Here is a 72,089-nt window from a genome sequence, read left to right as displayed (position 1 = left end):
AAAAAAAAAAAGAAATCATCTGAAAGTACAAAACTCACTGGTAATAGTAAGTACACAGAAAAACATATAATATTATAATGGGGTAGCTGTGGTGTGTAAGCTACTTTTTTTTAAGTAGAAAGACTAAAATATTATCCAATCAAAAATAGTAACTATGGGCTGGGTGTGGTGGCCGTAATCCCAGCACTTTGCGAGCCCAAGGCAGGCAGATCACTTGAAGTCAGTGGTTCCAGACCAGCCTGGCCAATATGGTGAAACCCTGTCTCTACTAAAAAATACAAAATATTAGCTGATATGGTGGCTCATGCCTGTAATCCCAGCTACCTGGGTGGCTGAGGCATGAGAATCACTTAAACCTGGGAGGCAGAGGTTGTGGTGAGCCGAAATCACACCACTGCACTCCATCCTGGGTGACAGAGTGAGACTATTTCTCAAATGTAATAATAATAATAACTATGGGCCAGGCATGATGGCTCACGCCTGTAATGCCAGCACTTTGAGAGGCTGAGGTGGGCAGATCACCTGAGGTTGGGAGTTCGAGACCAGCCTGACTAACATGGAGAAACCCCATCTCTACTAAAAATACAAAATTAGCCAGGCTTGATGGCACATGTCTGTAATCCCAGTTACTCAGGAGGCTGAGGCAGGATAATCACTTGACCCCAGGAGGTGGAGGTTGCGGTGAGCCAAGATCACACCATTGCACTCCAGCCTGGGCAACAAGAGTGAAACTCCATCTCAAAAATAAAATAAGAACAATACTAATAACTATAGCTGGGCATGGTGGCTCATGCCTGTAATCCCAGCATTTTTCGGTAGGTTGAGGCAGGCAGATCGCTTGAGCCCAGGAGTTCAAGACCAGCCTGGGCAACATGGAGTAACCCCATCTCTACAAAAAACACAAAAATTAGCTAGATGTGGTGGTGTGCTCCTGTAGTCCCAGCTACTTAGGAGGTTTAGGCAGGAGGATAGCTTGAGCCCGGGAGGCAGAGGTTGCAGTGAGCTGAGATTGCACCAGTGTACTCTAGCCTGGGTGACAGAGTGATAACCTGTCTCAAAAGAAAATTAATAATAATAATGACAACTTTTCAAGACATAGTACAATAAGATATTAATGGGAACAACAAAATGTTAAAAAGCATAGAGATGAAGTAAAGATGTAGAATTTTTTTTAGTTTTCTTTTTGCTTGTTTGTTTGTGTATGCAGGCAGAGTTAAGTTGTTATCAGCTGAAAATAACGGGTGATAAGATAGTATTTGCAACCCTCATGGTAACCTCTAATAAAAAAACATACAATGGACACACAAAAAATAAAAAGCAAAAAATTAAATTATACCACCAGAGAAAAATCCCCTTTACTAAAAGGAAGACAGGAAGGAGGGAAAGAATTGAAGACCACAAAACAACCAGAAAACAAATAACAAAATGAATGGCAGGAGTAGGTCCTTATTAATAATAACATTGAATGTAAATTGAGTAAACTCTCCAATCAAAAGACACAGAGTGGCTGAATTGATTTAAAAACAAAAAGACCCAATGATCTCTTGCCTATGAAAAACACACTGCACCTATAAAAGACACACGTAGAATAAAAATAAAGAGACATAAAAAGATAGTCCAAGCCAATGGAAACCAAAAAAGAGCAAGAGTAGCTATAGTTAGACAAAATAAATTTCAAGATAAAGGCTTTAAGTAGGAACAAAGAAGGTCATGATACAATGATAAAGAGGTCAATTAAGCAAAAGGATAACCATTGTAAATATATATCCACCCAATACTGGAGCACCAAGATACATAAAGCAAATATTAAATCTAAAGAGAGAGATAGACCCCAATATAATGAAAGCTGGAGACTTTAACCCTCCAGTTTCAGCATTGAACAGATCTTCCAGGCAGAAAGCCAACAAAGAAACATTGGACTGAATCTGCACTATTGACCAAATGGATCTACTAGTTATTTACAGAATATTTCATCCGGTGGCTGCAGAACATACTTTCTTTTCCTAAACACATGGATTATTCTCAAGGATAGGCCATATATTGGGTGACAAAACAAGTCTTAAAACATCCAAGAAAATCAAAATTATATCAAGAATTTTCTTGGACCACAATGGAATAAAACTAGAAATTAATAACAAAGAATTTTGGAAACTGTAAAAACACATGGAAATTAAACAATATGCTCCTAATCAGTGGATCAATAAAGAAATTAAGAAGGAAATTGGAAAATTTCTTGAAACAAATGGCAATGGAACCACAACATACCCAAACCTATGGGACATAGTGAAAGCAGTACTAAGAGGGTAGTTTATAGCTTTAAGTGCCTACATCAGAAAAGTAGAAAAATTTCAAGGCTGGGCACAGTGGCTCATGCCTGTAATCCCAGCACTTTGGGAGGCTGAGGTGGGTAGATCACCTGAGGTCAAGGGTTCGAGCCTGGCCAAAATGGCAAAAACCTGTCTTTACTGAAAATACAAAAATTATCCGGGTGTGGTGGTGCATGCCTGTAATCCCAGCTACTACTACATGGGAGGCTGAGGCAGGAGAATCACTTGAACCTGGGAGGCAGAGGTTGCAGTGAGCCAAGATCGTGCCACTGCACTCCAGCCTGGGTGACAGAGCGAGTGCAGTGGCACAAGACAGATCGTCTCAAAAACAAAGAAAAAGAAAAAGAAAACAAAAAAAGTAGAAAAACTTCAAATAAACAACTAACAACTTGATGCATCTTAAAGAACTAGAAAAGCAAGAGCAAACCAAACCCAAAATCAGTAGAAAAAAGTAATAATAAAGATCAGAGCATAAACAAATAAAATTGAAATGAAGAAAACAACACAAAAGATTAACAAAACAAAAAGTTAGTTTTTTTGGTTGGGACAGAGTTTAGCTCTTGTTGCCCAGGCTGGAGTGCAAAGGCACGATGTTGGCTCACTGCAACCTCTGCCTCCAAGGTTCAAGCGATTCTCCTGCCTCAGCCTCCTGAGTAGCTGGGATTATAGGTGCCTGCCACCATGCTTGGCTAATTTTTTGTATTTTTAGTAGAGACATGGTTTCACCATGTTGGCCAGGTTGGTCTTGAACTCCTGGCTTCAGGTAATCCGCCTGCCTCAGCCTCCCAAAGTGCTGGGATTACAGGCGTGAGCTACCGTGCCCGGCCAAAAAGTTAGTTTTTAAAAAGGTAAACAAAATTGACAAATATTTAGCCAGACTAAGGAAAAAAGAGAGGGCTGGGTGCGGTGGCTCACGCCTGTAATCCCAACACTTTGGGAGGCTGTGGCGGGTGGATCACGAGGTCAGGAGTTCAAGATCAGCCTAGCCAAGATGGTGAAGCCCTGTCTCTACTAAAAATACAAAAATTAGCCAGGCCTGCTGGCAGGTGCCTGTAATCCCAGCTACTCAGAAGGCTGAGGCAGGAGAATTGCTTGAACCTGAGCAACAGAGGTTGCAGTGAGCCAAGATCGTGCCACTGCACTACAGCCTGGGTGACAGAGTGAGACTCTGTCTCAAAAAAAAAAAAGAAAGAAAAAAGGAGAGAAAATCTAAATAAAATCAGAGATGAAAAAGGAGACATTCCAACCAATACTGCAGAAATTCAAAGGATCTTTAGAAGCTACTGTGAGCAGCTATAGGCTCATGGACTGGAAAACTCAGAAGAAATGGATAAATTCCTAGACACATGCAACCTACTAAGGTTGAACCGTAAAGAAATCCAAAACTGGAACAGACCAATAAGAACTAATGGGATCAAAGCTGTAATAAAAAGTTTCCCAGGGCGGGGGAAAAAAAAAGCCTGGGACCCAATGGCTTCACTGCTGAATTTTACCAAACATTTAAAAAAGAACTAATACCAATCCTACTCAAACTATTCCAAAAAATAGAGGAGGAGGGAACACTTTAGAACATACTCTATAAGACCAGTATTACCCTGATAGCTAAAGCAGACAAAGACACATTAAAAAAAAAAAAACTACAGGCCATATTACTGATTAATGTTGTTGCAGAAATCCTTTACAAAATGCTAGCAAACCGATTTCAACGACACATTAGAAAGATCATTCATCATAACCAAGTGGGATTTATCTTGGGAATGCAAGGGTGGTTCAACATACTTGGATAAATCAATGTGATACATCATATCAACAGAATAAAGGACAAAAACCATATGATCATTTCAATTGGTTCTGAATAAGCATTTGACACATTTCAATATCCCTTAATAACAAAAACCCTAAAAAAACCTGGGTTCAGAAGGAATATACTTCAACATAATAAAGCCATAAACAGCAGTTCCATAGCTAGTATCATACTGAATTGTGAGGAATTAAAACCTTTCCTCTGAGATCTGGAACATGACAAGAAGTCCCACTTTCAGCACTTTATTACACATAGTACTGGAAGTGTCAGCTGGAGCAATGAGACAGGAGGAAGAAATAAAGGGCATCCAAACTGGAAAGCGCTGGGTGCAGTGGCTCACATCTGAAATCTCAGCACTTTGGGAGGCTGAGGTGGGCAGATTACTTGAGTCCAGGAGTTCAAGACCAGTCTAAGCAACATTGTGAAACTCCATCTCTACAAAACACACACACACACACACACACACACACACACAATTGGCTGGGTATGCAGGTGCGCCCCTGTAGTCCCAGCTACTCAGGAGGCTGAGGTGGGAGGATCATCTGAGCTTGGGAGGTAGAGGCTGCAGTAAGCCATGACCATGCCACTGCAGTGCAGCCTGGGAGACAGAGTGAGACACTGTCTCAAAAACAAGGAAACAAAAACAAAAAACAAATTGGAAAGCAAAGAATCAAATTATCCTTGTTTGCAGATATGATCTTATATTTGGAAAAACCTCAAGACTCCACAAAAAAAAAAAAACGATTAGAACTGATAAACAAATTCACTAAAGTGTAGGATACAAAATCTACATACAAAAAACAGTAGCATTTCTATATGCCAATAGCAAACAATATGAAAAAGAAATCAAGAAAGTAATCCCATTTACAATAGTTACAGATAAAATTGAATACATAGGAGTTAATCAGCCAGGCCCGGTGGCTTACACCTGTAATCCCAGCACTTTGGGAGGCTGAGGCAGGCAGATCACCTGAGGTCAGGAGTTGGAGACCAGCCTGGCCAACATGGTGAAACCCTGTCTCTGCTAAAAATACAAAAAAATTTACCCAGGCATGATGGTGTGTGCCTGTGGCCCCAGCTACTCGGGAGGCTGAGGCAGGAGAATTGCTTGAACCCAGGAGGTGGAGGTTGCAGTCAGCCGAGATCACACCACTGCACTCCAACCTGGGTGACAGAGCGAGACTTTCTCAAAAATAAATAAATAAATAAATAAATAAAAGGAATTAACCAAAACCAAAGAAATGAAAAATCTCTGCAATGAAAACCATAAAACACTGATGCAAGAAATTGAAGAGGACACACAAAAAAGGAAAGATATTCCATGTTCATGGATTGAAAGTAACAATATTGTTATTCCAATATTCTATGTTCATGGATTGGAAGAATCAATATTGTTGCAATCTACAGATTCAATGTAATTCCTATCAAAATACCAGTGACATCCTTCACAGAAATAGAAAAAAAAAAACCCTAAAATTTATATGGAACCACATAAGCCCCAGAATAGCCAAATATACCTTGAGCAAAAAGAACAAAACTGGAAAATCACATTATTGGATGTCAAATCATACTACAGAGCTGTAGTAACCAAAACAGCATAATACTGGCAGAAAAACAAACACATAGATCAGTGGAACAGAATAGAGAATACAGAAATAAATCCATACATCTACAATGAACTTACTTTTGACAAACATGCCAAGAATATACATTGCAGAAAAATCTTCAATAAATGGTGCTGGGAAAACTGGATATCATATGCAGAAGAATGAAACCTGATCAATATCTCTCACTTTGTACAAAAATGAAGTCAGGCCAGGCGAGGTGGTTCACGCCTGTAATCCCAGCACTTTGGGAAGCCGAGGCGGGTGGATTACCTGAGGTCAGGAGTTCAAGACCAGCCTGGACAAAATGGTGGTGAAACTCCATCTCTACTAAAAATACAAAAAATTAGCTGAGCATGGTGGCAGGCAACTGTAATCCCAGCTACTAGGGAGGCTGAGGCAGGAGAATCGCTTGAACCCCGGAGGCAGAGGTTGCAGTGAGCCGAGATCACGTCATTGCACTCCAGCCTGGGTGACAAGAGCAAAACTCCGTCTCAAAAATAAATAAATAAAAATACAAAAACTAGCCAGGCGTGGTGGCGCATGGCTGTAATCCCAGCTAATGGGAGACTGAGGCATGAGAATTGCTTGACCCAGGAGGCAGAGGTTGCAGTGAGCTGAGATCGTGCCACTGCACTCCAGCCTGGGCAACAGAGCAAGACTCTGTCTCAAAAACAAAAAAAAGTAATAATAATATATAGATATGCAGATTTTTTTTCTGAGACACGGTCTCCCTCTGTCACCCAGGGTGAGTGCAGTAGCAAGATCAGGCCTCACTGCAGTCTCGACCTCCCAGACTCAAGTGATCCTCCCACCTCAGCCTCTCAAGTAGCTGGGACTACAGGCATGTGTCACCACACCTGGCTAATTTTTTTTATTTTTTAATTTTTTATAGAGACAGGGTCTTGCTATGTTGCTCAGGCTGGTCTTGAACTCCCAGACTCAAGCAATCTTCCTGCCTCAGCCTTCCAAAGTGCTGGGATTACAGGTCTGAGCCACTGCACCTGGCCAGAAAAAAAAATATTTTTAAAAATTATAAAAGATAAAAATTAGCCATCTCAGAATGATGTGAGCAATTATTATTTTTTAAAAAACACTTCGAGGTATTTATTAGTGGTTATGGCATACAATCTACATGTGACATTTTTAGATAAGATAATTTAATAGACAGTGCCAGATAATGTTATCTGTTTGTATTGAATCTGCCTAAGGTTTTATTATCTGAGAGGCCTCAGGATTTCTTTTTTTCCCCCAAGAAAATCTTCCTTGTTGGTAAAATAGCTAAAACATTTAAAAGACAAAAATATATACGCTGGCTGGGCAGGGTGGCTCATGCTTGTAATCCCAGCACTTTGGGAAGCTGAGGCGGGAGAATCGCTTGAGACCAGGAGTTCAAGACCAGCCTGGGTTAACATAGTGGAACCCATCTCTACACACACACACACACACAAAAAAAAAAAAAAAAAAAAAAAAAAGAAGAAGAAAAGAAAAAAATTAGCTGGGTACATTGGCACATGCGTATAGTCCCAGCTACTTGGGAGGCTGAGGCAGGAAGATAGCTTGAGCCCAATAGGTTGTATTTATAGGTAAAATAGCACTGCTCAGATCCTATAGCAGCAGTAGAAGAAGAAAGTCAAGCTGTACAGCTGTGATGGTCCCACCAGTCCTAGCTCACAGGCAAGATGGGACCTAAAAGGGTTGCTGGTCAACAGGAATGGGTGGCTTGGAGACCTGATCCCAGAAGAGGGCAGCCAAGAGCTGCCTTAACCATTGAGGAAAGAATCAGAGGAGCCCTTCAAGGGTGACTTTAAAAGGGGTTCTGGGCCGGGACAGTGGCTCAAGCCTGTAATCCCAGCACTTTTGGGATCTGCCTCGGGCGGATCACGAGGTCAACAGATCGAGACCATCCTGGCCAATATGGTGAAACCTTGCCTCTACTAAAAAAACAAAAATAGCCGGGCCGGGTGGCGCGCCTGTAGTCCCAGCTACTCGGGAGGAGAATCGCTTGAACCGCGGAGGCGGAAGTTGCAGTGAGCCGAGATCGTGCCACTGCACTCCAGCCTGGGCGACAGAGTGAGACTCCATCACAAAAAAAAAAAAAAAAAAAAGGAAATAGAAAAAAAGTGTGTGTATGTATTTATAATCAAGGTCCACAAAAGGAACTTTTGCCTATTTAAATATACACAATAGTTATGATACACTTGAAAATACAATAAAGGTATGCTCTAATGATGAGTTTGAGGGCACTTTCAGGACTAGAAGCTAGAAGGAAGCTGTGATGTAACATTGTATTATGACTTAAACCTCCCTTGGAGCATTCTTGGAAGTAAGAGCTAAAGCTTAAATGCTACCCAGGTGTTATCTGAAGTCTCCTACCTACGAGATCTAGACAAGATTGGCTTGAATGCTAGTTACTCACTATGAGAAGTCCAAAGCCCTCCCTAAGATTTCTGTGACTCTCTGGGAGGGAGGAGGTAGATGTTGGGGAAGGTATGACGTTCTCATGGTCACCTTTATATGTATAAACAAAGCATTTAGAACAAATCCTGGCATGCCTTGTAAGTATTAGCTATTTTCACCTCTTCATTTTTCTTCCTCCTCCTCCTTCTCCTTGACTTTCTCTGCTTCTGGCTTCCACTAAGCAGGGTCAGTTAATAGATTGTCACCTTATTTCTGACACAGCTGTTCCATTCTGCACCATGCGGATCCATTGGTTAATTTCATTACCTGTTTCAATTGATACATACTTATAATACCACTACTCACTCCACTGCTCACCTCCCACCCCACACCCACCTCCACAGATGTTATTATCTGTTAACATGAAGTTTGTTTTTTTTTTTTTAGACGGAGTCTTGCTGTGTCGCTCAGGCTAGAAGTGCAAATAGCACAATCTCTGCTCACTGCAACCTCTGCCTCCCAGATTCAAGCAATTATCCTGTCTCAGCCTACTGAGTAGCTGGGACTACAGGCGCACATCACCACAAATTTTTGTATTTTTAGTAGAGACGGGGTTTCACCATATTGATCAGGCTGGTCTCAAACTCCTGACCTCATGTGATCCAACCACCTCAGCCTCCCAAAGTGCTGAGATTACAGGCATGAGCCGCTTTGCCCAGCCAACATGAGGTATTTTTGCTTTTGTTTTTTGAGACAGGTTCTTGCTCTGTTGCCCAGGCTGGAGTGCAGTGGCAAGATCATGGCTCACTGCAGCCTCAACTTCTTAGGCTCAATTGATCCTCCCACCTCAGCCTCCCAAGTAGCTGCTACCACAGACACATGCCATCATGCTCAGCTAATTTTTTAACATTTTTTTTTCTAGAGACAAGGTCTCATCATGTTGCCCAAGCTGGTCTTCAACTCCTGGCCTCAAGTGATCCTCCCACCTCAGCCTCCCAAAGTTTGGGGATTTAACAGGTGTGAGCCACTGCACCCAGTACATTTTTGTTTTTTATCAGACTTTGATGAAAATTTTGGGAGTGAAAATGAATGAGGTATGGGTATTCACAGCTCAACAACATGAACCCTTCCACTTGAATACTAGATACTTCTTTTTTTTTTGAGACAGAGTCTTGTCCTGTCACCCAGGCTGGAATGCGGTGGTGCGATCTCAGCTCACTGCAACTTCTGCCTCCCGACTTCAAGCGATTCTCCTGCCTCAGCTTCCTGAGTAGCTGCAACTACAGGCGCGTACCACCACGCCCAGTTAATTTTTGTATTTTTAGTCTGTAGGGTTTCCCCATGTTGGCCAGGCTGGTCTTGAACTCCTGATCTCAGGTGATCTGCCTGCCTCGGCCTCCCAAAGTTCTGGGATTACAGGCATGAGCCACCGCTCCCAGCCAAATACTAGATACTTCTTAAAAGTTCTTTTCCAAGGAATTTTTCTTTTTCTTTTCTTTTCTTTTTTTTTTTTTTTTTTTTTCGAGACGGAGTCTCGCTCTGTCACCCAGGCTGGAGTGCAGTGGCGGAATCTCACAGGTTCACGCCATTCTCCTGCCTCAGCCTCCCGAGTAGCTGGGACTACAGGCACCCGCCACCTCGCCTGGCTAATTTTTTGTATTTTTTAGTAGAGATGGGGTTTCACCGTGTTAGCCAGGATGGTCTCCATCTCCTGACCTCGTGATCCGCCCGCCTCGGCCTCCTAAAGTACTGGGATTACAGGCGTGAGCCACCGTACCCGGCCCCAGGGAATTTTTCTATTGGCTTCTGACTCATATAGGTATTTAGTAACACCCTGGCTAGATTGTTTCTCTTCTCTCCTGGGTCTTGTATCATTTCAGTACCCTCTCCTTCCTGAACTGCAGCCCCCAAATGCAAATTCTTATTCTTTACACAGAACACAGCAGTTCTCACTGCTGTCTACTTCCAGGCTAAGATCTGGCCCCCGTTTTGCATATCCAAACACATCCAAATGTTCAGTAGAACAAAAAGGCTTTTATTTACCAGGCTCTACCCTCCTTTGATGGACATTATGGTTGAAAATTTCATTTTTATCTCATTTTTGCACAGGCAGATAGAGTGAGAGAAATTTAACAGGGACCTCAGAGAGAAGACAAACTGGGAGGGATGTGGAGCTTCCTAGGGAGGGGATTAACATTTGGAGAGCAAGTATCAGCAGTAACAGCAGTTTTAGGCTGGAGACCAAAAACCTGAAATAATCCAGTTCATGGAAAATGAGGCATACTAAGAATTCAGATCTAGCGAATGGAAGAGTAGACACAAGTTCCTGCAAAATGAGGCTTGTCAACCAACTCCATACAATAACTAGGGTACCTGATAAAGGTCCCCCATATTCTGGGCACTTGTATCGTACGGTCTGAAGAATGGGCAAGGAAGAAACCCCCAAGCCTGAAAAATCCATGTGAAAAGGGCCGGGTGTGGCGGCTGACGCCTGTAATCCCAGCACTTTGGGAGGCTGAGGCCGGCAGATCACCTGAGGTCAGGAGTTCAAGACCAGCTTGGCCAACATGGTGAAACCCCGTCTCTACTAAAAATACAAAAATTAGCTGGGCGTGGTGGCGTGCACCTGTAATCCTAGCTACTCTCGAGGCTGAGGCAGGAGAATTGCTTGAACCCGGGAGGCAGAGGTTGCAGTGAACCAAGATCTCACCATTGCACTCCAGCCTGAGGGACAAGAGTGAAACTCTGTCTCGAAAATAAATAAATAAATAAATAAATAATCCATGTGTAAAGGACTTAAGTAGGCAAGCATTCTAGGGGCTTGATACAGATCTGAAGACATTCTGACATGCATGATATGATTAATAATTGTTTTATTCCTGAGAGAAACAAGTGTGATTAAATTAAAACATTTGTTTTGGTTGTTTGGTTGGTTGTTTGTTTCTAGAGACGGGCGTCCTGCTATTTTGCCCAGTCTGGTCTTGAACTCCTGACCTCCAGTGATCCTCCTGCCTCAGCCTCCCAAAGCGTTGGTATTACAGGAGCGAGCCTTGATATTTGATAAAGGTAGCACCACAAAACAATAACAAAAGGATGGATTGTTTCTTAGGTGGCATGATAAACCTGGCTTACAGTTTTACAGAGAAAAATCAAGCTTGAACTCTCTTTTTATCGTGTGTAAAGGGGACTCAAAATGGATTCTACTATCTACTAAAATAATATTAATAGAAAATGCAGGGGACAATGTTTGTGAATCAGGAGGAAAACTTGAGCAAGATCCAAAATACCAACATGAGATTAAAAAAAAAAAAATGAGGGGCTGGGCGAGGTGGCTCATGCCTGTAATCCCAGCACTTTGGGAACTCGAGGCGGGCAGATCACCTGAGGTCAGGAGTTCGAGACCAGTCTGACCAACATGGTGAAACCTGTCTCTACGAAAAATACAAAATTAACCAGGCATGGTGGCGCATGCCTGTAACCCCATATACTCAGGAGGCTGAGGCAGAAGAATTGCTTGAACCTGGGAAGCGGAGGTTGCAGTGAGCTGAAATTGTACACTGCACCCCAGCCAGGGTGACAAGAGTAAAACTCTGTCTCAAATAAATAAATAAATAAATAGAAAAAGAAAAAGAAAAAAAATTGAATGTGACTGCATATAATTTAAAGATTTGTGTTCAATGAAGTACAAACTTATGAGACAGGTGACTGAGTTGGAAAAGATAATAGCAATGGCTAAAACCTTCAGGGCATCAAAACTAGAATATAAATAACTCCAGCAAATCAGCAAGAAAATATTGGAAACTCAACAGAAAAATAGGAAAAAGATATGACTAGGCAATCTGAAGCAAGAGAAGTCCAAAGGGCTAACAAATAATGAAGACATAATCAGCCTCACTAGAAAGCAAACAAAAATTAAAGCAAAGATATTATACCGTTTGACATTCATCAGATTGGCAAAAATGATAAAGAATGCTACATCTCAGTTTGGCAAGTATATGGGAAAGTAGGGTAAACTGATTCAGGTATTCTAGAAAGCATTCTGACAGAATTCGGTGAAAAAAGTTAGTATATACCTCTGACTCAATTATCTCTGGATATATTGTGCATATGCCAGGGAAATTCTTGCACAGGCCTGAAGGACAGTCATACAAGGATATTCTTTCCAGTAGTCCCAGCTACTGGAGAGGCTGAGGTGGGACGGTCCCTTGAACCTAGGAGGTTGAAGCTGCAATGAGCTGTGATCATGCCACTGCATTCTAGCCTGAGTGTCAGAGCAAGACTCTGTCTCAAAAACAAAAACATAATGCTGAAGAGTAAAGAAGTAAGAAATAGAACAAACAAACCTGGGCAACCTAGGGAGACCCCATCTCTATGAAAAACTAAAAAAAATTAGCTGGATGTGGTGGTGCACGCCGGTGGTTCCATCTATTCCAGAGGTTGAGGCAAGAGGATTGCTTGAGCCTGGGAGGTCCAGCCTGAGTGACAGAGACTCTCTCTCTCAAAAAAAAAAGACGAAACAAAGCAAACAAAAAAAAATACCGTATATCATTTATGTAAATTAAAATACATAGAAATGTGTTTATAACCTATATAAAACACATTAGGCTGGGTGCAGTGGCTCACGCCTGTAATCCCAGCACTTTGGGAGGCTGAGGCAGGAGGATTGCTTGAGCTCCGATGTTCAAGAACAGCCTGGGCAGCATAGCAAGACCTCATCTCTACAAAAGAAAAAAACACACACACATTAGAGGCTGGGCATGGTGTCTCACTCCTGTAATCCCAGCACTTTGGGAGGCCAAGGCAGGCGGATCACTTGTGCCTAGGAGTTCAAGACTAGTCTGGGCAACATCTCGAAACTTCATTTCTTTTCTAAAAACAAACAAACAACAACAACAGCAAAAGAACATCAGTGTGAGGAGAAAAAAATGGGATTCAGGATTGGGGCATTCTTTATGCAGAACACAGCAATTCTCACTGGTGTCTACATTGAAGGAAACAAAAATAAATTTTAAAAATGAACCAGGCTGGGTACGGTGGCTCACGCCTGTAATCCCAAAACTTTGGGAGGCTGAGGTGGGCGGATCACCTGAGGTTAGGAGTTCAAAATCAGCCTTACCAACATGGTAAAACCCCATCTCTACTAAAAACACAAAATTAGCCAGGTGTGGTGGCACACGCCTGTAATCCCAGCTACTTGGGAGGCTGAGGCAGGAGAATTGCTTAAACCCCGGAGGTGGAGGTTGCCATGAACTGAGATTGCACCACTGCACTCTAGCCTGGGCAACAAGAGCAAAACTCTGCCTCAAAAACAAAACAAACAAACAAACCCAGTAGTAGGCATTATGTAGCTGACTTTATATTAAGCAATGAATTGAGAGATATGATTAACTGAATTCTCTACAACTGACTTTTTTGTTTGTTTGTTTTTGAGACTGAGTTGTGCTCTTATCCCCCAGGCTGCAATGCAGTGGCCTGATCTTGGCTTACTGCAACCTCCACCTCCCGGGTTCAAACAATTCTCCTGCTTCAGCCTCCTAACTAGCTGGGATTACAGGTGTGTGTCATCACATCCAGCTAATTTTTTGTATTTTTTAGTAGAGATGAGGTTTTCACCATGATGGCCAGGCTGGTCTCGAACTACTGACCTCAGGTGATCTGCTAGTCTCGGCCTCCCGAAGTTTTGGGATTACAGGCGTGAGCCACTGCACCTGGCCCTCTACAACTGACATTTAATATAAAAGGAAAAAAGAGTAAATAAATGATAAAATGTATGCTTATCCACCAGCACTAACCACCTTGAAAATATTATGATAAAAGAAACAGATAATTGCCACTAAAAGGACAAAAAAACCTTGAGAATATACTTAAGGTGCCAAGACAGGCATACTAAAAAACAAAACAAAACAAAAACAAAGAAACAAAAAAACCACAAACAAACAAAAAAAAGCCCAGAATATACTTAAGGAAAGATTGTATTACTGAGGCCAGGCACAGTGGCACACACCTGTAATCTTAGCACTTTGGGAGGCCAAGGTGGGTGGATCACTTGAGGCCAGGAGTTTGAGACCAGCCTGACCAACATGGTCAAACCCTGTCTCTACTAAAAAATACAAAAATTAGCTGGCATGGTGGTGCACACCTGTAGTCCCAGCTACTTGGGAGACTGAGGCACAAGAATCACTTGAACCCGGGAGGCAGAGGTTGCAGTGAGCCTAGATCACGCTGCTGCACTCCAGCGTGGGTGACAGAGTGAGACTCCGTCTCAAAAAAAAAAAAAAAGTAAAAAAGAAAAGGATTGTATTACTGGAAATTTAAAGATGACATGAGCTAAAGGGTTCTGGAAGGAGAAAAAAGAAAAATAATATATTTTCACATAAAGTTTTAACTAAACATCATTCCAATCAAAATACTAATATGATTTTTATTTTTATTTTTTTAGGACTTTGAACAGCATGCTAAGCCAATAAGATTTTTCTTAGAAGTAGATGAAACTGATATAAAGTTCACTGGTCACAGCTATGAGTGAGACAAAACAAAAAGTTCACTAGGCTGGGCACGGTGGCTCACACCTATAACACTAGCAATTTGGGAAGCTGAGGTGGGAGGATCACTTAAAGCCCAGGAGGTGGAGACGAGCCTGGGCAACATAGTGAGACCTTGTCTCTACAAAAAAACAATTTTAAAAAATTAGCCAGGTGTAGTAGCACATGCCTTTAGTCCTAGCTCCTCAGGAGCCTGAGGCAGGAGGATCACTTGAGCCTGGGAGATTGAGGCTGTGGTGAGTTAAGATTGTACCACTGCACTCCAGTCTGGGTGACAGAGTGAGAGTTTGTCTTAAAAAATAAAAAAAATTCACTAAACAGTTTAAGGTATCAAAGAATAGCTTTAAAAACGAGAGTAAAGAGGAGACAGTCGCTGTCAAGATGGTAAATGACATTGTGATGCAACAATGATTTAAATAATAGAAGAAATAAATAGATTCATGGGACTGAAATAGGAACATCAGAAATAGAACCTTATTACAAATGATCATTTAATGTATAACACAAAGACACTACTAAATAAAAGAAAGGATTATTTTATGAATGTTGAGACAACTAGTTAACAGCCTGGAGAAAATTACCTAGAACCATACCTTATATATGTACCACAGTAAGTCTGAAGAATAATTTCTTTTTTTTTTTTTTTTTTTTTTTAGACAGAGTCTCCTCTGTCATCCAGGCTGGAGTGCAGTGGCATGATCTCGGCTCACTGCAACCTCCATCTCCTGGGTTCAAGCAATTCTTCTGCTTCAGTGTCCTGAGTAGCTGGGATTACAGGTGTGTGCCGCCACACCTGGCTAATTTTTGTATTTTTAGTAGAGACGGGGTTTCACCATGTTGGCCAGGCTGGTCTCGAACTCTTGACCTCAGGTAATCCACATGCCTCAGCCTTCCAAAGTGCTAGGATTACAGGCGTGAGCCACTGCGCCCAGCTGAAAAATTTCTTTTTCTTTTTTTTTTTTTCAGACAGAGTTTTGCTCTTATTGCCCAGGCTGGAGTGCGATGGTGCAATCTCGGCTCACCGCAACCTCCACCTCCTGGGTTCAAGCTATTCTCCTGCCTCAGCCTCCGGAGTAGCTGGGATTATAGCCATTCACTACCATGCCTGGCTAATTTTGTATTTTTAGTAGAGATTTTTGTATTTTTTTGTATCCTCCATGTTGGTCAGGCAGGTCTCGAACACCCGACCTCAGGTGATCCACCCGCCTTGGCCTCCCAAAGTGCTGGGATTACAGGCTTGAGCCACCACGCCGGGCTACAAAAAATTTCTTTTTTAAATCAACTTTTCTATGCTTTTTACATGTCACATTTCATTTTATTTTTTTTTTTTCAGATGGAGTCTTGCTCTGTCACCCAGGCTGGAGTGCAGTGGCTTGATCTCAGCTCACTGCAACTTATGCCTCGCGGGTACAAGCAATTCTCCTGCCTCAGCCTCCTGAGTAGCTAGGATTACAGACGTGCACCACCATGCCCGGCTAATTTTTATATTTTTAGAAGAGACGGGGTTTCGCCATGTTGGCCAGGCTGGTATTGAACTCCTGGCCTCAAGGGATCTGCCCGCCTTGGCCTCCCAAAGTGTTAGGATTACATGCGTGAGCCACCACCCCCGGCCTACATGTAATATTTCATTTAACCTTTATAATAATTCTGTGAGGTAGATATACTTGTTACTGCTATTTTGTAGATGAAAAATTGAAGCAGCTGGGCGCAGTGGCTCACGCGTGTAATCCCAGCACTTTGGGAGTCCAAGGTGGGTGGATCACCTGAGGTCAGAAGTTCAAGACCAGCCTGGCCAACATGGCGAAACCACATCTCTACTAAAAATACAAAAATCAGCAGTGCGTGGTGGCACGCGCCTGTAATCCCAGCTACTCGGGAGGCTAAGGCACGAGAATTGCTTGAACTCTGGAGGCAGAGGTTGCAGTGAGTCAAGATCGTGCCACTGCACTCCAGCCTGTGCAACAGAGTGAGACTGCGTCTCAAAAAAAAAAAAAAAAGACCGGGCCCGGTGGCTCATGCCTGTAATCCCAGCACTTTGGGAGGCCAAAGTGGGTGGATCACCTGAAGGCCGGAGTTCAAGACCAGCCTGTCCAACACAGTGAAACCCCGTCTTTACTAAAAATACAAAAAGAAAAAAAAAATTAGCTGAGCATGGTGGTGGGTGCTTGGAATTCCAGCTACTTGGGAGGCTGAGGCAGGAGAATCGCTTGAACCCGGGAGGCAGAGGTTGCAGTGAGCCGAGATCGTGCCATTGCACTCCAGCCTGGGCAACAAGAGTGAAACTCCGTCTCAAAGAAAAAAAAAAAAAAAAAAAGAGGTGGGGTCTATTTACCCTTCCCTTGAATTGCTCTCAAAAAAAAAAAAAAAAAAGGAAAAATAAAGAAATTATTGGTTCGAATGACTAAGTTTTGGAATAATTTGTTACACAGCCATAGATAATGAAAATTCTACTTATTATCCTGTGAGTTAGGAATCATTTTTGTTCCAAGTTTGTAGAGGAGGAACCAAGGTTCAGACTGGTTAAGTAACATGCCCAAGGTCATATGACCAGTCAGTAACTGAGCTGGGATTTGAAACCAGGTGTGTGTGACTTCAGAATGCCTGCTGTCAATCTCATGTCATTCTGTCTCTGAAAAGGGAACTCAACTCACACCTGAGTCATTCGGCTTCCCACTCAGAACTTAATAGTTTGTAGAGAAGAATTCCAGGCCTCTAAATTCCATACTGCTCGGAGGGTCAAGTTCCCAAATTAAACTTCAGGAACATATAGAAATCTGGAGATTTAATAATGGTCAACAGAATCTAAAAAAGGAGGTATATGGGGGTTGAAGAAGTATTTCAATCTCAGATATAGTTCTACTTTTTAAATATATACAGCTCCTCAACTGGAAAGGACAACTTAGGCATCTCCAGTGTAGAAATATGTCCCTTGTAGAATGATGGGCAAGGCTTTGGTTTATTTTCTGTATTTTCTTCTTTTTTTATAGAGACAAGGTCTCACTATGTTTCCCAGGCTGGAACTCCTGGCCTCAAAAGGGCATCCTGTCTCTGCCTCTCAAAGCATTGGAACTACAGGCATGAGCCACTACACCCAGCTGGTTTATTTTCTGCTGCGGAGTATCACTAGCCAGCCTAAAACATTCCAAAGCATCTTTGTTCCTTTGGTTGGTTGAAATTAAAGCCACTCTCTCCCAGAAGTTTTCTTCCTTCTGTGCCCACCTTGTTCAAGGAATTGGTTTCTGCTTTAAGTCAGGACACTAATAATGACTTTATGGATTGACCTGAGGGGGAATTTCCTGAGGAAGAATTGACCTAGGTAAGATTCTTGGGGCCTCCAAGACCTTCATTTGAATCCAACCTTGAATGCAAGTGATATGATGATATGTTGAGCATTTCCTAGGGCTTTTTCCAAGGGAAAACAGGACCACTTGAGGTCCTCCCAGAAATGGAATTTAGTTCTGAAGACTGATTTTGGCAACCAAAGAAATTTGTAGGCCTTTGTTATAACAATTAAAAGTAACAACTGTGTGGTCTCTCATGAGATCTAAAAGCAATGCTCTTTTAATTTTGTTGCTTTATTCTATTTTTCTTAGGCTCCTGTTGTGCTTAAAATCGTTATCTCTTTGTCTAGGTGCTATGTGGGTTGTATTTATCTGTGCCTTGCACAGAATAGATACCACAGAAATATTTTTTCAAAGGAAAAATGACAATCAAAGCACATCACAAGCAGTGGCTCACACCTGTAATCTCAGCATTTCGGGAGGCTGAGGCAGGCAGATCACAAGGTCAGGAGATCGAGACCATCCTGGCCAACACAGGGAAACCCCATCTCTACTAAAATACAAAAAAATTAACTGGGCATGTTGGCGCACACCTGTAGTCTCAGCTACTTGGGAGGCTAAGGCAGGGGAATCCCTTGAACCCAGAAGGTGGAGGTTGCAGTGAGCAGAGATCGAGCTACTAGCCTCCAGCCTGGTGACAGAGCAAGACTCCATCTTGAAAAACAAACAAACAAACAAAAAACACACAAACACATCACAGCTGTATTAGCTCATGGCCTCTGTTTCCCATTGTGGCATTTAACTTTGCATCCAGAAGAAGCAACTGTGTGTATAATTTTAAAATATAGAAAAGTAATAAGTTTAGCCAAGTAGGTATCACTGAAATTGTAAAACTTGAGTATGGCTTTGAAAATTTTCTGTCTGTCTTTCTTTAAGGACAGGAAAATCAAAGTGAAAGCATGTGATTAAAAACTAAACTAAAATAAAAAGAACTGATAAAATAAGACTAGTGAAGGGAAAATCACATGTGCTTGAGGATCACAGCAAGGTATTCCCCAAATTAAAGCTAAGGAGAAATGAAATTAGTTACATTCAAAATGTAATGAATGAGGCTGGGCGTGGTGGCTCACGCCTGTAATCCCAGCACTTTGGGAGGCCCAGGCGGGTGGATCGCCTGAGGTCAGGAGTTTGAGGCCAGCCTGGCCAACATGTTGAAACCCCATCTCTACTAAAAATACAAAAATTAGCTGGGCGTGGTGGTTGGTGCCTGTGATCCCAGCTACTCGGCAGGCTGAGGCAGGAGAATCGCTTGAACCCGGGAGGTGGAGGTTGCAGTGAGCCAAGATCGCACCATTGCACTCCAGCGTGGGTAACAGAGTGAGACTCTGTTTCAAAACAATAACAACAACAACAATAATAGGCTGGCTCACACCTGTAATTCCAGCACTTTGGGTGACTGAGGCAGGTGGCTTGCTTGAGTGACGTAGTTTGAGAACAGCCCAGGCAACCCGTGAAATCTTGTCTCTACAAAAAATAACAAAAATCAGTCAGGTGTGGTGATGTGAGCCTGTAGTCCCAGCTACTCGGGAAGGTGAGGCGGGAAGATTGCTTGAGCCCTAGAAGCAGAGGTTGCAGTGCCACTGAACTCCAGCCTGGGCAACAGAGTGAGACTCGGTCTCAAACCAACAGACAAACAATAACAGTAATATCTGCTGGGGCAGTGGCTCACACCTGTAATCCTAGCACTTTAGGAGGTGGAGGCAGGAAGATGGCTTGAGCTCAGAAGTTTGAGACCAGCCTGGGAAACATGGTGAGACCTCTTCTCTACAAAAACAAAAACAAAAAAAATTAAAAACAGCCAAGTGTGGTGGCTAAAAAAAAAAAGTTTATTTAACAATAGTGTCTGTCACTAGACTTTGGTACAGGAGAGACAATAGGGAGGTCAGTAACATGGTAATCAGATATATGCATTAGCCCATCTAGCTAGTGTCAGAAGGTTCTTAGGTATAGCTAATTGTTGCTGTGTGGAAATGTGGGTCCAGTGCTGTCAAATGCTCTGAAATTTTTTTATATGAAATTTCTTTAAAATTCCTTACACTTAATTATTGATAACTAATATAAATATTTAAAATATCCTGTACAGCGGGTGCAGTGGCTCACACCTGTGATCCCAGCACTTTGGGAGGCCAAGGTGGGCGGATCACCTGAGGTTGGGAGTTTGAGACCAGCCTAACCAACATGGAGAAACCCCATCTCTACTAAAAATACAAAATTAGGCCAGGCGCAGTGGCTCACGCCTGTAATCCCAGCACTTTGGGAGGCTGAGGCAGGCAGATCGCGAGGTCAAGAGATTGAGATGGCCAACAGGATGAAACCCTATCTCTACTAAAAATACAAAAATTAGCTGGGCATGGTGGTGCACACCTGTAGTCCCAGCTACCTGGGAGGCTGAGGCAGGAGAATCGCTTGAACCAGGAGGCGGAGGTTGCAGTGAGTCAAGATCACGCCACTGCCCTCCAGCCTGATGACAGAGTGAGACTCTGTCTCAAAAAAAAAAAAAAAAAAAAAAAAATTAGCCAGTTGCCTGTAATCCCAGCTACTAGTCGGGAGGCTGAGGCAGGAGAATTGTTTGAACCTGGGGGGCAGAGGTTGCAGTGAGCTGAGATCACGCCATTGCACTCCAGCCTGGGCGAAAAGAGTGAAACTCCATCTCAAAAAAAAAAAAAAAAGTCCTGGGCAAAGATCAGTAAAATATTGATAATTATAGAAGTTGGGTGATGGGCACATGGTGGTTCATTTTGTACTCTCCCTCCTTTTCTGTATGTTTGAAATTGTCATAATAAAAAGTTTTTGTCTTAAATCCAACCTATGCTGGCCAAATTAAATTATAATTTCTGTCTTACTTGCTAAGTGCTAAGAATGCACTTACGCCTGTAATCCCAGCACTTCGGGAGGCTGAGGCAGGCGGATCACGAGGTCAAGAGATTGAGACCATCCTGGCCAACATGGTGAAACCTTGTCTCTACTAAAAATACCAAAATTAACTGGGCATGGTGGCACATGCCTGTAGTCCCAGCTACTCAGGAGGCTGAGGCAGGAGAATTGTTTGAACCTGGGAGGCGGAAGTTGCAGTGAGCCGAGATCGTTCCACTGCACTCTAGCCTGATGACAAGCAAGACCCCATCTCAAAAAAAAAAAAGAAAAAAGAAAAAAAAGAACACAAGCTCTATGAGGGAAGAGATCTCTCCCTAGTGCCTTGAATGGTGCTGGGAATGTAGTAGGCATGCAATTAGTATTTGTGGAAATAATAAATACAGGAAGGAAAATGCATCTTTTTTGAGCACTTAGGCATTGTGTTAGGCACTTAATGCTATTGCTGCATAATTGTGCTGTATATTTTTCTGAAGAAAACTTTAACATATTGATATGGTTGGGCTGTGTCCCCACCCAAATCTCATCTTGAATTCCCATGTGTTGTGGGAGGGACAGGGTGGAGAGGTAATTGAATCATGGGGGCAGGTCTTTCCCGTACTGTTCTTGTGATAGTGAGTAAGTCTCACCAGATCTGATGATTATTGTAAGGGGCAGTTTTCCTGCTGCTCTCTTTGCCTGCTGCCATCCATGTAAGACGTGACTTCTTCCTCCTTGCCTTCCGCCATGATTATGAGACTTCCCCAGCCATGTGGAACTGTAAGTCCAATTAAACCTCTTTCTTTTTTGTAAATTGCCCAGTCTCAGCTATGTCTTTATTAGCAGCGTGAAAACGGACTAATACACATATACAGAATGAGGCCAGCCACAGCAACTCATGCTTGTAATCCCAGCACTTTGTGAGGCCTAGGTGGAAGAATTGCTTGAGCCTAGGAGTTCATAGTGAGATCCTTCCTCCACAACAACAAGAAAAAAAACTTAGCTGAACATGGTGGTGTGTGCCTGTAGTCTCAGCTGCTTGGGAGGCTGAGGTGGGAGGATCACTGAAGCCCAGGGAGGTGGAGGGTGCAGTGAGCCATGATCATACTATTGCACTCTAGCCTAGGTAACAGAGCAAGACCCTGTCTCAAAAACAAACAAACAAAGGAACACATAATGGCCAGGCATGGTGGCTCATGCCTGTAATCCCAGCACTTTGAGAGGCCAAGGCAGGAGGATCACTTGAAGCTAGGAGTTCAAGACCAGCCTGGCCAATATAATGAGACTCCATTGCTACAAAAATTAAAACGAACAAACAAACAAAATACATACACAAAATGGTTTGTATCACCTGTATAAAAGTTAAATTCACAAAGAGCTTTTGTGGCTTCTGTAACAAATTACTGTACATTTAGTGGCTTGAAACAACGATGATTTGCCGGGCGTGTTGGCTTCATGCCTGTAATCCCAGCACTTTGGGAGGCTGAGGTGGGTGGATCATGAGGTCAGGAGATCGAGACTATCCTGGCTAACGTGGTGAAACCCCGTCTTTACTAAAAATACAAAAAATTAGCCAGGCATGGTGGCAGGCGCCTGTAGTCCCAGCTACTCGGGAGGCTGAGGCCGGAGAATGGCGTGAACCTGGAAGGCGGAGCTTGCAGTCAGCCGAGATCACGCCACTGCACTATAGCCTGGGTGAGAGAAAAACTCTGTCTCAAAAAAAAAAAAAAAAAAGAAACAACAATGATTTATCATGTTACACTTCTGGAGGTCAGAAGTCCAAAATGAGACTCACTCAGCTGAAATCAAGGTGTTTGGTAGTGCAGCATTCCCTCTGGAGGATCCAGGGAGAATCCATTTCCTTGCCTTTTCTAGCTTCTATAGGCTGCCTGCATTCCTTGGCTTGCAGCCCCATTCTTTATACGTTTTTCTTGCATCACCATATCACTATGACACTGACAGTGAAACTCCTACTTCTTTCTTCCACATTTAAGAATCCTGTGATTACTTTGGATCCCCCCAGATAATCCAGGAAAACCTCTCTTTTAAAGTCAGCTGATTAGCAACCTTAACACTATCTGCTATATTTAAGTCCCCCTTTTCACAGTGTGATAGAATATATTTGTCCATAGTTTCTGTCATGGAGCTCCTGAAACACCTGGCATTTCCTGAGTGATAGGAGTTTCTTTTGTTATTCATTATGAGCCCCATTTGTTTTTTTGTTTTTTAGAATGTAACAACAATAAAACGAATCTTAATTTTATTTGCATTTTATACATCAAATATTATATATTTCAGCCTACCCTATTTCTATCTATTTTTGAAAAATGATTAAACAAACACTTAATATCAAAGGCAGAATCACATTTGTTCAGGTTCATGTTGATAATAACTGGAGCTTGATTTTTGTTGTTGTTGTTGTTGTTTTTGAGACAGAGTCTCACTCTGTCACCCAGGCTAGAGTGCAGTAGCACAATCTTGGTTCACTGCAACCTCTGCCGGGGTTAAAGGGATTCTTGTGCCTCAGCCTCCTAAGTGGCTGGTATTATAGGCACTTGCCACTATGTCTGGCTAATTTTTGGTTTAGTAGAGATAGGGTTTCACCATGTTGGCCAGGCTGGTCTCAAACTCCTGACCTGAAGTGATCCGACCACCTCAGCCTCCCAATGTGCTGGGATTATAGGCATGAGCCACCATGCCTGACCTATAACTTGTTTTGAGTTAATGTAAGTATCTGGGATAGGCCAGCATTAACCAAGACGATGGTGATGGACCTTAATCTAACAACCATCACTGCAATGCAGTACTATTCTTTCAATTTTACCCTCTTTGCAAACTTCAAAGCAGGACAAGAGACCATTGTATTTCCAAACAGGTAGATTTCTTTCTTTTCTTTCTTTCTTTCCTTTTTTTTTTTTTTTTTTTTTTTTTTTTTTGTTGAGATAGAGTTTCACTGTCTCAGGCTAGAGTGCAGTGGCACGATCTCAGCTCACTACAGCCTCTGCCTTCCAGGTTCAAGTGATTCTCCTGCCTCAGCCTCTCGAGTAGCTGGGACTACAGGTGCCCATCACCACGCCAGGGTAATTTTTGTATTTTTAGTAGGGAAGGTGTTTCACCATGTTGGCCAGTCTGGTCTCGAACTCCTGACCTCGTGATCCACCCGCCTCAGCCTCCCAAAGTGCTGGGATTACAGGTGTGAGCCACCACGCCCGGCCCCAAACGGGTAGATTTCTTTTGTTTTTGTTTTTTTTTTTTGAGACAGAGTCTTGCTCTGTTGCCCAGGCTGGAGTGCAGTGGCACAATCTTGGCTCACTGCAAGCTCCGCCTCCGGGGTTCATGCCATTCTCCTGCCTCAGCCTACCGAGTAGCTGGGACTACAGGCACCTGCCACCATGCCCGGCTAATTTTTGTATTTTTAGTAGAGACGAGGTTTCACCGTGTTAGCCAGGATGGTCTCGATCTCCTGACCTCATGATCCGCCCACCTCGGCCTCCCAAAGTGCTGGGATTACAGGCTTGAACCACCGCGCCCGGCCGTGAGTAGATTTCTTATTTGGAATGCTCCATGTGGTATAAGAAGATGTAATGGATGCTTCTTGCTTCCTAACCCACATGGGTTTCCATTGATATTTGTTCCTATAAGCTCCAGTGTTTGTTCTAAAATTAGTGGCACTACACTAATTTCCAAAAGCCCAGGTTCATCAGGATGATGCTTTAGTACCAGGGCAATTTCAAATTCATAATGAACTACAGAGGAATGCCAGCAGTACTGTTTGTTGTTTTTTTCTCCTGGTACTCAACCAAGAATGTGTCCATTTTCATCAGGCGCTGGATTCCCATTTAATTGTTCTATTTCCTTTGCTGGTATCCAGCACTCTGGAGCCTGTTTGAAGTCCTCCTCAAGGTTCCCAAAAAATCCTTTTGTGTTTTCTTTTGAATGTAGAAAAATTTAAAATCTTTTTTGGCTTGTTTGTTGGGTTTTCTATTTAGTTGAGCCCACAGGTATGGCTAATCTGCTGCTCCCTTTTGGCAGAAGCCTCCTCTTTCACCTCCATCACAAACACACATGGTATTTTTTGCTGCATGGAGCCCAGGCACTTCTTGGTGAGCCCAACAAGCAGGGTGAGTGTAGGGTGCACTTTTTTTTTTTTTTGAGACAGAGTCTTGCTCTCTCACCCAGGCTGGAGTGCAGTGGTGTGATCTTGGCTCACTGCAACCTCTGCCTCCTGGACTCAAGTGATTCTCCTGTCTCAGCCTCCCAAGTAGCTGGGATTACAGGTGCATGCCACCATGCCCAGCTAATTTTCGTATTTTTAGTAGAAACGGGGTTTTGCCATGTTGGCCAGGCTGGCCTCAAACTCCTGACCTCAGGTGATCTGCCTGCCTTGGCCTCCCAAAGCATTGGGATTACAGGCGTGAGCCATTGCGCCCAGCCAAGGGTGCGCTTTTAAACGGCACCTGGTCCAGGCAGGGTGAAAGCCCTGCAGCAGTAACTGTGCGCCTCCGTCCCCTTTCTGTTTTTTTGTTTTTTTTTTTTTGATCTCACTCTGTCACCCAGGCTGGAGAGTTCAGTGGCGCAATTTCCATATGAGCTCCCTTTGATCACACCTGAGTTTATGCTAATGAGGTGAGTTGATGTGGGGCCTAGATGGGGGCTGGTCACCAGAAAAAACAAGTGTTTAGAGGATTGGAAGTTTCAGCTCTATTCACCAACCCTCTGGGAGGGAAAGGGGGATTGAGGATTGAGCTTTATATAAACTCTTGAACAACAAGATTCAAAGAGCTTCCAAGTTGATGAACACATTGACTTACTGGGAGGGTCATACTACTGGAGAGGGTTTGGAAGCCCCATACCAACCCCTGCCCAATACCGTGCCCTATGCACCTCTTCCATCTGACTCTTCCTGAGTTGTGTGCTTTATAATAAACCAGTAAAATTAGGAAAAGTTTTTCTGAGTTCTGTGAGCCATTCTAGCAAATTATTAAGATAGACCTAAAGAAGGAGTCATGGGAACCCCTGAGTTGTATCAGCCAGAACTATGCATATGGCATCAGACTTGCAAGTGCAGTCTGAAGTGGGGACAGTCTTGTGGGACTGAACCCTTAAGTCTGAAGCAAGCTAACTCTAGGTAGTTTGTGTCTGAATTAATTGAAATGTTTGACATCCAGCTGATGTTGGAGAATTGCTTGGTGTTAAAAAACACCCCAGACACAGAACCTAACATATTCGTAGGTTTTGGGGATTAGGATGCGGACATCTTTGCTTCCCTAAATACTAAAGTAGGGGCCAGGCACAGTGGCTCACACCTGTAATCCCAGCACCTTGGGAAGCTTGATTGCTCCCACCTTGATTGCTCTTTAAAATTTTTTTTGAAATATTTTAATTTTTAATTAAAAAAATTAGCCAGGCGTAGTAATGTGTGCCTGTAGTCCTAGTGACTTGGGAGGCTGAGGTGGGAAGATGGCTTGAGTCCGGGAGTTTGAGGTTGCAGTGAGCCATGATCATGATGTTGCACTCCAGCCTCGGTGACAGAGACCCAGTCTCAAAAAAAAAAAAAAAAAAAAAAAAAAAAGAAAGAAAGAAAGAAAAGAAGAAAAGAAAAAGAAAACAAACCAAGTTGGTACCATGATGACTCCATATCTGAGCAGTACACTAGCTGCAGAAAGGATCTGTACAGTGCAGATAGGCACGCCTGTCTTTCATAGATGAGTGTATCTTTCTTTCATAGCTAGGTGCACTGTCTTTTTATAACTTGATGACAATAGATATTAAAGCCATTGAGGGAGCTCTCTGAACCTGTCCTGGTTCTGAGGGCTGCCTAATTTAATAAAAAACAAATTAAAAAATAATAAAACCATCTAATTTTATTTGTTCTAATTCCACATTTAGTTAACTTCTGATTTTACCCAAGTACATATTTTTTCAAGATACAGAATACTCTGACTAGACAATATTAATGACTTCTCCATTTGGCAGTTATATTTCTTTCTTTTTTAAAATTTTTTTATTTTTTGAGATGGAGTCTCATTCTGTCGCCCAGGCTGGAGTGCAGTGGTGCAATCTTGGCTCACTGCAACCTCCTTCTCCTGGGTTCAAGTGATTCTCCTGCCTCAGCCTCCTGAGTAGCTGGGACTACAGGTGCTCGCCACCACACCCAGATAATTTCTGTATTTTCAGTAGAGACAGGGTTTCACCATGTTGGCCAGGCTGGTCTCAAACTCCTGACCTCAGGTAATCTGCCTGCCTTGGCCTCCCAAAGTGCTGGGATTACAGGTGTGATTCACCATGCTCTGCCTATTTGGCAGTTATATTTCTCATTGTAAATTAACACCTTGGATACTGGTTTTAATATCTATTGTTATCAAGTTATAAAAAGACAGTACACCTAGCTATGAAAGAAAGATACAATCATCTATGAAAGACAGGCGTGCCTATCTGCACTGTACAGATCCTTTCTGTGGCTAGTGTACATTTCATGGACACTTTTGTACATTTCATGGACAATGAAGAAAGGTGGAGTTTTTGGACCTGAAGACTCAACTCTGGATTGTGGTGAATACAGCAAAGTTCTGCAATTTTGTGTGTCCTTTCCTCAGGTAGCATCTCTCTGTCTCACTGCATATTTCTTTTTGTTTTGTTTTTGAGACAGGGTCTTGCTCTGTTGCCCAGGCAGGAGTGCAGTGGCATGATCATAGCTCACTGCAGCCTCTAACGCCTGGGCTCAAGGGATCCTCCCACCTCAGCCTCCTGAGTAGCTGGGACTACAGAGACACATCAACACCCAGCAAATTAAAAAAAAATTTTTTTTTAGAGACAAGGTCTCACTATGTCAGTCTCAAACTCCTGGCCTCATGTAATCCTCCCTCCTCAGCCTCCCAAAGTGTTAGGATTACAGCATCAGACTGCACCCAGTCCCACTGAAAATTTCTTATAAACGTGGCAAGGATCTTTCATGCATCATAAATGTGAGTTAAATGAGTTAAGACCTTTATACAAAGATGATGTCAAAGGAAAGGAGGAGCCTCCTGCCCATCACAATATCAGGGCAAGAACAAAGGCTTTGTAGGCCAAGAAAGCCACACTACAAGGCAGCCACAGCCTCCTGAGGAAGGCCCATGAGTCACCCTCCAGGGGTGTAGCACACTGAGACTCCAAAGGGCCCTAGAAAATGTGTTTTCAGGAGGAACAAGTGAAACCACAGTGCCATCATTAAGTTCCCCTTGACCTCAAAGAAGGTGGAGAAAACAACAGACTGGTTTTTACTGTAGATGCCAAGGCCAACAAGCCTCAAAACAGGCAGTCTTTGAGAAAAACTGTATGATATTGACATGGTGCGTACCCTGATGGAGGAAAGCCTAATGGAGGCAAGAAGGCATATACTGGACTGGCCCCTGAGTACTGGGACTCGTTACTGCCAACAAAATTGGAATCATCTAAAACTGAATTCAGGCCAGGCGCGGTGGCTCACGTCTGTAATCCTAGCACTTTGTGGGGACAAAGCGGGTAGATTGCTTGAGTCCAAGAGTTCAAGACCGGCCTGAGCAGCATGGTGAAACTCCATCTCTACAAAAAATGCAATAATTATCTGGACATGGTGGCATGCACCTGTAGTCAGGAGGCTGAGGCAGGAGGTTCCCATGAGCCCAGGAAGCAGAGGTTGCAGTGATCCGATTTTGCGTCACTGCACTCCAGCCTGAATGATAGAGTGAGACCTCATCTCAAAAACAAATAAACAGACAAAAAAAAAAAAAAAACCTTGGTAGCCTGAGTGTGACATGACTGTACAGCGCCACGAGACTGGAAGGAGCTATACAGACAGGAACAAGGGCTGACTCCACTGTAGCCTGTGTGCAGAGATGGTCAATGACCAGAGGACCCTACCCCATCCCTGCTCCTCTGACTCTGTGTGAGTTTCCTTTGATGGCACATCCCTAAGTGGGGCCTAAACAATGACTGAGGTTCTTTTTTTTTGGAGACTTTTTTTTCTGTTGCCCAGGCTGGAGTGCAATGGCATGATCTTGGCTCACTGCAACCTCTGCCTCCTGGGTTCAAGCAATTCTTGTGCCTCAGCCTCCCAAGTAGCTGGGACTACTATAGGCATGCATCACCAAAGCCTGGCTACTAATTTTTGTATTTTTAGTAGAGACAGGGTTTCACCATGTTAGCCAGGCTGGTCTCAAACACCTGGCCTCAGGTGATCTGCCTGCCTTGGCCTCCCAAAGTGCTGGGATTACAAGGCATAAGCCACTGCACCCAGCCTGAGGTTCATTTTCTATCAATGCAAGAGGATAGGACTTGAAGAAGAAATTAAATTTATTTATAGGAAATCATAGATTGTGACATATCTTTTAGGTGCGACTTTATGGACTGTTACACAAAGGCGTCTAACACCTCCATTATCAGGCCTGCGTCCTACCTTACACCTTCTTCTCCGCTACTGTCCACCCACAGCCCAACTGGACTTAGTCACTCTGCATTCTTTCATGACAGAGCTCTCAGGGGCAGAACGTAATCTATTCCTATCTGTACCCTCGCATTCCTCTCAGGGCTTGCTTCCTCTTCCCTCCTTGGGAATGCCCTTCTGCACTCTCATTTCTGCCTGTCAAAATTGAATCACCTTTTGAAGAAACCCAATTCAAAGCCCCTTCTGTGGGCTGAATTGTATTCCCTTCAACACAATTCATGTGTTGAAGTTCTAAACCCCAGTACCTCAGAATGCGACTCTATGTGGAGATAGATAGGAAATTGAAAGTGGTAATTATGTTAAAATGAGGTCATGAGGGTAGGCCCTAATCCAATATGACTGGTGTCTTTAGAAGAAGAGGAGATCTGGACACAGACAGATATAGAAAGAAGACCATGGAAAGACCCTGGGAGAAGAGAGGCCTCAGAAGAAACAGATCCTGCCAACATCTTGTTCTCAGGCGTGGCCTCAAGAATTCTGTTGTTTAAATGGCCCAGTCTATGGTACTTTGTTGTGGGGACCCTAGCAAATAGGACCTTCTTCACTTCTGTTCTTCAGACGCGCTTTGCCTTGCCTGTTCTGTTGCTCTTTGTGCAGCAGCCTTGCACGACACTTAGTTGCAAACACAGTCATCCCTTTGGATCTGTGGGCGATTGGTTCCTGAAACCCCCATTGATACCCAAACCCTCAGCTGGCCCTTGGTATCCTTGGGTTCTGATCTGTGGACAGGAGCACCCACTGCCAGCTTCCTTTCAGCTTAGGGATGAGGCTCATCTATGACCTTTGCTTCTGCCATAGTCTCAGGATAATTCAAGATCGGCTGAGAAAATGACTGATACCTTGACTGAAATGATGAAACGTGCTGTGGCTTAGGAGATGCAGTGGTATAACTTTTCTTAGAGTTTGGAAACAAAATGAGTTACAATTAACTTGTTTCTGTGGTGGACTATGTCACGCACCACCTAGATCCCCAGTAGGAATGAAAGACTTATTCCCCTACCTCCCAGGAATGCTGCAGGAAGACAGCACTCAGCTGTCTTTGGTGATCCCCTGGACTTGAAGAACATTGTCTGGTTGATCTAAGATCACCTGTCCTTTCAGGGCTGGCCTGTGGGAGTATAAAGGCTTGGCTTCCTATCCCCAACTCTGAGCAATTCTGAAGAGCCATCAACATGAAGGACAACCCTTTGTGGTCCTGAGGTCTTTGCTGGGCCAGCATGGGAGCTAGACTTCTTCCTAGTCCTGCTTCCTCCCCTCCTTCCTCATGTGTTGATCCTAAGAGCACTGCCTAATAAAGGCCTTGCATGTTAACTTCTGTCAGAGCCCATTTCTGGGAAACCCAACCCAGAAAGGGTTTCATATCAATTAATTAGTATTTTCTTGTAAATTTATGGCTGTTCATACAGACAACAGAAGGTATGTGTCAAATCCATGTTAATTATGTTTATTTTGTAATATAAATTCCATGAAGGAATCAAAGGGAAGAAAAAATGATTGCATAGGGTGGGAAAATAGGTAGTAATTACTTAATTGTAACAGAACATAAATTAATGTTATTAATTTAAAAAGAAGTTTATTGCTATTTCAGCTACATTAAATAACCTGGTGAGCCAGGCGTGCTGGCACACGCCTATAGTTCCAGCTATTCAGGAGGCTAAGGTGGGAGGATCACTTAAGCCCAGAAGGTTGAGGCCAGTATGGGCAACATAGCAAGACCCTGTCTCAGTAAGTAAGTAAGTAAGTAAATAAATAAATACATACATAATTTGGTGTGCTAGCCATTATTTCAATAAATTAACTTTGTGCCAGCAAAGATTTGAAGACTGGTCTCGCTTTTGTGCTGTTTTCTCTCACCTCAATTTACTTTCTTTTTTTTAATTTTTTTTTTGAGACGGAGTCTCGCCCTGTCACCCAGGCTGGAGTACAATGGCATGATCTTGGCTCACTGCAACCTCCGCCTCCCGGGTTCAAGAGATTGTCCTGCTTCAGCCTCCCGAGTAGCTAGGATTACAAGGTGTACGCCACCATGCCCGGCTAATTTGTTGTATCTTTAGTAGAGATGGGGTTTCACCATGTTGGCCAGGCTGGTCTTGAACTGACCTCGTGATCCGCCTACCTTGGCCTCCCGAAAGTGCTGGGACTACAGGCATGAGCCACTGCACCTGGCCCTCACCTCAGTTTTCTTCAGCAGCTCTTTGCCATGAAGGTTTGGGTTTCTGTTTGTTACTAGAAGCATCCAGACCAAACATCTTCCATGAGGGAGAAACAAAAAGCTGAAGTGAATCCCTAAATGTGCTTGATAAAAATAAGACAGTGAGGCACATCTGTATCAAGCAGGTGGACAACCAAGATACTGGCTGACACTTTCATTTTGTTTGCTTTTGACTGTGAGCAGTAACATTCAAGAGAACTGGAAGGTGGCCCCTTAGGCTGCCAGCAAGCAGGGAAGTTTTGCAGGTCAGGACGGGAGGCTGCAGAGATATAGAAGAAGAGGGGAGAGGACAAGAAAGGTAAGTGTGGTCCATTGAAAAGTCAAGAGCACAGATCCTGGATCAGATGCTTGGATTCAAAATCCTTGCTTGCTTTCTAGCTGTGTGTCCTTGAAAAAGTTCACTTAACTATTCTGAACTTCAGTTTTCTCAAGCATAAAATAGGATTAATGATAATTCTTACCCCATAGATTTGTCATGGTGATATTACATGTTAAGCATCTGGAACAATGCCTGACAATACAATTGCTTAATAAATGTTAGGCCTGATCCTCTACACTAGGAATTAAAGGTTGGGCTTTGTGCCCACAAACCAACCCTACCCTCAATGCCAGGAATGGCCACAGTGCATTGGAAGCAGCATTAACAAGAGCAAAAGAAGATAGTCTATCTTTTATTATATTATTTAAGTCAATGGACATTAGTTAGCACCCAGTAAAAAGGTATCTTATAGGGACACAAAGATGATTCAGAGGTCTACGCCCCAAGAGCCTATTGTCAGATACAGACTACATGGTCATCTGGCTCCTGTTGAATGGAGACCCACCCTTTGGGAGTCACAGTGAAGTGTCAGGGTGACACTTCGGTGGCCAGTGGTCACCTTTGCAGAAAGCCCTCACTGCCTGCAGCCTCTGGCACAGGGCAAAGAGCACAAGTTTTAGAGTAAGATCAGCCTGACTTTGAATCCGGGTCTGCTCTGGACAAGTCATTGAGTCCTGCTGAGCCTCTACTACCCTCATCTCTAAAACAGAATGATACTTACCTTATAAGGTTGCTGAAACAATTGAGATGAGGCGGACTAAAATGCTTTGCACAAAGACTCAGCATTAATTCGCTGGACAAATATTTATAGACTACCCACTATGTTTCAGGTACTGTGCCAGGTGGTAGGAAAAACCTGGTTTCTAGTGTCCCTGGAAAGAAAAAATGTTCAGAAAGATGGAACTATATAAGATCTAGTAAGTTGGGTCAGTAGGGTGACTACTTTACAATAATTTATTGTACATTTCAAAATAGCTAGGAGAGAAAAAGTAAAATGGTTCTAGCCTAGGCAGGATGTGGTGGCACATGACTGTAGTTCTAGCTACTCAGGAGGCTGAGGCAGGAGGATTGTTTGAGCCCAGGTTACAGTGAACTATGACTGCACCACTGCATTCTAGCCTGAGTGACAGAGCAAGACCCTGTCTCCAAATAAATAAGTAAATAAAATGGTTCCAGCATAAAGACAAATATTTAAGGTAACGGATATTCCAAGTACACTGCTTTGATATTTACAAACTGTATGAACGTATTAAATTATCACATATACTTTGAAACTATGTATTTGTATTATGCATCAATTAAAAAAAGAAAATAAAGTAGGAAAAAGCAAAAAGAGGAAACTATGTCCAGAAAGTCTTCTTCATAATATTTTTGAGTGCTAGCTGTTGTAAAACACTTGACATATCAAGTTGAATGCTTTATACAGGTTAACTCATTTCATCCTCGTGTGATGGATTAGACACTATTATCCTCTATGCCTCCACTTTACAGGGGGAATAGGCAGACAGGAACTGAGACGGGTAGGCAGTGTTAAGATCACAAGGAACCTCATAACACAGGTCATGCAAAAACTGTGAAGCCTGTCCTGGATAGCTTGTGTTTGCCCCTCCCAGTCCTCTCTCCACCCTGCTCTGCCCTGCTCAAGGCCCCAGGAGGCAGGCCTGTAAGGACTGTATCAAAGGCTGCTGCACCCTGCCTTCCACTGAGGTTCACCCACTGATTATCTCTGCAGAGGTCAGAGGGAGGAACGTGAGGCCAGGGTATTGATTCCCCTGGCTCCCTCTCTGTCAGGTTGCCTGGAGCTGACTGTGTCCCAACTGAAAGCCACTTCCCTTCTACAGGAGGCCAAGTCCACATGACTCTTCCCTCTGGGTTTTAGTTAATTCTCCCTCCCTTCAAATCTTTACACTTGGGAGAGCTAAAATCCAGGCTGCTACCAGCAGTGGATCACTGTAGCATCCCTGTGGGATCCCTACATCTACAACATTAAATAGTACATTTGTGAAAAAACCCATACACTTTTTCTTTTTGTTTATTTATTTTATTATTATTATTTTAAAGATGAGGGTCTCCCTATGTTGCCCAGAGTCATCTCAAACTCCTGGACTCAAGTAATCAACCTGCCTCAGCCTCCCAAAGTGCTGGCATTACAGGCATGAGCGACCGCGCCTGGCCCCTAAACACATACACTTTTTAATCCATTTCCACTGCCATTTCCCCCTCTCAAGCTGTCCTTGGACTAGATGACCGGATAACATTCCAATTTGTTTTTCTGCATCCACTTTTTTTGAGGGGGAAGAGGGCGGACGGAAGGGCATAACATTAAAATGGTTTTATTCTTCTCTATTGCTTTTTTGTTGTCGGTTGTGGGTGATGGCGGTGGGGGTGAAACTTGCTTTTTTTTCCCTCAATATCTTGGGTAGATTTCACAGCTCTACCTTCAGTTATTAAAATTCAGTTAGCATTAATCCCAAATTTTATTTATGTTTTAATAATTTATTAAAAATTCTTTTTATAATGAAAAAATTCAAATATACACATACCAAAGTAGAAACACAATAATATAATAACTTTCTCCCTACACCTAATTACCCTGCTTTGATAATTGTTAAAGTTGTTTTTTTTTTGAGATGGAGTCTCCTCTGTTGCCCCAGCTGGAGTGCAGTGGCATGATCTTGGCTCACTGCAACCTCTGCCTCCCAGGTTCAAGCAATTCTCCTGTCTCAGCCTCCCCAGTAACTGGAACTACAGGCACACACCACCATGCCTGGCTAATTTTTGTATTTTTAGTAGAGATGGGGTTTCACCATATTGGTCAGGCTGGTCCTGAACTCCTGGCCTTAGGTGATCCACCCACCTTGGCCTCCCAAAGTGCTAGTATTACAGGCGTGAGCCACCACACCCAGCCAATTGCTAACTTTTTTATTTTTTTTTCAGACAGGGTCTTGCTCTGTTGCCAAGGCTGGAATGCAGTGGCATGATCACAGCTCACTGCAGCCTTGAGCTGTTGGGCTCAAGCAATCTTCCCACCTTGGCCTCCTAAAGTGCTAGGTTTACAGGCATGAACCACTGCACCCAGCCAATTGTTGACATTTTGCCAGCTATTCTACCTTTCTTTTTCCTTTTCTCTAAATTATTTTAAACCAAATCTCAAATGTCATGTCATTTTACCTGTAAATTCTTCAGTGTGTATGTAACTAACATATAAAGTCAGTGTTTTTTTTTAAAAAAAAAAAAACAAATTCCAGTGCCATTACCACACCTAAGAGAACAATTATTATTATTATTATTGTTATTTTTGAGACAGAGTCTCGTTCTGTCACCCAGGCTGGAGTATAATGGTGCAATCTCGGCTCACTGCAACCTCTGCCTCCCAGGTTCAAGCAATTTTCCTGCCTCAGCCTCCTGAGTAGCTGGGATTACAGGTGTCCACCACTGTGCCCAGCTAATTTTTGTACTTTTAGTAGAGACAGGGTTTCACCTGGCCAGGCTGGTCTCAAACTCCTAACCTCAGGTGATCCATCCGCCTCGGCCTCCCAAAGTGCTGGGATTACAGGCGTGAGTCACCACGCCCGGCCCAAATATTTCTTTTCTTTTTTTCTTTCTTTCTTTTTTTCCTTTGAGACAGAATCTCCCTCTGTCGCCAGGCTAGAGTGCAGTGGTGCGATCGTGGCTCACTGCAACCTCCACCTCCTGGGTTCAAGCGATTCTCCTGCCTCAGCCTCCCGAGTAGCTGGGATTACAGGCACATGCCACCATGCCCGGCTAATTTTTTCTTCCCAGGGACACTAGAAACCAGGTTTTTCCTACCATCTGGCACAGTACCTGAAACATAGTGGCTAGTCAAAAAATATTTGTCCAGTGAATTAACGCTGAGTCTTTGTGCTAAGCATTTTAGTCTGCCTCATCTCAATTGTTATTATTGTTTTTGAGATGGAGCCTCGTTCTGTCACCAAGGCTGGAGTGCAGTGACACAATCTCAGCTCACTGCAACCTCCACCTCCTGGGTTCAAGCAATTCTCCTGTCTCAGCCTCCTGAGTAGCTGGGATTATAGGTGCCCACCTCTGCGCCCAGCTAATTTTTGTGCTTTTAGTAGAGACAGGGTTTCGCCATGTTGGCCAGGCTGGTCTTGAACTCCTGACCTCAGCTGATCCACCTGTCTCAGCCTCCCAAAGTGCTGGGATTACAGGCATGAGACACTGCACCAGCCCGTTATTTCTTTTTCTTTTCTTTTCTTTTTTTTTTTTTTTTTTTGAGATGGAGTCTGTTTCTGTCACCAGGCATGAACCACCGCTCCCAGCCCCAATTCTTTTTCTTTCTTTCTTTCTTTGTTTGTTTCTTTTTCTTTCTTTCTTTCGTTTTCTTTCCTTCCTTCCTTCCTTCCTTCCTTCCTTCCTTCCTTCCTTCCTTCCTTCCTTCTCTCTCTCTTTCTTTCTTTTTTTTTGACAGAGTCTTGCTCTGTTGCCCAGGCTGGAATGCAATGGCGCGATCTCGGCTCACCACAACCTCTGCCTCCTGGGTTCAAGTGATTCTCCTGTCTCAGCCTCTCGAGTAGCTGGGATTACAGGCATGCGCCACCACTCCCGGCTAATTTTGTATTTTTAGTAGAGACTGGGTTCCTCCATGTTAATCAGGCTGGTCTCGAACTCCTGATCTCAGGTGATCCACCCGCCTCGGCCTCCCAAAGTGCTGGGATTACAGGTATGAGACACCACGCCTGGCCTCCAATTATTTCTTAATATCACCTTATACCCAACAGATGTTCACATTTGCCTGATTGTGTCAAAATATCTTTTGCAGTTTGTTTACATCAGGATCCAAATAATATCCAATCACTTCCTTTTTAAACATTCTTCTTCTGGCTAGGTGCAGTGGCATATTTCTGTAATCCCAGCACTTTGGGAAGCCAAAGCTAGAGGATCACTTGAAGCCAAGAATTTGAGACTAGCCTAGATGACCTAGCAAGACCACATCCCTTACAAAAAAATTATTTTTATTCTCCACCCACCAAACTGGATAGATCTTACTATGTTGTGCAGGATGGTCTCAAACTTCTGGGCTCAAACCTCCTGCCTCAGCTTCCCAAGTAGAAGGGACTACAAGTGCATGCTAGAGGGCCTTGCTCTAAAATTCTTCTTCTTCGTCGTCTTCTTTTTTTTTTTTTTTTTTTTTGAGATGGAGTCTTGCTCTGTCACCCAGGCTGAAGTGCAGTGGTACGATCTTGGCTCCCTGCAACCTCTGCCTCCCGGGTTCAAGCAATTTTTCTGCCTCAGCCTCCTGAGTAGCTGGGATTACAGGTGCCCACCACCACACCCAGCTAATTTTTGTATTTTTAGTGGAGATGGGATTTCACCATGTTGGCCAGGCTGGTCTCAAACTCCTGACCTCGTGATCCACCCACCTCAGCCTCCCAAAGTGCTGGGATTACAGGCATGGGCCGCCGCACCTGGCCTAAAATTCTTAATCTCAGTTAGTTTTTGCAGAAACCAGTTCATTCATCCCATTTAATATCTTGTATCCTGGATTTGGCTGATTGTATCTTTGTGGCATTGTTTAACATGTTCCTCTGGCTCCCATATTTCCTATAAACTGGTAGTTAGATTTATTATCTTGATTAGATTCAAGATGCATCTTTTGGCATAGATGGGGCTATATACTTCCTCTCGTTTATCCACTCTTGATAACCTTCAATCTATTCATATAACAGCCTGCGAATTAAAAAGAACAACAACCCTGTATGTAGATGCTGGGCATAGTGGAGTGCACCTGTAGTCCCAGCTACTAGGGAGGCTGAGACCAGAGGATCTTTGAGGTCAGGAGTTCAAGGCTAGAGTGCACTGTGATTATGCCTCTGGATAGCCACTGCACTCTAGCCTGAGTAACATTGTGAGACCCTGTCTCATTAAAGGAAAAAACAACCTGTATACAAGTCTGGTAGTATCACCACTACCTTATCCATCATACTTAAAAGCCCTTAAATGTGTCCTCTGGCTCTAAATCCAAAGATCAGAATCCTTAGCACAGTTTACTATGCTAAAGACAGGAAGCTGTCTTTCCATTTTCATCTTGTACTACATCAGCTCTGTCCACTCACACTGGCCTTCTCTCCATCCCTCTCAATCATCATGCTCCTTCCTCATACAAAGCTCTAGCACTTGCTAGTCTCTTTGACTGGAACACTCCTCCTTCCTCTCTTTGCCAAATTAACTGCTACTTATCTTTCAGAATTCAGATCACCTTAGTTCTTCATGGAAGACTTCCCTGACTGTGCAGATAAATCTCTCAGTCAGGCCGGGCATGGTGGCTCATGCCTGTAATCCCAGCACTTTGGGAAACCGAGGCTGGTGGATCACCTGAGGTCAGCAGTTCGAGACCAGCCTGGCCAACATGGTAAAACCCCATCTCTACTAAAAATACAAAATTAGCCAGGCATGGTGGCACGTGCTTGTAGTTCCAGCTACTCAGGAGGCTAAGGCACGAGAATCGCTTGAATCAGGGAGGCAGAGCTTGCAGTGAGCCCAGATTGTGCCACTGCACTCCAGCCTGGGCAACAAGAGCAAAAGTCTACCTCAAAAAAAAAAAAAAAAGATAAATAAAAAATAAATCTCTCAGTTGGGATGCTTTTCTCTTTTAACTGCAAGTGATTAAAAAAAATTCAATCAACCAACCAAACAATCAGTCAAACTGGCTTAAGCAGAAAGAGGCGAATTAACTGGCTCATATAACCAAAATGTTTATCGGTTGCTGATATGAACCTGGGTGCATGTATTTAATTAATATCTGCGGGGATCTGTATTTCTTGCCTCTCCTCTTCTCTGTTAGCTTCATCCTCAGGTATCCTCTCCTTGTGTCACGGCCACCAGCAGCTCCAAGTGCATTCTATTAGCTTTGCTGCTCAATTGAAGAAGAATATCTCATTCTTAATGGTGCCAGGAAAATCTCTGCATCTTTCTCATTGGCCTGGCTTGAGTCACATGAAACTTTCTTGAACCAATCACTGTGGTCCTAGGGAAGTAGTACTTTCATTAGCCAGGGCTAAGTCATGTGACCTTCAATGAAGTCAGTGGGGAGAGGCTGTGATTAGTGAGTGGGGCCATGTTAGCTCTACCTGAACTGCATTGTCAGAGAATGAGGAAGGGGTGGTTCCCAAAGGAAAACTGAAGTTTTGTGTTTGAGACAGAGTCTTGCTTTGTTGCCCAGGCTGGAGTGCAGTGGTGCAATCTTGGCTCCTGTGACCTCGAACTCTCGGGCTCAAGCAATCCTCCCACCTCAGCCTCCCGAGTAGCTAGGACCACAGGTGCATGCTACCATACCTGGCTAACTTATAATTTCTTTTTTTTTTAGAGGTGGGGTCTCACTATGTTGCTCAGGCTGGTATTGAACTCCTGGGCTCAAGCAATCCTCCCACCTTGGCCTCCCAAAGTGTTGGAATTACAGGTATGAGCCACTATACCTGGCCAGAAGTGAAGTTTTTAGAAGAGGAAATGTTGGATAGGTATATTCTTTTTCTCCTCCTCCTCCTCCTTCTTCTTCTTTCTTCTTCTTTTTTTTTTGTTAAGAGACAGGTCCTTATTCCTTCCCCCAGGCTGGAGTGTAGTGTTGCAATCATATCTCACTGTGCCTTGCACTCCTGGGCTCAAGTGATTCTCCCACCTCAGCATCCCAAGTAGCTAGAATTACTGGAGACAGGGTCTCACTGTATTACCCAGGCTGTTTTCAAACTCCTGACTTCAAGGGATCCTCCCACCTTGGCCTCCTAAAGTGCTGGGATTATAGGTGTAAGCCACTGTACCTGGCCCCATACTAATACATTCTTATAGCACTATGTACTTTTCCTTCATGGTACAAGTCACAGCTGCAATATTGCACTTACTTGCTTGATGATTTGATTGATGCTTATCTCTTCCATGAGGCTGTAAGCTCCACGAGGAGAAGCATGTTTTTGTTTTACCTTATTATTATATTCCCAGTGGGTGCTTGCCTCCAGTGGGTGCACAATAAACATCTGTTAGCTAAATGAATGAACTGTGTTTTGGATATCTTGTAGGTGTTATGTCATGATGATTTTGGAATTAGACACATTTGAATTTCAATATTGACTCAGTGTTGGCTCTGTCACTAATTTGCTGTTAGACCGGTTAATAATTTGGTCTAAGAGCTACTTTCCACATTTGTGAAGTTGGAATAATACATAGTTCATTGGACTGTTTTGAGGATTTGAGTAGATAATGAATGCAAAAGATCTGGAATAGTACAAGAATTAATAACCAACTGAGATTACTCTTTTACTCTACCTATTACCAGGAAAACTGGTTATCCATCTTCCCATGACAGAATTGCTTTATAGTTTACACCCCCACCCAGACACTCCTTCAACTGTAACTAGGACATACATCCATATTTTCCATTCTATAGGGCTCCACACTCCTACCTATTCCTGGGGAAAACTCAGGCTGGACAATACACCTCATGGAACACCTTTCAGGTGACTGTGTGTGTGTGTGTGTGTGTGTGTGTGTGTGAGAGAGAGAGAGAGAGTGTGTGTGTGTGAGAGAGAGAGAGAGAGAGAGAAACAAGGCTAACGCAATAAGTAACATGCAACAGATGGGGCCAGGTGTGGCTCTTGCCTCTTCCCAGTCACTCATTTTTTTGTATCTTCTCAGCAATCAAGCTAATTAACACAATGGCCTTCCACTCCAGTCTCCACTTCTATTTGCATCCCTGCCCTTGTTTCTTCACAGCCTCATCCAACTGAGGGGCTTCCTTCCATACCCAAACTATCCATTCTACCATCATAAGTAGGGAAATGGATGTGTTCCAGACCAACCTGGGCTGTAAGCACCACAGATACGTCATACAATAGCCAGTGAATGGAAAGAAACATCAGGCTGAGTGATCCAGAAAGGAAGTGCACCTCCACTGATGCTCTGGCTACCTGTCAGCATTCTACTGCAAGGTGATGGAGTTAGACCTCTTGTTGCTCCAAGTGTTTAGGGATCAGTAATTAAAAGAGTACACACCTGAATAGGAAGGGAGCAAATTCCATGAAAAAGTTGGGTGTGGGTGTTGAAATTGAAAAGGAGAAGACACTTTGCGGGGCTGGTATTGTATAAGGAGAAACCTGTGCTGACAGGAAAGGAATTGAAATAGTGGACCACAGGAAAAAAAAAAACAATTGCTATGACTCAGTTTTGGCTTTGAAGGAGTTTACATCTAATCAAAAGGACAGACATGAAAACTAATCAAAAATAAAAAGGAAAATAATACAAATTATAATAAAAGTCTGTATAAGGTCTTAATGTGGGAGAACAACCTCTGCTTGGAGAAGTTAGAAAAAAAAGAGTTGCGCCGGGCGCGGTGGCTCATGCCTGTAATCCCAGCACTTTGCGAGGCCGAGGCGGGCAGATCACGAGGTCAGGAGATCGAGACCATCCTGGCTAACAAGGTGAAACCCCATCTCTACTAAAAATACAAAAAAATTAGCCGGGCGTGGTGGCAGGCGCCTGTAGTCCCAGCTACTCGGGAGGCTGAGGCAGGAGAATGGCGTGAACCTGGGAGGCGGAGCTTGCAGTGAGCCGAGATTGCGCCACTGCACTCCAGCCTGGGCGACAGAGCGAGACTCTGTCTCAAAAAAAAAAAAAAAAAAAAGAATTTATTAAAGGTTTGAAAGATAAAAAGAAATTTGGGATAAACTTGACGCAAGATGATGTTTCTTGCATGCCCTGGGGGGTAAGGGTGATCTGAGTAGAAGCAAAACATAAGCAAATATATGGAGGCATAAAGAAGCATTATGGGTTAAGTGAGGGGTAGGTAATTTAGATATAGCTAAAAATTAAGCTACGTTTGAAGGAATAGTATGCATGTAGGTTGGATAAGGGACAAAAGTACAGGGCCAGATTGTATGGGGCATTGATGTGGCAGCAGGACATTTAGGCTAGGAATTTGGGCTTTGGAGAAATACCACACTGGCTTTGAAACTTAGATGCAGTGTCAGTACAACACATTGTCACTCCTTTCCCACATCTCAGGAGGTGACTCTTTGTAGAGGAAGCTGTCAGAGACCTGAAATTCACAAAACAGGTGTTTTTTCCCTAGACCAACCTCGTATACCTGCCTGTTACTTGGTCTCCAATCACCAGTTCAAAGACTCAGAGCCAGTGAGGTCAGCTCTGATACGGTGTCTTTAAGACGTAAAGCCAGTAACCAGGCATGGTGGCTCATACCTGTAATGCCAGCACTTTGGCAGGCTGAGGTCGGCTGATTGCTTGAGCCCAGGAGTCTGAGATTAGCCTGGGAAATACAGTGAAACTCTATTTCTACAAAAAATACAAAACTTGGCCTAGAGTAGTGGCATGTGCCTGTAGTCCCAGCTACTCTGGAGGCTGAGGTGGAAGGATTGCTTCGGCCCAGAAGGTCAAGGTTACAGTGAGCTGTGATCACACCACTGTATACCAGCCTAGGTAACAGAGCCCAATGGTATCTCAAAAAAAAAAGAAAAGAAAAAAGACATAAAGCCAGTTGACCCTGCATTATAGATTTACCTTTTCAAGACTTCATTTCTTAATGTCAGAGATACAAAAAATTTAGAAATTAGAGGGCTGGGTTGCAGTAAAAAGTGGAAAGCAGGGTTGGGACGGACCATCCAGTGCTTTTGTCTTTATTAGAGTCCCTCTAAACTTTACTTTGATAAGCACTTGCTTTGCAAATCCCTTTGTTCTTCCACAAAACTTTGGCTCATAGAACCCCTTAAACTCTGCATTTAGTGGAGAAAGGGGCTTCTGGAATGCTTTTGACTTTACAACTCATGTTGACCTGACACTAGACCTCAGATCTTCATTGCATTTGCCTTGAATGGGACCTTTGAACACACTGCCTGAAACAGACATTTGGGCACTGAGTAGTCAGTGATTAGTTAATGTTTCACCAAAATTGCCAAATACTTACACATATCTAAGATACCTGTTTCATTTTTCATTTTACTTCTTTCTTATTCTTATTTTTAAAACAACTTTTCTTCGTGAAAACATGAAAGTAAGTGGTTGAGATTATGGCCCATCATCTCTATAGCAAATAATCTTAAGAACAAGGACGTTAGGATAATAACTACAGAGTGATAATGTAACTCAATAAATTTAATGCTGATAAAATACTATTGCCTGGGCCAGGTGTGGTGGCTCATGCCTATAATTCCAACACTTTGAGAGGCCAAGGTGGGAGGAATGCTTGAGCCCAAGAGTTTGAGACCAGCCTGGGCACCAATAGCAAGACTGCTTCATTTTATTTTATTTTTTAATTTTTTATTTCCATAGCTTACTGGGGGAATAGGTGGTGTTCGGTTACATGAGTAAGATCTTTAGTGATTTGTGAGATTTTGGTGCACTCATCACCTGAGCAGTATACACTGCACCCTATTTGTAGTCTTTTATCCTTCACCGCCTTCCCACCCTTGCCCTCTGAGTCCCGAAAGTCCATTGTGTCATTGTTAGGTCTTTGTATCCTCATAGCTTAGCTCCTGCTTATGAAAACACACGACGTTTTGTTTTCAGTTCCTGAGTTACTTCACTTAGAATAATAGTCTCCAGTCTCATCCAGGTCACTGTGAATGCCATTAATCCATTCCTTTTTGTGGCCAAGTAGTATTCCATCATATATATATCACAGTTTCTTCTCTTTCCTTTTTTTTCTTTTTTTTTTTTTTGAGACGGAGTCTCATTCATTTGATTGTGGCCATTCTTGCAAGAGTAAGGTGGTATCGCATTGTGGTTTTGATTTGCATTTCCCTGATCATACATTTTTTCATGTTTTTTGGCCACTTGTATATCTTTTGAGAATTGTCTATTCATGTCCTTAGACCACTTTTTGATGGCTTGTTATTGTTGTTGTTGCTGTTTTTGAGATGGAGTTTAGCTCTTGTTGCCCAGGCTGGAGTGCAATGGTGTGATCTTGGCTCACTGCAACATCTGCCTCCCAGGTTCAAGGGATTCTCCGGCCTCAGCCTCCCGAGTAGCTGGGATTACAGGCACCCACCACCATGCCTGGCTAATTTTGTATTTTTAGTAGAGATGGGTTTTCTCCATGTTGGTCAGGCTGGTCTCAAACTCCCGACCTCAGGTGATCCGTCTGCCTTGGCCTCCCAAAGTGCTGGGATTACAGGTGTGAGCCACTACACCCAGCCAAGATAGTTTGTTTTTTTCTTGTTGATTTGTTTGAGTTCATTGTAGATTCTAGATATTGGTCCTTTGTCAGATGTATAGATTGTAAAGATATTTTCCTACTCTGTAGGTTGTCTGTTTACTCTGCTGATTGTTCCTTTTGCCATGCAAAAGCTCTTTAGTTTAATTAAGTCCCAGCAATTTATCTTTGCTTTTATTTTATTTGCTTTTGGGTTCTTGGTCATGAAATCCTTGCCTAAGACAATGTCTAGAAGGGTTTTTCCAACATTATGTTCTAGAATTTCGATAGTTTCAGGTCTTAGATTTAAGTCCTTAATCCATCTTGAGTTGATTTTTGTGTAAGGTGAGAGATGAGGATCCAGTTTCATTCTCCTACATGTAGCTAGCCAATTATTCCAGCACCATTTGTTGAAAAGGGTGTCCTTTCCCCACTTTATGTTTTTTGGCTTTGTCAAAGATCAGTTGGCTGTAAGTATTCGGGTTTATTTCTGGGTTCTCTATTCTGTTCCATCGATCTATGTGCCTATTTTTATACCAGTAACATGCTGTTTTGGTGACTATGGCCTTATAGTATAGTTTGAAATTAGGCAATGTGATGCTTCCAGATTTGTTCTTTTTGCTTAGTCTTGCTTTGGCTATGTGGGCTTTTTTTTGGTTCCATATGATTTTTAGAATTGTTTTTTCTAATTCTGTGAAGAATGATGATGGTATTTTGATGGGAATTGCATTGAATTTGTAGATTGCTTTTGGCAGTATGGTCATTTTCACAATATTGATTCTACCCATCCATGAGCATGGGATGTGTTTCCATTTGTTTGTGTCATCTATGATTTCTTTCAGCAGTGTTTTGTAGTTTTCCTTGTAGAGGTCTTTCACCTTCTTGATTAGGTATATCCCGAAGTATTTTACTTTATTTTTGCAGCTATTTTAAAAGGGGTTGAGTTCTTGATTTGAGTCTCAGCTTGGTTGCTGTTGGTGTATAGAAGAGCTACTGATTTGTGTACATTAATTTTGTATCCAGAAACTTTGCTGAATTCTTCTTCTTCTTCTTCTTCTTCTTTTTTTTTTTTTTTTTTTTGAGATGGAAGCTCGCTTTGTCACTAGGCTGGAGTGCAGTGGCACGATATCGGCTGACTGCAACCTCTGCCTCCTGAGTTCAAGCGATTCTCCTGCCTCGGCCTCCCGAGTAGCTGGGATTACAGGCACGTGCCACCATGCCCGGGTAATTTTTGTATTTTTAGTAGAGATGGGCTTTCGCCACGTTGGCCAGGATGGTCTCCATCTCTTGATCTCGTGATCCACCCACCTTGGCCTCCCAAAGTGCTGGGATTACAGGAGTGAGCCACCACGCCCAGCCTGCTGAATTCTTTTATCAGTTCTAGGAGCTTTCTGGAGGAGTCTTTAGGGTTTTCTAGGTAAACAATCATATCATCAGTAAACAGTAATGGTTTGACTTCATCTTTACCAATTTGGATGCCCTTTATTTCTTTCTCTTGTCTGATTGCTCTGGTTAGGACTTCCAGTAGTATACTGAAGAGGGATAGTGAGAATGGGCATTCTTGTCTTGTTACAGTTCTCAGAGGGAATGCTTTCAACTTTTCCCCATTCAGTATTATGTTGGCTGTGGGTTTGCCATAGATGGCTTTTATTATATTGAGGTATGTCCCTTTTATACTGATTTTGCTGAAAGTTTTAATCATGAAGGGATGCTGGATTTTGTCAAATGCTTTTTCTGCATCCTTCGAGATGATCATGTGAATTTGGCTTTTAATTCTGTTTATGTGGTGTATCACATTTATTGACTTGCATATGTTAAACCATCCCTGCATCCCTCGTATAAAACCCACTTGATCATGGTGAATTATCCTTTTGATATGTTGTTGGATTCAGTTAGCTAGTATTTTGTTAAGGATTTTACCATCTGTGTTCATCAGGGATATTGGTCCGTAGTTTTCTTTTTTGGTTATGTCCTTTCCTGATTTTGGTATTAGGGTGATACTGGCTTCATAGAATGATTCAGGGAGGGTTCCCTTTTTTTTTGTTTTAATCTTGTGGAATAGTGTCAATAGGATTGGTACCAATTCTTCTTTGAAAGTCTCATAGAATTCTGCTGTAAATCCGTCTGATCCCGGACTTTTTCGTGTTGGTAATTTTTTTTTCTTTTTTTTTTTTTGAGAGGGAGTCTCTCTCTGTTGCCCTGGCTGGAGTGCGGTGACATTATCTCAGCTCAGTGCAACCTCTGCCTCCTGGGTTCAAGCAATTCTCCCACCTCAGCACGTGCCTCCATGCCTGGCTAATTTTTGTATTTTTAGTTGAGACACCATGTTGGCTAGGATGGTCTTGAACTCCTGACCTCGGGTGATCCACCTGTCTCAGCCTCCCAAAATGCTGGGATTATAGACATGAGCCATCATGGCTGGCCTGTTGGTAACTTTTTTTTTTTTTTGAGTCAGAGTTTTGCTCGTTGCCCTGGCTGGAGTGCAATTGTGCGATCTCAGCTCACCACAACCTCTGCCTCCTGGGTTCAAGTGATTCTTCTGCCTCAGCCTCCCAAGTAGCTGGGATTACAGGCATGCACCACCATGCCTGGCTAATTTTGTATTTTTAGTAGAGATGAGTTTTCTCCATGTTGGTCAAGCTGGTCTCGAACTCCTGACCTCAGGTGATCTGCCCGCCTTGGCCTCCCAAAGTGCTGGGATTACAGGCACAAGCCACTGCGCTGGGCTGGTAATTTTTAAATTACCATTTCAACCTTGCTGCTTGTTATTGGTCTGTTCAGGGTATCTAATTCTTCCTGATTTAAGCTAGGAGGGTTGTATCTTTCCAAGAATTCATCCATCTCTTCTAGGTTTTCTAATTTATGTGCATAAAGATGTTCACAGTAGCCTTGAATTATCTTTTGTATTTCTGTGATGTCAATTTTAATATCTCCTGTTTCTTTTCTTATTGAGCTTATTTGGATTTTCTCTCTTTTTTCTTGGTTGATCTTGCTAATGGTCTATCAATTTTATTTATCTTTTCAAAGAACCAGCTTTTTGCTTTATTTATCTTTTGTATTTGTTGTTGTTTCAATTTCATTTAGTTCTGCTCTGATTTTGGTTATTTCCTTTCTTCTGCTGGGTTTGGGTTTGGTTTGTTCTTGTTTCTCTAGGTCTTTGAGGTGTGACCTTAGATTGTCTGTTTGTGTTCTTTCAGACTTTTTGATGTAGGCATTTAGGGCTATGAACTTTCCTCTTAGCACTGCCTTTGCTGTGTCCCAGAGGTTTTGATAGGTTGTGTCACTATTGTTGTTCAGTTCGAATAATTTTTAAATTTTCATCTTTATTTCATTTCTGACCCAATGATCATTCAGGAGCAGGGTATTTAATTTCTATGTATTTGCATGGTTTTGGAGGTTCCTTTTGGAGTTGATTTCCAGTTTTATTCCACTGTGGTCTCAGAGAGTGTTTGATGTAATTACAGTTTTTTAAAATTTATTGAGGTTCGTTTTGTGGCCTATCATATGTTCTATCTTGGAGAAAGTTCCATGCGCTATTGAATAGAGTGTATATTCTGTGGTTGTTGGATGGAATGTTCTGTATATATCTGTTAAGTCCATCTGTTCTAGGGTATAGTTTAAATCTTTAAATCTATTGTTTCTTTATTGACTTTCTGTCTTGATGACCTATCTAGTGCTGTCAGTGGAGTATTGAGGTTACCCACTATTATTATTGTCAGAAATAAATTTTGTTGCTGCAGAAGGAATAGCACTCAAACATAAATTTTCTCAGCAAGGCAATTTTACTTCTATAGAGGGGTGTGTCTTGCAGATGGAGCAATGGCGAGAGCACACCTGAACAATGGAGGGGAAGGGGTTCTTATCTTTGATGGAAGTAGTCCCTACTGCTGTGTCAGTCCCCTATTGGCGAGTGTTGAACCACACAGTCTAAGCTAATTCCGACCGACTATTTTAAAGGAGCAGGGGTATGAGCCAGAGTGGCGGGGTGAGCAGTTTCGTCAGTAAAGACAGTTACGGAACAGGTGACTAAAGGTGACTCAGGTCAGAGCAGGTGACCAAGGTTGACTCAGGATGGAGCAGGTGACCAGGGGAACAGATGTGAACTACTGATTGGAACTGGTGGGAAGGTTGTTTACTGAAACTAGGGGCGAGGAGAAGAAGAGAATGAGGAAGTTAAACTTTAAAATGGAGAACAAAGAACTGAACATACTGACATACTGATTCTTTGAAGAGAAACTTAGAACTCACTGTATTTAACATTATGTTGCTGTCTATCTCTTTTCTTAGATTTATTAGTAATTGTTTTATAAATTTGGGAGCTCCAGTGTTAGGTGCATATATGTTTAGGATTATGATATTTTCTTGTTAGGCAAGGCCTTTTATCATTATATAATGTCCCTCTTTGTCTTTTTTAACTGCTGTTGCTTTAAAGTTTGTTTTGTCTAATATAAGAATAGCTATTCCTGCGTGCTTTTTGTATCCATTTGCATGAAATATCTTTTTCCACCCCTTTACGTTAAGTTTGTGTGAGTCCTCATACCCATATAAGATGGTTGGTGAATTCTTATTCATTCTGCAATTCTTTATCTTTTAAGTGGAGCATTTAGACCACTTACATTCAATGTTAGTATTGAGATGTGAGGTACCATTCCATTCATCATGTTATTTGTTGCCTGTATACCTTGATGTTTTTTTTTTAATTGTGTTTTTGTTTTATAGGTCTTGTGTGATTTATGTTCTAAAGAGGTTCTGTTTTGATGTGTTTCCAGGATTTGTGTCAAGATTTAGAGCTCCTTTTAACAGTTCTTGTACTGATGGGTTGGTAGTGGTAAATTCTCTCAGCATTTGTTTGTCTGAAAAAGACTGTATCTTTTCTTCATATATGAAGCTTAATTTTGCTGGATACAAAATTCTTGGCTGATAATTGTTTTGTTTGAGGAGGCTGAAGATATGGCCTCAGTCCCTTCTAGCTTGTAGGTTTTCTGCTGAGAAATCTGCTGTTAATCTGATAGATTTTCCTTTATGTGTTACCTGGTGCTTTTGTCTCTCAGCTGTTAAGATTCTTTCCTTCATCTTAACTTTAGATAACCTGATGACAATGTGTCTAGACGATGATCTTTTTGTGATGAATTTTCCAGGTGTTTTTGTGCTTCTTGCATTTGGATGTCTAGGTCTCTAGCAAGGTTGGGTAAGTTTTCCTCAATTATTCCCCCAAATATGTTTTCCAAACTTTTAAATTTCTCTCCTTTCTCAAGAACAGCAATTATTCTTATATTTGGTCATTTAACATAATCCCAGACTTCTTGGAGGCTTTGTTTATATTTTCTTATTCTTTTTTCTTTGTCTTTATTGGATTGGGTTAATTCAAAGACCTTGTCTTTGAGCTCTGAATTTCTTTCTTCTACTTGTTCAATTCTATTGCTGAGACTTTCCAGGGCATTTTGCATTTCTATAAGTGTGTCCATTGTTTCCAAAAGTTTTGATTGTTTTTTATTTATGCTATCTATTTCCTTGAATATTTCTCTCTTCACTTCTTGTATCATATTTTGGATTTGCTTACACTGGGCTTCACCTTTCTCTGCTGCCTCCCTGATTAGCTTAACAACTAACCACCTGAATTCTTTTTTGGGTAAATCTGGATTTCTTCTTGGTTTGGGTTCATTGCTGGTGAGCTAGTATGATTTTTTTGGGGGGTGTTAAACAACCTTGTTTTGTCATATTACCAGAGTTGGTTTTCTGGTTCCTTCTTATTTTGGTAGTTTCTGTCAGAGGGAAGGTCTAGGGCTGAAGGCTGTTGTTCAGATTCTTTTGTCCCATGGGGTGTTCCCTTGATGTAGTACTCTCCCCCTTTTCCTATGTATGTGGCTTCCTGAGAGCTGAGCTGTAGTGATTATTATAACTCTTCTGGATCTAGCGACCCAGCAAGTCTACCAGGCTCTGGGCCAGTACTGGAGGCTGTCTGCACAGAGTTCAGTGATGTGAACCGTCTGTGGGTCTCTCAGCTGTGGATATCAGCACCTGTTCTAGTGGAGGTGGCAGAGGGGTGAAATGGACTCTATGAGGGTTCTTAGCTTTGATGGTTTAATGCCCTACTTTTATGCTGGTTGCCTCCTGCCAGGAGGTGGCGCTTTCCAGAGAGCATCAGCTGTGGTAGTATGGAGAGGAACAGGCAGTGGGTGGGGCCCTAGAACTCCCAAGAATGTATGCCCTTTGTCTTCAGTTACCAGGGTGGGTAGGGAAGGACCATCAGATGGGGCAGGGCTAGGCGTGTCTGAGCTCAGACTCTCCTTGGGCGGGTCTTGCTGTGGCTGCTGTAGGGGATGGGGCTGAGGTTCCCAGGTCAATGGAGTTGTGTACCTAGGAGGATTATGGCTGCCTCTTTTGTGTCATGCACGTTGTCAGAGAGGTTGGGGAAAGCTGGCAGTCACAGGCCTCACCCAGCTCCCACGCAATCCAAAGGGCTGGTCTCACTCCCACTGTGCAACCCTACAACAGCACCTAGTCTGTTTCCAGGCAGTGGGAGAGCAGAGCTAAAAACTTGCCCCAGGCTACCCGCCTCCTAGCTGTGAAAGCAAATATGCCTTTCCTTCTACCCCAGCCTGTGGAGTCTGCACACTGGATTCACACCCTCCCCTGAGTTCTGGCCAGGAGGCTTCTCTATCAGTTCAAATTGTTACAGAGTTCAGCTGGAGATTTCCTTCTCCCTGTGGCCTTGGCCCAGCACCTCTGGCCGCTCTCCTGGAGGACCCCTGTGAGACCAGGCAGAAACAGGTTGCTAGGGGACCCAGGGAGCTCCCAGGGGTTTTCCTGCTGCTTCCTCTACCCCTGTATTTCACTCAGCTCGCTAAACTGACTCAGTTCCAGATAGGGTCGAAATCTTCTCCCATAATCTAGGCCTTCAGTTTCCCCAGTGGGTGTGTTCGGGGTGGACCATCTCCCTTTCCCACTTCCACAGTTTTGGCACTCACAGTATTTGAGGTGTCTCCCTGGTCCTGCAGGAGCAATCTGCTTCCTTCAGGAGGTCTGTGGGTCCTCTCCTGAGAGGACCTGATTTATTCCTGCAGTTGTTCTGGGGCAAAAATTCACGATGTCAGCTTCCATGTGCTGCCTCTACTTTAAAAAAAGAGAAAAAAATACTATCACCTGATACACAGTCCATACTCAGTTTTCACTGATTATTTCAATGTTATCCTTTGTAGCAACACTATCCTGCCAGAACCAAGATTCTATCTTGTCCCTTTAGTCTCCTTTACTCTAGAACACTTACTCAGCCTTTCACTGAAACTAAGACATATTAATTTTTATTAATCAGGAAACATAAGGCCAGGTGCGGTGGCTCACTTCTAACCCCAGCACACTGGGAGGCCGAGGTGGGAAGATCACTTGAGGTCAGGAGTTTGAGACCAGCCTGGCCAACATGGCAAAACCCCATTTCTACTAAAAAATACAAAAAACTAGCTGGGCATGGTGGCACATGCCTATAGTCCCAGCTACTCAGGAGGCTGAGGAGGGAGAACCGCTTGAGCCCAGGAGGCAGAGGTAACAGTGAGCCGAGATAGTGCCACTGCACTCCAGCCTGGGCAATAGAGCGAGACTCTGTCTCCATTAAAAAAAGAAAGAAAGAAAGAAAAAGAAAGAAGAAAGAAAGAAAGAAAGAAAGAAAGAAGAACAAATACATAAATACAAGTAATGAGACATATGCTAGGGGTGAATATTTTAAATATCATTTCATTTTATAACAGGAGGCCTTTGCAATAGTTCATGTGTGAAAAAATGAGAACCATTCTCTTTTCTTTTTTTTTTTTTGAGATGGAGTCTTCCTCTTATCACCCAGGCTAGAGTGCAATAGCATGATCTTGGCTCACCGCAACCTCCGCCTCCCGGGTTCAAGCGATTCTCCTGCCTCAGCCTCCCAAGTAGGTGGGATTACAGGCATGTGTCACAATGCACAGCTAATTTTTGTGTTTTTAGTAGAGACGAGGTTTCACCATATTGGCCAGGCTGGTCCTGAACTCCTGACCTCAGGTGATCCACCCACCTCGGCCTCCCAAATTGCTGGGATTACAGGTGTGAGCCACTATGCCTGGCCGAGAACAATTTTTTTTTTTTTTTTGAGGCAGAGTTATGCTCTTGTTGCCCAGGCTGGAGTGCAATGGCGCAATCTTGGCTCAATGCAACCTCCACCTCCTGGGTTCAAGCAATTCTCCTGCCTCAGCCTCCTGAGTAGCTGGGATTACAGTCAACCCGGCTAATTTTTTTTTTTTTTTTTTTTTTTTTGAGACGAAGTCTCACTCTGTCGTCAGGCTGGAGTGCAGTGGCATGATCTCGCTGGGCATGTTGGCTCATGCCTGTAATCCCAGCACTTTTAGATAGCCCTTTCCCAGCTTTGGCACTGAAAGTCCACCCAGAAACCCTCTATTTCTGGGCAAAATGGGAGAATTAATTACACTATAATCAGTAGACCATTAGTGACATGAATGTGAGGCCCCTAGAATGGTGAAGTTAGAGAGACAGAGACATCTGTGTAAAGGTGATCATTGAAACTTTGGGAGACATTGTCACAACTCAGGGACAAAAATCCAGGTGAGAACGCCTCAAAGGATTAACTAGAAGCTGAGACCCAAAGCACCTCTTTTTGGGCAAGCAATTTTCCTAGCCTAACGATAATAAAGCAAGGATTAACTTACCTACAATGCCTTTTAAGTTTTGTTTTTGTTTTTGTTTTTGTTTTTTGAGACGGAGTCTAGCTCTGTTGCCCAGGCTGGAGTGCAGTAGCACAATCTTGGATCACTGCAACCTCTGCCTCCCAGGTTCCAGGGATTCTCCTGCCTCAGCCTCCCAAGTAGCTGAGATTACAGGTGCACACCACCATGTCCGGGTAATTTTTGTATTTTTAGTAGAGATGGGGTTTCACCATGTTGGCCAGGCTGGCCTCGAACTCCTGAACTTAAGTGATCCACCAACCTCGGCCTCCCAAAGTGCTGGGATTACAGGAGTGAGCCACCACCCCCTGCCTTAAATTATTCTTTATACCACTGTGAGCTGTTCATAAACTTACTGTCTTAGGAACAGAAATGAAATAAAATTCCTTATCCATCTAGGTGGTTGCTATCATTCCTTCAATCTGTGATTTCTTTACTAGACTCGTTATTAATTTGAGATATTTAATTTCTTTTTTAGTGTTACTCATTTTTTTTTTTTTTCTGAGATGGAGTCCTGCTCTGTCACCCAGGCTGGAGTGCAGTGGCACGATCTCAGCTCATTGCAACCTCTGCCTCCTAGGTTCAAGTGATTTTCCTGCCTCAGCCTCCCGAGTAGCTGGGATTACAGATGCCTATCACCATGCCTGGCTAATTTTCGTTTTTTTAATAGAGATGGGGTTTCACCATGTTGGCCAGGCTGGTCTCAAACTCCTGACCTCAGGTGATCCACCCACCTTGGCCTCCCAAAGTGCTGGGATTACAGGTGTGAGGCACTGCGCCTGATCTCATTTTTTTTCATTTAATTATTTACAACCACTTTCCACAGCTGCTTGTGATTATTACCTTTCCATTCTGAATTATTTCCCAGTATAGCCTTTTCTGCAATATGCTCCATTTTCTGCATCATGAGTTTCAGCAGAATAGATCTTTAGATAGATAAAATAGGAATAAATTTAAAAGTTTGTTCAGCTATGGATCTTGTAAAAATCATAGGAACTGTACTTTTTCTATATTATTTCCCCAAAATAAGGAATATACTTAGACTTCAGTTGATGTATAGCATCGTTGTATTAATAAGTTACACACAGTTTTTTTCATCTAATTGTTTGTCCTTGTTTTGTCAAAAATGTTTTAACTTATTAAGTCAAGGATAAGTAATTAGTTTGGCTCAAGGTCTTAATTACAGGTCTTACAGGGACCCGAAGTCATTTTTACTGCACTCCCATCCAGGGCTATTCCTGCTTTTGCTTCTATACTTAGCTTTCCTGATGACAGCAGATGCTAAACTTGACACATCCATATACAGGCATACCTCAGAGATATTGCGAGTTTGGTCCCAGACCATTGCAATAAAGCCAATATTGCAATAAAGTGAGTAACACAAATTTTCTGGTTTTCCAGTGCATATAAAAGTTATGTTTGCACTATACTGTAGTCTATTAAATGTGTAAATCATTATGTTAAAAAAACACTTTAATTTAAAAATACGTTGTTACTTAAAAATGATCATCTGAGCCTCCAACAAGTCATAATCTTTTTGCTCATGGAGGGTCTTATCTCAGTGTTGATGGTTGTTGACTGATAATGTTGGTGGTTGCTGAACGTTGGAATAGCTGTGGTAATTTTTTTTTTTTTTTTTTTGAGACAGAGTCTCACTCTGTTGCCCAAGCTGGAATACAGCAGTGCAGTCATAGTTTATTACAATCTCAAACTGCTGGCCTCTAATGATCCTCCCTCCTTGGCCTTCAAAAGTGCTGGGATTACAAGTGTGAGCCACTGTAACCAGCTGCAATTTCTTAAAATAAGACAACAATGAAGTTTGCCACGTTGATTGACTCTTTTGTAAAAGATTTCTCTGTAGCATACAATGCTGTTTGATAGCATTTTACCCACAGTAAATCTTTCAAAATTGGAGTTTGTCCTTTGAAACTCTGCTGCTGCTTTATCAACTACATTTATGTAATATTCTAAATCTTTTGTTGTCGTTTCAACAATGTTCATGGCATCATCACCAGGAGTGGATTTCATCTCAAGAAACCACATTTTTTTTGCTCATTCATAAGAAGCAACTCCTCATCTGTTCAAGTTCTATCATGAGATTACAGTAATTCAGTCACATCTTCAGGATCAATTTCTAGTTCTAATTCTCTTGCTATCTCCAGCACATCTGCAGTTACTTCCTCTGCTGCAGTTTTAAACCTTTCAAAATTATCCATGAGGATTGGAATCAACTCCTTCCGAATGCCTGTTAATGTTGATATTTTGACTTTTCCCTTGAATAATGAAGATTCTTTTTTTATTTTTACTTTTTTTTTAACCTTATTTACACTGAAGGACTAAAATGTTCCTAATGGCATCTAGAGTGGTGAATCCTTTCCAGCAGATTTTCAATTTACTTTGCCCAGATCCATCAGAAGCATCACTCTGTGGCAACTATAGCATTATGAAATGTACTTTATTTATTTTTTCGAGATGGGGTCTCACTCTGTCACCAAAGTTGGAGTGCAGTGGTGCAATCTCAGCTCACTGCAGTCTCCACCTCCCATGCTCAAGTGGTCCTCCTACCTCAGCCTCCCGAGTGTCTGGGACCACAGGCGCATGCCACACTCAGGTAATTTTTTGTATTTTTGGTTGAGATGGGGTTTTACCATGTTGCTCAGGCTGGGAAATGTACTTTTTTTTTTTTTTTTTTTGAGATGGAGTCTCGCTCTGTCATCCAGGCTGGATTGCAGTGGCACAATCTTGCCTCTGCCTCCCAGGTTCAAGCAATTCTCCTGCCTCAGCCTCCCGAGTAGCTGGGACTACAGGCATGTGCCACCACGCCCGGCTAATTTTTGTATTTTTAGTTGAGAAGGGGTTTCACCATATTGGCCAGGCTGGTCTCGAACTCCTGACCTTGTGATCCACCCACCTCAGCCTCCTAGAGTGCTGGAATTACAGGTATGAGTCACCATGCCTGGCCTGGAAATGTACTTCTTAAGAAATAAGACTTGAAAGTCAAAATTACTGCTGATCCAGGGGTTACAGAATGAATGCTGTGTTGGCAGGCATTAAAACAACATTAATCTCCTGTACATCGTGAAGGAAATAATGTATATGATGGTCCATTTCCAAGACAAAGTGCCTTGAATAGGCTTGGGTCCGCAAACTACAGAAAGACAGAATATACTAGGCCCCTGCTTTAATAGCCAGCACCTACTTGTTGGGGCCCCACTTAGTTGCCCTCATCAGAACCAAAGAAGTTTAATCTAGAATAAAAGTTTACTAGACTGCAAAATAGCTCACTTTATCTATTCCTATCAGCTCGCCTGACTACCTAGGTCATAAGTCAAATACTTGAAAAGCCCCTGAGCTGACTGTGATTGCAATGCATTGTAGGCTGCAACAAAATGCAGTGAGATAACCCTAAATAAGACACCTAAAAGCGCCTACCTAACAACCAATAGGCGACGTCTGGAAAGATTGTGACCCCATAGTACTCAGCCTATGAGGAACCAGGTGAGGGATCTGTATACTAGGGGATAAATGGCTTGTTGTAACCATGCTGTGTGTGTCTGCGCATCAGACACCCGATCTTGCAAGAATGTCATTAAAAATCTTGCTCCCACTATTCCCTGTGTCTCTGAGTCCATTCTTTGGGTTTGGAGAGGTAAGTTTGTTTCTCACGATCTCCATCAGAGCTCTTGGGTGACCAGGTACATTGTCAATGAGCAGTAATATTTTGAAATGAATCATTTTTTCTAAGCAATAGGTCTCAACAGTGGGCTTAAAATATTCAATGAACAATCCTGTAAACAGGTGTGCTATCATACAGGCTCTTTTGTTCCATTTATGGAGCACAGGCAGAGTAGATTTATCATAATTCTTAAGGAACCCAGGATTTTTGGAATGGTAAGTGTGCACCAGCTTCAACTTCAAGTCATCAGCTGCATAAGCCCCTAACAAGAAAGTCAGCATGTCCTTTGAAACTTTGAAGCCAGGCATTGACTTCTCCTGCCTAGCTATGAAAGTCCTAGATGGCATCTTCTTCCAATAGAAGGCTGTTTCATCTACATTGAAAATGTGCTGCTTATAATAGCCAACTTCATCAATGGTCTTAGCTAGATCTTCAGAATAACTTGCAGCTTCTACATCAGCTCTTGTTGCTTCACTTTGCCTTTGATGTTATAAAGATGGCTTCTTTCCTTAAACCTTTGCTAGCATCAAACTTTTCTTCTGCAGCTTCTTCACTTCTCTCAGCCTTCATAGAATTGAAGAGTTAGGGCCTTGTTCTGGATTAGGTTTGGTTTACAGGAATGTTGTGGCTGGTTTGATGTTTAATCTATTAAAACTTTCTCCAAATCAGCAATGTATCTGTTTTGCTTTCTTATCACTCATTTGTTCACTGGAGTAGCACTTTTAATTTTTTTCAAGACCTTTTCAAAAAAAAAAAAAAAAGGACTTTTCCTTTGCATTCACAACTTGGCTGTTTGGCACAAGAGGCCTGGCTTTTTTTTTATATATTCCAAGTTTGTATATTTTATTATTAAAATTTTTTTTTTTAAATTATACTTTAAGTTCTGGGATACATGTGCAGAGTGTGCAGGTTTGTTACATAGGTATACACGTGCCATGGTGGTTTGCTGCACCCATTAACCCATCATCTACATTAGGTATTTCTCCTAATCCTGTTCCTCCCCTAGCCCCCTCACCCCCAACAGGCCCCTGTGTGTGATGTTCCCCTCCCTGTGTCCATGTGTTCTCATTGTTCAATTTCCACTTATGAGTGAGAAGATGTGGTGTTTGGTTTTCTGTTCCTGTGTTAGTTTGCTGAGAATGATGGTTTCCAGCTTCATCCATGTCCCTGCAAAGGACATGAACTCATCCTTTTTTATGGCTGCATAGTATTCCATGGTGTTTACGTGCCACATTTTCTTTACCCAGTCTATCATTGATGGGCATTTGGGTTGGTTGCAAGTCTTTGCTCTTGTGAATAGTGCTTCAATAAACATACATTTGCATGTGTCTTTATAGTAGAATGATCTATAATCCTTTGGGTATATACCCAGTAATGTGATTGCTGGGTCAAATGGTATTTCTGGTTCTAGATCCTTGAGGAATCACCACACTGTCTTCCACAATGGTTGAACTAATTTACACTCCCATAAACAGTGTAAAAGAGTTCCTATTTCTCCACATCCTCTCCAGCACCTGTTGTTTCCTGACTTTTTAATGATTGCCATTCTAACTGGTGTGAGATGGTATATCATTGTGGTTTTGATCTGCATTTGTCTAATGACCAGTGATGATGAGCTTTTTTTCATATGTTTGTTGGAGAGGCCTAGCTTTTGGCCTACCTTGGGTTTTTTGTTTTTTCTTTTTCTTTTTTAAAAACAAAAACAAACACAGTTTCACTCTGTCACCCAGGCTGGAGTGCAATGGTGTGATCTCAGCTCACTGCAACCTCCACCTCCTGGGTTCAAGCAATTCTTGTGCCTCAGCCTCCTGAGTAGCTGGGATTACAGGCATGTGCTACTACACCTGGCTAATTTTTGTATTATTAGTAGAGACGGGGTTTTACCATGTTAGCCAGGCTGGTCTCGAACTCCTGACCTCAGTTGATCCACCTGCCTTGGCCTCCCAAGGTGCTGGTATTACAGGTGTGAGCCACCACACCCAGCCCTGCCTTGGGTTTAGATGTGCCTTCTTCACGAAGCTTAATCATTTCTAGTTTTTGTTTTAATGTGAGAGATGTGTTATTCCTCCTTTCACTTGAACACATGGAGGCCATGGTGGGGTTACTAATTGGCCTAATTTTAATATTGTGTCTCAGAGAATAGGGAGGCTGAGGAGAGGGAAAGAGACAAGAGGAACAGCCAAGTCAGAGGAGCAGTCAGAGGATACACAACATTTATCAAGTTCACTGTCTCATATGAGCGTGGTTCATAGCAGCCCAAAACAGTTACAATGGTAACATCAAAGATCACTGATCACAGATCACCATAACAGGTACAATAATAATAAAAAAGTTGGAAATCTTGTGAGAATTACCAAAATGTGGATGCAGTGACACCAAGTGAGCACGTGCTGTTAAAAATGGTGCCAGTGGACTTGGTCAATCCAGGATTGCCACAAACCTTCAATTTGTAAAAAATACAGTATCTATAATGAAAGCATTGCAAAAGAAAATCCACAAAGTGCAATAAAATGAGGTACGCCTGTAATACTGTGATGCCTTATGTTTCTGCGGCAGTTTTTCATACTTATTTGATTCCTACGGCTGTGAAGTGGATAGTTCAAGTTCTGCTATCATTCTCATTTCAAAAAATGAGGCACCTGAGATGCAAAGTGAGTTGACAAATGTCACAAGATGAATCAATGGAGGTGCTAGCAGAGGAGGCAGAGACAGAATCTCTGACTCCTAAGCTGATAGTCTTACAACATCAGATGCCACTTGATGCTCATATAATGTCACCCAAAGGTATAAAACATACCTGAAATTTGAATATGTGACCTTGCTAGCCACGTTGCCCCCATTTTTGCCCATTATTTTGTTGAATTCTAGCCCATAGTTAAAAATTTAAACCCACAGGGCTGAGCACGGTGGCTCACGTCTGTAATCCCAGCACTTTGGGAGGTCGAGGCAGGTGGATCACTTGAGGTCGGGAGTTCGAGACTAGCCTGGTCAACATGGTGAAACCCCATCTCTACTAAAAATGACAAAAAATTAGCTGGGTGTGGTTGCAGGTGCCTATAATTCCAGCTACTCAGGAGATTGAGGCAGGAGAATCACTTGAACCCCGGAGGCAGAGGCTACAGTGAGCCAAGATTGTGGCACTGCACTCCAGCCTGGGTGACAGAGCGAGACTCCGTCTGAAAAAAAAAAAAATTAAACCCACGGGATAGAAACTGACTTATTACATGTGGAATATAGTGAGAAGAATTTGAGAGAATGAATTTCTTTTGCTCCCTCTCCCCCATGCCCACCACCTATGTATGCTCAAGTCCCCGAAGTGTCTCAGTGGGCTCTGTATACAACTGTGGCAGATTGTATTTTCAAAAGATGGCCACAACAATATCTCCAAGCCCACATGCTCTTCTTATGACGTGCTGTGCCTTTGACTCTTCTGTTATAGAGAGGTGGTATCTATGATCCCTTCCCTTCAATGTGACTGGGTGACACTATGTGACTTCTGAGAATAGACCACAGAAAGTGGTGATGAAGTCTGCCTGGTTCCCTTGGGGCACTTACTTTTGGAACCTGGCCAACATGCTGTGAGGATGCCCAAGATGCCACATGGAGTGTCCATGTGAAGGTATTCCTGTCAATAACTCCAATTAGGTGCTCAGCCAACAGTCAACATTAATGACCGGACATCTAATAAGTGAGTCTTCAGATGACTGCAGTCCCCAGTCTAGATGGACTATCTTGACTCCCTCCTGTCCTGGGCAAACCAAGACAGTCAATTATCCTACCTAGGTGTTGAGTCACATTATCTCCTCTGCCCCTGCCACACTAGCTTTGGAGTCTTCCTAGCTGAGGCCCCAGACCTCATGGAACAGAGACAATTGCTCAAGCTGTGCCCTTTCAAGATTGTTGACCAACAGGATCTGTGAGCATAATATCCTGGTTGCTGTTTTATGCCACTGAACTTGGGATGGTTCAGCAAAAGATAATTGGAACAACTTCTGAGGATTTAGTATCTTTCACCTTTACATGATTCAAAGCTCCAAGCAAAATATCTCCTTCAAAGTGAAACAATTCAAGCACAGCCCAAACCTAGACAAAGGATTTCAGGGGACTGAAATTTCCTCCCCAGCCTAGCAATCTGACACCTAACTTCTATAGTGGAAGATTTAGTCTACAGTCCAATCTAAGCCTGGGGATGTTACTAGTTAAGCTATTGTCTGTCTTTTTATGCACTTGGATGAGTAATTGGAATATATGATCTCTAATAGCACATACAACCCTAGAATTACAGGATTTACATGTTGTATTAGTTCGTTCTCACACTGCTATAAAGAACTACCTGAGACTGGGTAATTCATGAAGAAAAGAGGTTTAATTGACTCATGGTTCCACAGGCTTAACAAGAAGCATGACTGGGAGGCCTCAGGAAACTTACAATCATGGAGGAAAGTGAAGGGGACGCAAGAACCTTCTTCACTTGGTGGCAGAAGAGAGAGAGAGGGGGAGTGCCACACTTCTAAACAATCAGATCTCATGAGAACTCACTCACTACCACGAGAACGGCATGGGGGAAATCCGCCCCCATGAGGCAATCACCTCCCACCTCCCACCTCCCCTGACATGTGAGGATTACAATTCGACATGAGATTTGGGTGGGCACACAGAGCCAAACCATATCACATGTTAATGTAAATGAATTGATCATTTAGTTTAGTGGAAGCAGTTTTTCGTACAGGACCTGGAAGGGCAAATATGAAAACAATGTGTTCCTGAAAATAAGTGATGAGCTTGGTCCGCCCATTGTTGTTTCTCTCCTGTATCATCAGCCTGAGACTGAGGTGTTTTCCACTGCTCAAGGCAGGTGCCTCTGGCCACATTTAAACATATTAAGTCTGTCCAGTACTCCTAGCTCTCTACTGCTTTTCACGACCAAGCTATTTCATTTTTTATTTTGAACCTTAAAAATTAAAATATAAACAAGGAACAAAAAAATATACAAACCATAAAAGTGAAGTTTACTGGATTATCACAAAATACATTCCTTGATCACCTTTCAAGGCAACAAAGTAAATATTGCTAACACACCAGAAACCCCTCTCATGCCCAATCCCAATCATTGCATCCTCCCTTACCCCAAAGGCAATCTCTTGGCTTTAACACCAGAGTTTAGCTATGCTTGTTCAAACTTTATGTAAGTGGAATCATGTAGTATATCGTTAGCATGTGGCTTCTCTTGTTCATCGTTGTGCTTCTCAGATTCATACATGTTGCTCCACATAGCTATTTCTTTCTGTATAGTGTTCCACTATATGTATATACTACAACTTACTTATGTATTCCATTGTTGATGGGCATTTTTGCTATTCTTAGTTTTTGGATATAACAAATGTATTGCAATAAACATTTTGATACATTTCTGTTGGTCTGTTAGATATATATCTAAGACTGGAATTACTGTATCATAGGATATGTGCATATTCACATATTTAGCTTTAGTAGGGAATATCAAATAGTTTCCTTTTTTTTTTTTTAAGAGACATAGTCTCACTCTGTCTCTCAAGCAGTAGTGCAGTGGCTCGATCATGGCTCACTGCAGCCTCGAACTCCTGGACTCAAGTGATCCTTCTACCCCAGCCTCCCGAGTAGCTGGGACCACAGGCACCCACCACTGTGCCTGGTTAATTAAAAAACATTTTTTCTTTTTTGTAGAGACAGGGTCTCACTATACTGCCCAGGCTGCTCTGGAACACCTGAGCTCAAGCAATCCTCCCGCCTCAGCCTCCCAAAGTGCTGAAATTACTGGGGTGAGCCACCATGCCCAGCCAGTTTCCAAACTTACACCAACTTACACTCCCTGCAGCAGTGGATGCAAGCTTTCCTTGCTCCACATCCTCATCAACACTTGGTATTGTTAATTATTTCAATTTAAGCTATATTGAAATGTGTAGTACTGTCTTGTTAAGGCTTTAATTTGGATTTCTCTGTTTATTAATGAGTTTGAGCGTATTTTTATGTCATTAGCCATTTGAATATTATTTTTTTGTGAAATAAAGGGACACTTTAAGCCTCCTGCCCATTTTTTTTTAAAAAGATGTGTCTATTGAATAATGGAAGAAATAATCCATATTTTTTCATTCAGATTTATAGAGTATTTTTTTGTTGTTGTTTTGTTTTTTTTTTGAGACTGAGTCTCGCTCTGTCACCCAGGCTGGAGTGCCATGGCACAATATCGGCTCACCGCAACCTCCGCCTCCCGCCTCCCAGGTTCATGCAATTCTCCTGCCTCGGCCTCCTAGACTAGCTGGGACTACAGGTGTGTGTCACTGTACCTGGCTAATTTTTTGTATTTTTAGTACAGACAGGGTTTCACCGTGTTAGCCAGGATGGTATCGATCTCCTGACCTCGTGATCTGCTCGCCTTGGCCTCCCAAAGTATTGGGATTACAGGTGTGAACCACCACGCCCAGCGGAGATTTTTTTTTAATGAGGACTTCCAGGTTTCAGTTTCATATGTAATGAGCCTAGAAGTTGCCACTTCATCCTAACAATTGAAAAGCTGAATGGACTGAAAAATCAGCAACACTTCTTGGATCTACAAGAGAGTTGGGAACACTGGGAAAACTGCTTCCCCCAAGATTGTAGAGACAGACAGGGTATCCCAGGGAATCATGATTTACCAGAGCAGAGACTCATGAATGGAAATTACTGCCAGGAACCAGTAGGAGTCATAATTTACCACAGCAGAGACTCATGAATGGAAATCACTGCCAGCCAGGATAGGAAAACTTGAACTGAAATTGACAGATTGCTAAAGGCTCAGTACAGACAAGTCTGACAGTTTAAAAAACCTAGGGGGACCTACTCATAACCCATTCCCCCAACTTTTGCGAGTTTTACCTCCAGGAGCTTGACCAGCTTCTCACAGGAAGTATCAGAGAAAAATCTTCTCATGCTTCTGGCAGGAGGAGGGGATAAGGAGGCATTTTGAAATATGCCAGAGCACCCTGTTCTTCTTAATAAGTAGAAACTAGTTAACCAGATCCTAACCTGCTGGGGCATTATCAGAGCCTAACTAGCTGAGGAAAAGGGAAATACCTAATTCCAGCCCACTATAGAGAATGCTTCCCCTGCTCTCCGCACCTTCCTACCACATCACTAAAGGCCTATTTACAGGAGTTCCTTTTACTCAGTACACCATTTCTGGCTATCAATGTAAAATTACAAGGCATACTAAAAGGCAAAAACACAAATTGAAGAGACAGAGCAAGGATCAGAGCCAGACATGACAGGGATATTAAAATTATCAGACCAGGAATTTAAAACAACTATGGGCCATCCCTTTCTCCATCAGCCAGGAAGGGCATTGGTGTTGAGACTGACATACCAATTAAGAACAGTAACTACCAGGGCTTCCAGAGCTTTGACAGAACCTCAGTTGCTTGGCCTTCTGACCAAGTGTCTGTGATTTCATATTGTTGGAGTATTTGTTGTAGCTCTTTATAACTTTGCTGTGGCTGAACCCAGAAAGAAAGCATCTATAGATTTCTAAAAAAATTGTAATCCCATGAAAAATTTTGTGGAGATGAGGAAAGTGCAAAGTGATTTCAGAATATAAAGAATTTATTTGTGTTGTATTACCTAGAAGTTTGTCATTGACCTGTGTTCCTGAACTATGAAATATGAATATGTGGGCTAAGAAATAGTTTCCTTTGATAAATAAACAATTATCAAATACTTTGGACAGTTAAAAAAAATAAAACAACTATGATGAATATGCAAAGGACTCTAATGGATAAAGTACATAACATGCAAAACCAGGTGGTTGGCTGGGCACGGTGGCTCACGCCTGTAGGGAGACTCAGGAGGGTGGATCACCTGAGGTCAGGTGTTTGAGACCAGCCTGGCCAACATGGTGAAACCCTGTCTCTACTAAAAATACAAAAAATTGGCTGGGCATGGTGGCATGCACCTGTAATCCCAGCTACTCAGAGGCTGAGGCAGGAAAATTGCTTGAACCCAGGAGGCAGAGGTTGCGGTGAGCTGAGATGGTGCCACTGCACTCCAGCCTGTGAGACAGAGTGAGATTCCATTTCAAAAAACAGACAAACAACAACAACAACAAAAACCCAAACCAGGTGGGCAATGCAAGCAGAGATGGAAATCCTAAGAAAGAGTAGAGAATCTCTGAGTTTGGGGATATTCCAATAGAAACCTCCAAAACTGAAAAGCAAACAGCATACAGACTGAAGAAAGAAAAAAAAAAGAACAGAATATCCAAGAACATGGCGACAACTACAAAAAATGTAAATACGCATAATGGGAACACCAAAAGAAGAAGAAAAAGAGAAGGGATAAGAAGACATATTTGAAACAATAATGACTGAGAATTTTCCCAAAGTGATGTTAGACACCAAACCACAGATCCAGGAAGCTCCGAGAACATGCAGGAGGATAAATGCCAAAAACAAAACCAAATTCCACAAAACTACACCTAAGCATATAATTTTTAAATTACAGAAAATCAAGCCAGGCATGGTGGCTCACACCTGTAATCCTAGCACTTTAGAAAGCCAAGGCAGGAGGATCGCCTTAGCTAGGGAGTTCAAGATCAGCCAGGGCAGCATAGTGAGACCTCGTCCCTAAAAAAAAGGAAAAAAAAGAAGAATAAAAAAAGAAAGAAAATCAAAGATAAAGAAAAAGTCCTGGAAGAAGCCACAGGAAAAAGCACCTTAGCTACAGAGGAGCAAAGATAAGAATAACATCCAATTTTTCCTCAGAAATCATGCAAGCAAGAAGAGAATGGAGTGAAATAAAGTGTTGAGTGAAAAAAAGGCTTTCATCCTAGAATTATGTACCCTGAAAAATTATTTTTCCAAAATGAAGGATAAATAAAGACTTTCTCAGACAAACAGAAATTGAGGGAATTTGTTATCAGTAAACTTGCCTTGCAAAAAATATTAAAGTAAGTTCTTTAGAGAGAAGGAAAATAATGTAGGTCAGATACTTGGATCTGTATAAAGAAAGGAAGAACATTTAAGGAGTGAGTGAAGATAAAAACTTTTTCTTACTTGACCTAACAGATATCAGTTTGTTAAAAACATAACAATAATGTATTCAGTTATATATGCATCTATATTTCTGTATGCTTATATGTAAATTAATGGCAGCAATGGTACAAGGAACAGGAGGGAGAAATTATTAGTATTATTATATTATTTGAGACAGAGCCTTGCTCTGTCCCCCAGGCTGGTGTGTGGTGGCACAATCTCAGCTCACTGCAACCTCCACCTCCCAGGTTCAAGCAATTCTCCTGCCTCAGCCTCCCAAGTAGCTGGGATTACAGGTGCACGCCACCATGCCCAGCTAATTTTTGTATTTTTTAGTAGAGACGGGGTTTCATCATGTTGGCCAGGCTGGCCTTGAACTCCTGACCTTGTGATCTGCCCACCTTGGCCTCCTAAAGTGCTGGGATTACAGACATGAGCCACTGCGCCCGGCCTAGTATTATTTTGTTATTATAAAGTATTCATACTATCAGTGAAGTGGTATAGTGTTATTGAAAGTGGACTGGATTAGTTGTAAATGTATTTTGCAAAGTCTAGGGCAATGACTAAAAAGTTTTAAAAAAAGAAGTATAATTGATATTCTAAGAGAGAACATGGAATCATATGAAATGCTCAATTAAACCCACAAAACACAGTAAAAGACTTAAGACAAAAATAGGAACAAAGAACAAGGGCTACAAATAAAAAATAGTAATATGTATGGTAGATATTAATCCAACTATATCAACAATCACTTTGAACATCAATGATCAGAATGCACCCATTAAAAGACAGAGATTGTCAGAATGGATCAAAAAACAAGACCCAACTATATATAGCCTATAAGAAACCCACTTTAATTCCAATTAAATCAGAACAACAACAAAAGAAATCCACTTTAAATATAAAGATGCACATAGATTACAAATAAATGGATGAGCTGGGTTTGGTGACTCATGCCTATAGTCCCAGCTGCTTGGGAGGCTGGCAGGAGGGTCATTTGAGCCCAGGAGTTTGAGTCCAGCCTGGACAACATAGCAAGACCTTGTCTCTTAAAAACAAAAAGTAGACCGGGTGCGATGGCTCACGCCTGTAATCCCAGCACTTTAGGAGGCCGAGGCAGGTGGATCACCTGAGGTCAGGAATTCGAGACCAGCCTAGCCAACATGGTGAAACCCTGTCTCAACTAAAAATACAAAAATTAGCCGGACGTGGTGGCGGGTGCTTGTGACCCCAGCTACTCAGGAGGCTGAGGCAGGAGACTCGCTTGAACCTCGGAGGCGGAGGTCACAGTGAGCCGAGATCGTGCCACTGCACCTCAGCCTGGGGGACAGAGCGAGACTCTGTCAAAAAAAAAAAAAGCAAATTTATGTAGAAAAATATACTGTGCTAACCAGTAATCAAAAGAAAGCAGGAATAACTACAGCTAACCCCTAAAAAACATGGGCTTGAATGGTGGGGTCCACTTAGACACAGATTTTCTTCTGCCTCGGCCACCCACAAGACAGCAAGACCAACCCCTCCTCTTCCTCCTTCTCCTCAGCCTGCTTGCCATGAAGACGATGAAGATGAAGAACTTTATGATGATCCACTCCACTTAATGAATAGTAAATATATTTTCTCTTACTTATGTTTTCTTTTTTTCCCTTTTTTATTTATTTATTTATTATATCAATAGGTTTTTGGCGAACAGGTGGTATTTGGTTACATGAATAAGTTCTTTAGTGATGAGTTATGATTTTCTTAATAACATTTTTTTCTCTAGCTTACTTTATTGTAATAAAACAGTATGTAATACATATAACACCAAAGATGTGTTAATCAACTATGTTATCAGTAAGGCTTCTGGTCAATAGCAGACGATTAGTAGTTAAGTTTTTGGGGAGTCAAAAGTTACACACAGTTTGCCAGGCACAGTGGAGTATACCTATAAACCCAGCAACTCGGGGCCTGAGGTGGGAGAAGCGCTTGAGGCCAGGAGACCAGCCTGGGTAATATAACAAGACTCTGTTTCTAAAAAATAAAATAAAAACAAAACGTAAAATAAATAAAATATAAGTTTTATATGGATTTTCAACTATGCAAGGGGTCAGAGTTCTTAACCCCTATTTGTTCAACCCCTATGTTGTTCACTGTATACTAACTTCAGACAAAACAGACTTCAAACAAGGAGAGTTATCAAGAATAAAGAGGGACATCACATAATAATAAAGCAGTCAATTCTCAAAGAAGACAACAATTCTTAACATGTAGCATCTAACAACAGAGTGTCAATATATGTGAGATAAACAGAATTGCAAGGAGAAAGCAATGAATCCCACCATCAGTGGAGATTTCAACACTCCTCTATCAGAAATGGACAGATCCAGTAGGCAGAAAATCATTATGGACATAATTGAACTCAAAAACACTACCAAGGCTGGGCACGGTGGCTCACGCCTGTATTCCCAGCACTTTGGGAGGCCAAGGTGGGCGGATCACTTGAGGTCAGGAGTTCGTGACGAGCCTGGCCAACATGGTGAAACCCTGTCCCTACTAAAAAGACAAAAATTAGCTGGTGGCGTGCGCCTGTAATCCTCGCTACTTGGGAGGCTGAGACAGGAGAACCTGGGAGGCGGTGGTTGCAGTAAGCCGAGATCACGCCACTGGCCACTGCACTCCAGCCTGGGAGACAGAGAGAAACTCTGTCTCAAAAACAAAACAAAACAAAACAAAACACAAAAAAGCAAAAAAAGAAACCAAACAAACAACTCCCAAAAAACACTACCAAGAAACTGGATAAAATTAACATCTATAGACAACTTCATCCAGTAACAGCAGAATACACACTCTTTTCAAGCTCTCATAGAACATTCACTAAGACCACATTCTGGGCCATAAAATACACCTTAACACATTTAAAAGAATACAAATCACACAATTTCTGATTTCAGGTCACAGTAGACTTAAATGAGAAATCAACAACAGAAAGGTAACTGGAGAAATCCCAAAATCTGTGGAGATTAAACAACAGACTTCTAAATAATAAATGGGTCAAAGACTAAATGAAAAAGTATTTTGAACTGAATGAAAATGAAAATACCACTTATCAAAATTGGTAAGATGCAGCGAAAGCAGTGCTTAGAGGGAAATGTATAGCATTGAATGTCTGTATTAGGCAAGAAGAGAGACCTAAAATCAATAACCTAAGTTTTCACCTTAGGAAACTAGAAAAATAGAGTAAATTAAATCCAAAAGTAAACAAAAGAAAGGAAATAATAAGAATTAAAGCTGAAATCAGTAAAATTGAAAAATTGTACAGCTTTTTTTTTTTTTTTTTTTTTTTGAGACAGATTCCTGGCTGGAGTGCAGTGGCATGATCTCGACTCACTGCAACCTCTGCCTCCTGGGCTCAAGTGATTATCGTGCCTCAGCCTCCCGAGTAGCTGGGATTATGGGTGTGGGCCACCACACCCAGCTAATTTTTTGCATTTTTAGTAGAGACAGGTTTTGCCATGTTGGCCAGGCTGGTCTCGAACTCTTGGCCTCAAGTGATCCACCCTACTTGGCCTCCTAAAGTGCTGGGATTACAGGCATGAGCAACCATGCCAAGCCAAAAATTGACATCCTTTTAACATTGAGTCTTCCAAACAAAGAACATGTTATATCCCCCTATTTATTTAGGTTGTCTTTAATTTATTTCAATAATATATACTTATTGGATTCATTACCATATATTTGATGTTTTTGAAATTATCAAAATGGTGTCTTTTTAAATGCTTATTTTCTATTTGTTGCTGGTATAAACAACTAAAATTGACTTTGCAATCCATCAAGTTTAAATAACTCATTAAATCTAATGATTTATCCATAGCTTATTTTGGATTTTTAGGTTTAAAAGCATATTACGTGAAGTTAATGACACTTTCATTGTTTTATTTCCAATCTTTAATCAATTTTCGATTTTTTGCTTTATTGCACGGCTAGTACCATATTGAATGAAAAGCAGATATCCTTTTATTATTCAAGGGAAATCTCAACATTTCACTGTTAAGTATATGGTTACTGCAGATCTTTTGTAGGTGCTATTTATCATATTATGTAAGTTTTCTATTATCCCTAGCTTTTAAAGAGTTTTATCATGTAGTGTACACATTTGTAATCAGATGCTCTACTCGTTGTCAATTATTTTAATAATAGTAATACTTTTTGCTTGTTTGTTTGTTTTTAGGCAGGGTCTCACTCTATCATCCAGGTTGATGTGCAGTGGCACAATCTCGGCTGTCTGCTGCCTTGACCTCCTGGGCTTGAGTGAGCCTCCTGCCTTGATCTCCTCAGTGATGAGACTGCAGGTGTGTTACCATAGGCAGCTCATTTTTTTTTTTTTGAGACAAAATATTGCTCTGTCACACAGGCTGGAGTTCAGTGGTACCATCTTGGCTCACTACAACCTCCGCCTCCCAGGTTCAAGTGAGTCTCTCATGCCTCAGCCTCCCAAGTAGCTGGGGTACAGGTGCGCACCACCTGTACATTTTGTATTTTTAGTAGAGACAGGGTTTCACCATGTTGGCCAGGCTGGTTTTGAACTCCTGACCTCCAGTAATCCACCTGCCTTGGCCTCCCAAAGTGCTGGGATTATAGGCGTGAGCCATCTTTCTTGGCCAGGTTTTTTATTTTTTTATAGAAAGGATGTCTTGCTATGTTGTCCCAGGCTGTTCTCAAACTCCTGGCCTCAAACAATCCTTTGCCTCAGCCCCCAAAATTGCTGGGGTTAGAGGCGTGAGACACCATGCTCAGCTTATGTAATACTTTTTTTAAAATTAGAATTTTATATAGACAATGGTAGCCACAGGTAGTTCTTGGGCATGGGCACACCCTCCTCGGTTTGTCATCCTCATTGTTGGTTTCGGGAGCTCTGTCCAATGCTCTCTTGAAGTCCAGGTGGGAGGTGTACTGAGACAGCGGCAAGGCCAGTGGTGCAGGGAGTGTGGAGGGGGCATGATTGGCACGGTCCCAGGCTCTGACCGCCGGCCTGTGGCAAGACTCACACAGAACCTCAATATATAGAGCATACAAAATGAACTGCTGTGCTTTAAAATGAAGTGAGGGTTTTAAAGCTCCACATACAGCCTCTTTTTTGCCACCAAGCCACAGCCTTGGAAGCAGCTCTTTGTGAGAACATAGTTTGAAAACCAGTGCACCAAACCAACCTCCTTACTTTAAACCATTTCTTTACTTTCCAAAGCTCTTAAGTATGCAATTTGATAAAAGTGAAATAATAAATAGCTAAAATAGATTGACCATTTACTCTGTGCCAGATATACTCTTAAGGGTATATGGACAATCTCATTTAATCATCATGACCATCCTAGACGATGCCATTAATCAGATAATTTTTCATTTTGTAGATGAGAAGAGTGAAGTTTGAAAAGTTTAAGTTAACTTAGCCCAAGATCACATAGCTAGCAGGGGGTGACTTTGATTCCACAATCTGTTATTCTTTTTTTTTTTTTTTTTTTGAGATGGAGTTTTGCTCTTGCCCAGGCTGGAGCGCAATGGCGCGATCTCGACTCACTGCAACCTCAGCCTCCCTGGTTCAAGCAATTCTCCTGCCTCCGCCTCCAGAGTAGCTGGGATTACAGGCGCCTGCAACCACGCATGACTAATTTGTGTATTTTTAGTAGAGATGAGGTTTCACCATGTTGGCCAGGCTCATCTCAAACTCTGGACTTCAGGTGGTCCACCTGCCTCGGCCTCCCAAAGTGTTGAGATTACAGATAACCATCCTAGTAGATGTCATTAATTCAGATAATTTATCATTTTATAGATGAGAAGAGTGAGGCTTAAAAAGTTTAAGTTAACTTAGCCCAAGATCACATGGATAGCAGGGGATGACTTTGATTCCACAATCTGTTATTCTTTTTTTTTTTTTTTTTTTGAGATGGAGTTTTGCTCTTGTCCAGGCTGGAGCGCAATGGTGCGGTCTCAACTCACTGCAACCTCGGACTCCCTGGTTCAAGTGATTCTCGTGCCTCAGCCTCCCAAGTAGGTAGGATTACAGGCGCCTGCCACCATGCACGGCTAATTTTTGTATTTTTAGTAGAGACGAGGTTTCACCATGTTGGCCACGCTGGTCTTGAACTCCTGACCTCAGGTGATCCGCCTGCCTCAGTCTCCCAAAGTGTTGGGATTACAGGTGTGAGCCACTGCACCCGGCCCACAATCTGTTATTCTTAATAGGTAAATTAATCTGCTTTCCAGTTGATATATTTCATCCCTAATCAATGTAGCTAGCCATGTTTGAAAACACCTCCTACTTTCAGTTCAAGGAACATCTGTTTAATGTTTGATTTTGCCTACATAGCAGCACAGCTGGCTAAACAGGTGATGAAAGACACATAATGGGAGGTGGCAACAAGAAGTGCTGATTGTAATTTGAAAATCTGTATCCAGAGTAGCACATTACTTTTGAAAATATATCATCTGGGCTAAACATATTAATTATTCAGATGTCATCTCAGATGTAGTACTTGTCAAAAACAAAGATCGCTGTGTTCCCAAAACACGTCACACTCAGTGCACCTAGTATCAGAAGCTGTTTATGTTCATTCTAAATTACTTCAGTGCTTCAACTTAAGCCTTTTCTATTTAATATGCAT

At 42.3% G+C, this 72,089-nt stretch overlaps 1 pseudogene, besides 5 other annotated features; it reads right to left on the bottom strand.

The window, feature by feature from the left end:
* Positions 23,063-25,009, bottom strand: RLIG1P1 (RLIG1 pseudogene 1; annotated as a pseudogene).
* Positions 47,757-47,957: a silencer, noted in NCBI's record as "peak5252 fragment used in MPRA reporter construct". NCBI's record gives its function as "represses an SCP1 promoter by STARR-seq MPRAs in K562 erythroleukemia cells {active_cell/tissue: K562}" and the evidence as "EXISTENCE:reporter gene assay evidence [ECO:0000049][PMID:32103011]".
* Positions 49,972-50,471: an enhancer, noted in NCBI's record as "H3K4me1 hESC enhancer chr5:56391121-56391620 (GRCh37/hg19 assembly coordinates)". NCBI's record gives its function as "activates a minimal SCP1, AML or CMV promoter by ChIP-STARR-seq in naive H9 embryonic stem cells {active_cell/tissue: H9 hESC(naive)}" and the evidence as "EXISTENCE:reporter gene assay evidence [ECO:0000049][PMID:30033119]".
* Positions 50,229-50,349: a silencer, noted in NCBI's record as "fragment chr5:56391243-56391363 (GRCh37/hg19 assembly coordinates)". NCBI's record gives its function as "represses an EF-1alpha promoter that drives an FKBP-Casp9 reporter gene in an ReSE screen in phorbol 12-myristate 13-acetate-treated (for megakaryocytic differentiation) K562 erythroleukemia cells {active_cell/tissue: K562(+PMA)}" and the evidence as "EXISTENCE:reporter gene assay evidence [ECO:0000049][PMID:32094911]".
* Positions 51,498-51,999: an enhancer, noted in NCBI's record as "H3K4me1 hESC enhancer chr5:56389593-56390094 (GRCh37/hg19 assembly coordinates)". NCBI's record gives its function as "activates a minimal SCP1, AML or CMV promoter by ChIP-STARR-seq in primed H9 embryonic stem cells {active_cell/tissue: H9 hESC(primed)}" and the evidence as "EXISTENCE:reporter gene assay evidence [ECO:0000049][PMID:30033119]".
* Positions 62,327-62,496: an enhancer, noted in NCBI's record as "experimental_86327 CRE fragment used in MPRA reporter constructs". NCBI's record gives its function as "activates a minimal promoter by MPRAs in K562 erythroleukemia cells, with activity observed for the non-introgressed 5:56379181 variant allele {active_cell/tissue: K562}" and the evidence as "EXISTENCE:reporter gene assay evidence [ECO:0000049][PMID:34662402]".

This window comes from Homo sapiens, chromosome 5 (genome assembly GCF_000001405.40).
Source record: "Homo sapiens chromosome 5, GRCh38.p14 Primary Assembly".
In the NCBI taxonomy this organism is placed as follows: domain Eukaryota; kingdom Metazoa; phylum Chordata; class Mammalia; order Primates; family Hominidae; genus Homo; species Homo sapiens.
Note: the sequence above shows the minus strand (reverse complement) of the source record. Positions and strands in the feature narration are given on the sequence as shown.